Here is a 66,666-nt window from a genome sequence, read left to right as displayed (position 1 = left end):
GCCTCTCTTAAAAGTTTGCTTTTAAACACTTCTTGAGCTTCTTTTTCACGTTGTAACCAAAGAAAATGATTTTCATCATTAATTTTCCTTATAAATTTATTAGAAAATTTATGAAGCAATGTTGCTTGAACAATATTTTAAAGCAATGTATTGTTGAATCACGCATTAAAAACTGGTATGCCGGCATTCTTATGACTTTTATATAACAATTTTGGAATGTTTTTGAATATTAAGTAAAATTTAATAAAAATGTTTAGTTTAACAAAAAATTTTTAAAATGTATTCAAAAATACTGAAGTTCCACGGAATTGTCGTCCTCATTTTCATCACTGTATTGATCATCATCCTTTGAAGCTAATGATTGTTTAGCAATCATTTGCCTTTTTAATTTTCTTTTCTGTTTTTTCTGCAGAGCTTTCCATTTTTTGTGACTAAATGCAATTTTTTATATTATACAAATTATACATATTTATTATTATTATTAACATAATTTTTTAACATTAAAAAAATTTCTAGTTTCTAATCTAACATTTATCATAATAATAAATAATTTTAATTATAAATTATAGTTAATAAAAAAATAAATTTAAATACTGATTTATTATAGATCATATATATATATTTTATATATGATTTACTTTACTTTTACTTTGTTTTTCTTTTTTAAACTTCATGTTGTTTTTGGTTTACTTACCTTATTTTTAAGTTTAATTGATATTATAAAATAAATAACATGATAATTACTTATAATTTATATCATATCTTCAATTGCAATGATATGAAATGTAAAATCTTAAAAAATTAAAAAAAATTAAATTTTAAAACTAAAAGAAACCTCAGTTTGTTTTCCTTGCCAGCACACTCCCACTCAGTCATTATGATATGAACTATGAAGACTCTGAAAATCAAAGTTGAAATGTTTATGCAAAGTAATTTTGAAATAATATAAAACCACAAATTCCAATACAAAAAACACAAAAACGAAAGTAAAAACGGTGCAAACTGAATAACAGAATAAATCGCATCTTTCGAAGAACTCTACTTAACGTAAGTTAACTTTTAAAATAAAAACACGGGTATATGAAACGTGTAACGTCAAATATATATATATATATATATATATATATATATATATATATATATATATATTATATACATAATAACTAAAACAAAACCTCATTACAGAACATTTATTAACATTTAAATCAAACTTTCATTTGTTGCATTACACCAATCAGAAAAATCTTCCAGACATGTAAAAGTTTCCTTTCATTGAGTTTATTGAACTAAACAATTCAGTATCATCAGCGTAAAAACTTAATTGGACAGAACTATTCTACAATTTTTAACATGTCGTTAAGACAGAACAAGACACTTCCCTAGGGTACTCCGCTGCGTTTGATAACCAATTATTTACCCTCACTCTTTCAGACTTTCCTGCACAGGTAGATAGAAATTTCGTGTTATAAGATATAGGTGACTGCTATCAATGCTATTGGGTGGATGGATGGATGGATGAAAGGATGGATAGATGGATGGATGGATGGATGGATGGATGGATGGATGGATGGATGGATGGATGGATGGATGGATGGACGGATGGACGGATGACAGACATTAATAGATATATAGATGGATAAAGAGAGAGAGAGAGAGAGAGAGAGAGAGAGAGAGAGAGAGATGAGAAAAAGAAAAATGAGAGAAAAAAAAAAGATAGAGAGTAAGAAAGAAAGCGCGAGAAGATGGGAGTGTCTTACACATAGCATCATTACTCGGCATTCTGTCACCGGCAGCAGCATCATTGTAGAATCAAAGCTGGAATGTGTTGACATGGCAACGACGAATTCATTACAATATTGGAATGTAGCTGGCGCAATCTATTTGATACAAACTTTGAAATTTATTAACAATTAGTGTGTTAAAACTTTTAGTTTTATATCAACATTTTAGTCAACCTATTCACAAAACTTACAAATATGGAAAAGATAAAGTAAACTGTTTATGTGAACTGAAAAATTATTTTTAAACTTTATAAACAATTTGAATTATTTCGCAGAAATAGACTGAACTCCGCAATTGATCCCACGTCGAAATTTCTATACAGATGGTTAATAGTTATATCTGTTGCTGTAATTTACAACATAGTTGTTATTATCGCTAGAACAACCTTCACAGAAATACATTGGAACTGTTTTTACGTATGGATGACGCTTGATTACGCGTTTGATTTAATATACATAATAGATACTTACATTCAATTCCAGACATGTATGTTTGATTTTATTCAAATTTGACCTTTAGTAAATTTAAACTTGTTCATTCATTAATAAACTTTTTTTAGCACGATTTGAGCAAGGAATCCTGATTACAGATGTCCGAATCTTACATAAAACTTTCCTAAGATCAAAATCTTGTTGGATCACAATTTTTAGTATTTTGCCGATAGATTTTTTATTTATTTTCATTGGTACGCAGCACTGTTACATAAGATTTAATCGCCTCCTAAGAAGCGGGAGAATGTTCATGGCTCTGAATAAGATTGAATCGGAAACGACATATCCAAACATGTTCAGGATAGTATCTCTGGCATTTAATATCTTAGTAGCCATTCACTGGTCTACATGTTTTTATTATCAATTTAGTAAATGGTCAACGCTAGGGTCTACACAATTTGTTTTCCGAAAAAACGGTCAAGATGCGTCGACTTTATATGATTACATGGCCTGCTGTTATTGGTCTACGATGATGTTGTTAACGTTAGTTGAAGTGAATAAACCTACCACGAGCTTAGAATTTTTCTATGCTATAGTTTTAGTTTTAACAGGGGTTTTGTTAGTTGCTTACATTGTTGGAGAAATTGGAAATGCTGTTTCAAAAGTTAGCGCACAAAGAGGCGAATTCCAAGCAAAATTAGATGCCATTAAACGTTATATAATTTATAGAAAAATTGGAAAAACTTTGGAGTCTGAAATACTGTCATGGTTTGACTATTTGAAAACTGAAGGAGGAGAAAATTCCTTCACAGACGAAGATTCTATATTAGAAATACTTCCAAGAAGTCTTCAAATAGAAATTAATTCGAGTGTCCATGCAGCCACATTAAACAGAGTAAATCTCTTCAAAAATTGCGATAAGGGACTGCTAAATCAATTGGTTTTGAAGCTAAAACCAATTGTGTTCGGACCAGGAGATTATATATGTAGAAAAGGAGACATTGGAAGAGAAATGTACATCCTCAAAAAAGGGAAGCTGGCTGTTGTAGGAGATAACGGACAACAAACATTCGCTCATCTGTCAGATGGTGCGGTTTTTGGAGAAATTAGCCTTCTGAATATTGTAGGCAAGTTCATATCATTATGTTGCTAAACTGATTATATTTTTATCTAATATATTTCAGGAAATAAAAATGGAAACAGGAGAACTGCAAATATTCGAAGCGTCGGTTATTCTAATCTTTTCTTTCTTTCTAAGGAAGATTTATGGGAAACGCTGAAAGAATATCCTGAAACTGCTCAAACCTTGTTAGATACTGGCAGACAGTTGTTACAAAAAGACAATTTGTTGGATATGGAACTAGCTCAAAAGGCGATACAAAATGGTATTATATCAAATAGTGATAAAATACTTCATTTAGAAAGCAAGCTTGATGTTGCCCAGACCAATGCGGCGAGATTATTAGGTGAAATAATATCAATATGGAGCAAATTGAAGCAAAGAATCGATGTCTTGAACGACGATTTGTCACAAGTACAAGAGACGCAAGAAATTTTATAAACTCCAATTCAAAACGAGTTAATGAGCGATCTTCATAAAAAATGCATTATAAAATAGTCATACTAAAAAAATCGAACTTTTTTATTTTTTTCTCAATTTTTGATAAACATGAAAAATATATTTCAAGTGAAAAAAAATTAACAAAAATATACCTACGTTTCAAACCATTTTTACTCTGAAAATTTTTTCAGTAATCCAACTTCGAAATAAAAGATCGATGTCACTCAATGGGTGAAACGTTATTTATGTTAAAAATTAGTAAAAGTCGTTGTTTTAACGAAAAATACTGTTTTTGAAAAAAATTGACATTACAGCCCAATAAAAGATGTGAAGTAAAATTCTGATCCCATTACCATAAAATGTTGGCCCCCACAGTGAAAATTAAAACATTTCTGAAACAAATTTGTAAGAAATCCCCCGACCGTCTAATATATTTTTTTGTAAATTAGAAAATTTCCCTCCACCGGTCGTCAAATATTTTTGTTGATAATGTTGGCCCCTCTGTCAAAGTTGTCTAGATCTGCCACTGGTGTCACTTGATGAACTGCTAAGCAGGAAAAACGTTATGAATTTAAAAGATTTTGTGTTTTATATTCTGAAAATATTTTTCAAGATCGTTTTTTAACCAATATGCAATCATCTTCAATGATGAAAATAAAAGCTATAATGTAAATAAAATTACTTACTTTTATTTAGTATGTTTTAAAATATAAAGATATAGTAATTTTACTGACTGATTTTAAGTGTTGTTTAAAATATTTTTTTAATTAGAAGTGATAATGAGGTGAAATTACGATGGAAAGTTGAAAATATTTTCTGGAAGTTGAATATTTTTACGCGGAGTAACAATTTTTGAGGGGCCGGAGTCGTAGTCGGATATTTTTTTTCCAAGTCCAAACAAATGGTATGAATTAAAAATTTTCTTACATTTTATTCAGAACATTTTTTTCATGATTATGTTTTTAGAAGATATTTTTAGCAATATGCAATCACCTTTAATATCGAAAATAAAAACTAATAATTTAAACAAAATCAGTTTTTTCACTCTGTTTTATTAAAAACATAATGATAATGTAATTTTTCAAACAAAGACAATCAATTTGACTGACTTTAAGTGCTTTTAAAAGTAGTTTTTTTTATTTAGAAGTAGTAATAATAATGTAAAATTATGATGGAAAAGTTGGAAATTTTTTCTGTGAGTTGGAACGGGGTCGGAGATTGCTATCTAGAGTAGGAATTTTTCAAGGTGTCGGAAATATTTTTCCTATAACTCCTAAACCCTAGTTGCAACACTTGACATGTAAATTACAGTGGTTGTCGCATTGATAAAACTCCAAATTATTTTTCGCGCTTTTCTCCTGATTATTTAATATCGGCATTTTCCCTGTATATTTAGTATTGGGCGGCGTAATGGCTCAATGGTTAAAGGTGCCTGGTCTTGCTGCTGCAGTGACTGGGTTCCAATACAAAGAGATACATATGCAACCTGTATGATGCGTGGTTTTCACGCGCATTCATATACGCTGTGTGTTTGTAGTTGAAACCCCTGAAGCAAGCGCAAAAGAGAGATTAACCTTTATAACAGTGTAAAAACGACAAAATACTTAGGTTAGATTAATTCAGAGAACGGACCAAAAAGCAATTCAAATACCAGGTCTAATAAGGACTAAAAGGGTTTTAAAATAATACAATTCCAAATTGCCTTTGATGATTCCGTAGTAGTTCTATTACCAAATTAAAATAAGATGAGTCTTAGACTTTTTTGAAATTCATTTAATTTTGCAATAAAAAATTAAGTTAAAAATGAAAACGAGTACATTGATAACAAAACCCAGAAACGTTCGAGAGCTGGTATGAAAGCGGCGATGCAAAGCACAAATTAATAACTTAAAAATACAATATTGATAAAAACATGATATAAGAAATAGCTTAACGAAACGAAAGTCAGTACTGATAGAAAATTTATCGGAAAAAGATAGGGGGGCAAAGGTCTTAGTTACATTAATACTGAAAATGATAGAAATCTATATAGCACAAACATTCAACTGAATCCTACTAATTATAAGTTTTTTTGCTTCAAGTACGAAAAATTAAATCATTCAAAAAATAAAAATAAATGGTGTATAGGTTAATTTAAGAAAAAAGTAAACAGGAAGCCGTATAAATAATTTGAAATGATACATTAAACGCCGAACATGAAACTTTTTAAAATAAGAACTCACAATTAAATAATTTTGAACAATTTGTATAATAAACTTATTGCCTTGATGCTAATGATTCATAATTAACGTGAACATAAAATTATTTCTTCGGTTGAAAGTCGTATGCCTTCTTCAATCTCTTCTTCAGCTCACCTGGGAACTTCTCGTAGCACAACTTGCACACAGGTTTTAAATCCATTTCAAAAAACTTTGTCCTACAAAATTACGTTAAACTGACTGATTGTCTATCATCGTTTAAATAAATAATTGGTCAGTCTTCTCTATAAGAGTTTAAAAAAAACTTCAAAATGAAAAACGTAATGATCTAAAAATTCCAGTTATTTCTGAAATTGTACCACGAAAAAATAAAGAAACATGTATTTCTATATAAAAAATTCTAAACATTATTCAAAATCTTAAAAAATTATTTGTTTCAAAAGATCAAAAAAGTTTTTTCAAACTTTTGGCTCATTTTCTTATCACAAACAGAGCAGGTGAAATGATCAACACACCAGGCTTTCGACAGAGCAGTAAAAACTGGAATAAAATTAATACGTGAATCATAATAAACTATAAGAAGAATGAACCAAAAAAGTTAGACACCAACCGTCGCCGGCGATAACGCAGTTGCAGACGAAACAGATATTTCCGAATAGCTGAGTAAATCATTATTGAAAACAAATTTAAAAGTTGAGGTAGAATTTAAAAATAGAAGAGAGAAGTTACTTGGTGGTAATGAGTTTCACAATAGGCTAAGCCCTTCTTCTCATAATGTCTAGTTCCAAGAAATGGTTTTTCACATTTTGCACAAACAAAATGCTTTATAATTAAAAATTAGATAGTTATTAATTACAAATATATTGAGCCAACTTAACTTTGAAATGAAGGAATTGTTCATTGACATTTGCACTGTTAATTGTTATGAAATAAAAAGTATCGATTAATGGCAAGTACTTCAACATGCCATGACTTTCCCAAAGCATTGACAATTCTTTCCTCAATTGGACGCCTGTTAGAATAACGTTCATCATATTACATTGGCTACACTAGACTGACATCAAACGCCACATACATTCAATACAAAACAATACAATACAACAATAAATTGCTGCTGAAAACAAAAAAAATCAGGAAAGCCGTAAATAACAATAAATAAAACTTTTTGGTATTCTTGGAGCAACATAAAACCGAGAGAAAAAATGTGAAACTAGAAAATAGAGTTGGTGATTTGCTTGATAACGAAGTTCGCGAAACAAATTCAGTTTTTCAAAATGAGGCTATTTGTCGAATGAAATAATGATTCTGCATGAGTTTGCTTGGTAGAACAATAAGTCACAACTCAGTTTTTCCACCATAGTATAGTTATGGACGAATGCGTGCTGATGATGGGAGATGTCTCGCCAGGTCGGTGGCAGATCTAGGGGAAGGAGGCAGTGGCCCCTCCGTTGTGAACAGTATTTTTATAAAAGTCAGAAAAAAGGACCGTTTTAAGTAAAAAATCGACCAAAAATTGGAACTGATTAGCAAAAAAAGTCGTCAGCCACACTACTACAAATCTTGGTCGTCCCATAAAAATTGTAACATTTTCAAAATTTTGGCACCCCCGTCAAAGTTGTCTAGATCCACCACTGAGCCTGTTTATCATAGTAATGGCTTGGCGGGCGCGGATAACAAATCTTACGACGTCATTTGAGGCCTCAAAACAACAGTAATTTAACTCGACTCAGAATAACTGGTAACGGAAATATGTCAGTGGCTAATACTCAGCTGTGAAATATCTAATACCGGTGGATTTGGAGATATAATAAAATCAATAAGAAAGAGTTAAAAACATCTGAAGCACGTTCATTTCATATACAAAAAATGCTTCTGGAGAAATCTCACAAGAAATGTTATATAAATCGCTATATAGTCGTCATCGTCACCATCATAAATGCCGATAGTGAAGTACTGAATAATATGATTGAGGATCAACTTTACAGAGGAAACAAGTCATTAGCGTTAAGAATTGAAGTTTTCAGAAAACAAGATAAGAAGAGGAAATAAGCCCAACTGAAAATTTCACTACTGTTCACTCAGATTGCTATTCCCCAAAGTAATGATGGAGAATGACAAAAAGTTGCAATTTGAAGTCAGTTGATGTGATGGCTTCCATTTGTTGAGAAGCTGAGAGGGCTGTGTGGATAATGTTAGATAAAAGAAAATAAAATGAACATGTCGTGGTGTTTACAATAACAATTAAAGGCAACAAAATTTAAATTGAAATATCACCAATCATCTATTTTCGCATGTTTAGTTAAAATTGATACTCTACACAAAAAAAGTTCCTCTTTTATTATAATTATTACAATAAACATATTTTAACATTAATCTGTAACATTTTACATGATATAAAGAACAAGAAATGAACCAAGCAAATAATCAGAAAAAATTAGAAAATGATCAGAAACCTGCAGGCACCACAAATTGGTATGCCCATCTTATCATGACATCTCAGACAATAAAGTTCATTGTTTATTTCTCGAGCTTCTTCATTGAGTTCAATGCTTCAAAACAGTATGTCAAGTTAGTTGAGTTTTTATATGCTATATATAGAATAAAAAGAGCAGAATGAATGAACCTGCAGCTGTGACAGTTGAAATGATATGGATGATATGACTCTCCTCTAAATTTTATGTGTTTCTCTTCTATTATCGAACTGTTTGTTTCGTTTATTTTGTTTGTTTAAATACAATTAACTGACACATCTAAAAATAATTAGGGAAAATAAAATAAAAATTACTGGCACTTATGGCAAACAAACTTTCCTGTACCAAGAACCTTTTCTTTATTGTTGCATTCTCTGCATAATGGTCTATTAAAAAAAAATATTCGTAAAAACAGTTCATAGTGCATACAAACAGTCTTTAGAGAGCTTAACCTTTTACCATTTTTAACAAATCCAGTATCAGCAAGGGGCACTGAACATATTTGGCAGACAAAACAATTTGGGTGCCAGTTGAGATTCATTGCTTTTATTACTCGACCAATAATAAAATTTTCTGTTGGTTTAATTATCTAGTTAATAAACAATTGCAAAAATTGGACCAAACAATAACTTACCGCAAGAACCACAACATGGCGCAAAGAGAATATTGAAATCGTGTTCACAATATTTTCGCCCTTCAAACTAAATAAGAAAAAAAAATGAAATTAATTAAAATAGGCAATGAAATTTTTGATTTAGAAATTAAAATTTATATGTAATAAAAGACAAGCATTAACCAACCTCAAAAAATATGCCATCAGGAAATTGCTGGAAACATTGTGCACAACTTGAACCAATCATTTGAATAAATATTAATTATTATCACTTTTACATGAAAAATAAGTTTTTAAAACCAATTAGGTAAGTTGTAAAATGGTGCAATAACCAAATGATAAAAAAAATTAAAACAATGAAAGACCTACACAAAACATTTTTTATGCCAAATTTGACCGTTAGAATTCACAATCTCTTCTTCTTTGTCAAAGTCTTCATGGCATCTGGCACACACTCTTAGAGACATATTCTTTGGTTTCTTTTAATTTTGTTTAATCTTTATGAAGCAGATTTCTGAATAAAAATTATTCTTTATAAATAATGTTTAATTGTTTTGTTCAAGACTGGATATTATGTATATTTATTTTCATGATGATACAATGATTTTTTAATAGTTAATTCCACAATTATTAAATAACTAATATAATTAAAAAATTAATTTTTCTTGTTTCTTATAAGAATTACGAAATGATAAAATGACAAATTCTAAATCTAAATAATGTATGTATATATATATATATATATATATATATATATATATATATATGTTGGCAATAGACCATAATTTTTACAATATTCTATAAATTCTACCGAATGTTTGGCGTTAATATTAACGCGAAACATTCGGTAGAATTTATAGAATATTGTAAAAATATATATATATATATATATATATGATATGTAACATATATCTTATTCTTATAAGTACAAAATGATAAAATGAAAAATTTTCTAAATATAATATATTTATATGTCATGACAAATGTCAAATATTTATCATTTTATTGTCACATCTATTTATTTTATTATTATAATTATATGGATCAGTAGATCATCATGATTACAAGTCAACTATCTTTATTGAAATTATTGGAATTGGCTTACTTAATTTTTAATTAAATATTAAAAATAAATTAAACTAAAAAACAAATGAATGGTAATCATATTATTATTAGTTAATTAATTTTATTAAATTTAATGAAAATTAATTTAAAATAATAAACTTGAAAAAACAACTTACTTATTTTTATTTTTTAACACCTTTTAAATTAAACTAAAGGCTAGAGGTTTAATTTTCGTTAGTAAGTTGTTCTTGTTAGGTGTCACTACTAAAGCAAGCTTGGAAATAGAAGTTAGTGATTAATATTTCATCTTCCACATATTTATATCTGATTCTTTTGATCTGATAAATAATTTTATTTTCAACGAAGTTTTTATAATATTTTTATTTTAGTTTTTTAAATATTTATATTTTTTTAAATTTTAATAGGAAATTTTGTTAAATTTAGTTTGGTAGTCATCAGTTTTTAACTTTTTTTATAGTTATAGTTAAGAATGATTTACTTTACTAGACTAAATTAGATTAGATATAGTTGGCAGCTTTTCTTTACTTTTTTTTTAAATTCAATATTTATTTTTGTTCCAATCCTAAAATTGAATTGCTAGAAAAATTGCGATCTGCCAGTTAAAAGACCAGAAAAATTATCAAACATTTAAACCTCAAAACGAATAAACCATATTACAAATAAACACTTCAGTATTCAAAATCAAACTTAATTAAATTAAGAAAAGAATATGTCCAAAAGAAAAAAGTACCACAGTACGACAGTGCGGCTTCCCACGTTCCATTCAAAGTGAACATAAACATTTATGGTACTCTTATATCATATGTATGTATGTATGTATGTATGTATATATATATATATATATATATACATATAAATATATATATATATATATTTTGGTAATAGACCATAAATTTTACATTATTCTATAAATTCTACCGAATGTTAGGCGTTAATAAAAACTAACTACAAACATATTAACGCCAAACATTCGGTAAAATTTATAAAATATTTATAAAAATATATATATATTTATATTTATTTATTTATTTAACTCGTACACAAATTAGTGGGCATGTTTAAAACGGAAAAGCTTTTTTCGAAATTTTAATGGAAATGCACTCAAAACACTTCGTTCGCAACATGATCTCATACTCATACAGAATCACTCATGATCTCAAGCATCAATTATACTTCAAATATCCTTCCTGTTTCGGCATCAGTACACACACAGCAATAACTTCAACAATTACAAATTACCCTCATCACAAAAGCAAACAAGTTACAAATATAATTTTTCAGTTGGTGTAATCATATCATGGAAATAGTTTCTGACTGGTTGCAGCTTTATTTAATGTAAAAATCGCTGGCTAATACTTTATCGTGCACCAGATTCTACAGTAATTCTCTCTTATTCTTCAGAAGTATCAACACCACACACAGCGCAACGAAATTCGGGTTACGTTAAAAGATTAATTTTTGAGGAAATAAGTAAAAGATAATTTTTACGAAATAGTGTTAGGCATTATCGGCAATATGAAATACTTCCAATTCATTTGGACATGCATTAAAATAAGATCAAGCTTTTTCTTTTTTTTTCAAATTCTCAGCTTTCTAATTAAAACTAAAACTTTTATGGAATAGGCATTTCGGCTGTATTATACAAACAAATTACTATATTATAATAATGCCTGTAAGCCTAACTCACGTAAGAAGATTTTTCATTTATTAGTCCATGAAACTTTTTCGCTTAAGGTTTTTAGATATCCGAGCCTGTTAATTTGGTTTCGCTGATCATAAATTCAACAAGACAACAAGATATTTAAGATAGAAAAATTATGAAATAATTTTTATTTAATAAATTAACAAACTCTAGATATTTAATTGGTGACAATTTGTCTTCTCGATAAAATGTTGTTACGGTAAATAATAACAATGAAAATAATTATAACAATTTTAGTAGTAATACACATTGAAATAAGCTCTGTACAAAGCTGGCAGCGTATAAAATGATTGAAGACCCTATATTGTTAACTCTTTACTCACCCGGCGACAATTAATAATTTTATATATAATGTAAAGGCGATTTTTATTTAAAAAGACATGACAAAACATTGACTGCTGACTGGTAAAAATGCACATGGGTAGAAATACAGATGGAAATAACAACACATTCAACATAGTACATTTACATTTCAACAACATAAAGTAGGACAGAATCTTCATACATTACAATTTCACGATAATTAAAAAGTTTTTTGAAAAATTTAGCGATATTTTTTCGTCTTATTAATAACATTAATAAGAAATTAAATGTTATTAAGCAAATCAAACGCGAGTATTGTATAATTTCATGAATAAGTTTCATCCATTATGCTGCTATCTTCAAAGTAACTTAACTACATGATAAATCTAGAGGAAAGAGCCTTACGTGTGTCTGAAACCCACAAATGAGTAATGATTATCTAGCTTACTTGAAATGAAAATTTAAAAAAGCGTAAACAAACGTCTATTTAACAAATGTTCTGTGAGTTATTATTTGAATTGCAGTTTAAAATGTTGAAAAAATGTGATCATGATGCACAACTTTCACCTTGCACACCTGCTAAAATCTCCATTGTTAAACGTGTTTTTGGATTCATTTGAGTTGTTCAGTAGTGGTATAGAGCCTGAATGAAATATATTTTATATTTTTTTTACATTAAATTGAAATTTATTGTCTTTCAATAAATTTATTCAATTACAAAGGTTTAATAAATATATTGAAATGAACTGGAAGTTATTTGGAGTCACATTTCATAAAATCTTTCATAGAACTCAAAGTAAATTTAAATTTAAAAAACTCGGTTTAAAACCAAATATAAGTGCAATTTTATTTTATTCTTAGCTCAAATATTTAACAGATACATTAATAAATAAATGAGAGAGAAAATGATCCACAAACTTCCGTGAGTCAGTTTGTTGACGTTGCCATCGAGCAGGTTGAAGTTAGTTGAGCTGTTGTTGAAATCGATCATTTTTTGAGAATTTGAATGATTACGCATGAGCATTTGTTGACGCAGCTGTTGCTGCTGTTGTTGCAGGTGTTGTTGAGATGAATTAATTGGTTGCTGTGATGTCAGACCTGCCTGCATTTTTGTGCGTTTTTTCCTTTCAGATTTTGGATGATGTTTGTGAGGTATGGAGCTGTAGTTGCTGTCAGTGCTGTAAGGACTGGAGCAGCGAGCTCGTTGTCGATGTTTTGACGATTTGCGAACTTTAAAGAATAAAAAATTGATTTGTTTCGATTAACAGCATAATTCTTTTACTCACAACAAACAACACTTTTTCACGGTGATGCTGTTTTATTTTTAAACAATAACCTCATTATATGGTAAAATAAAACCGTACTGCGCTATACAGCGTTCATAAGAGCGACCCACCTTTCTCTTTGCCAGTGTTTGGATCGATAACGGTCGACCCAACCACCATCAAGCCGGACATTTTAGCAGCTCTGGCCACCGCCTTCGCGAAATCTTTCTCAGTGAGGCAGTTGTTGTCGTCACTGCTACTCACACTGGAGCTTTCATCCTCACCAGCCATGTCATCATTTCTCCACTGATCTCCTCCTTCAATTACTGCAACTGGTTCTGAAAAACCATGCAATTTCACATAATAAACATTTGCAATTTTAAAACGCAGAAATTGTAACTTAATCTTTAACGAACGGAACATAATTTGCAAATGAAAAAAATATAACTCAAAAAATGACAAATGATAATCGCAAAAAATGTCTGACCTTGACCGATCATGTTGTCGATGTCACTGTGTGAAGGCGACTGAGCCAGCTGTGAGAGGTTCATGTCAGCATCCGACTCGTCAACATCATAATCGGTATCCAAGATGGCTACCTCAGAGATTGGGGAGTCAGGAGATGTGGGGTGGGATGTTCGAAGATTGTTCTTCATCGCTGGCATAAGTCTTCAGTGTTCGTTTAATAATAATTTACCGATGACAGCTTTGCAAGCACATTAAAATGAATATAAAACTGAATACAGTGAAGACATATTTTTATTAAAAATAGGCGATGAAATGAGAGAGAGAAAATAAAGTAGTTGAACATCAACAAACCTGGCATTTAAAGAATAATTTTGGTTCAGTTGTTGAGAGTAATTGCTCTTGTTGCGTTGATGAAATGGTTGTTGATGCTGCTCAAACGCTCTCTCGCTCGATACGTGGTGAATGTTGTTGTTGCTGATGTTGTTGTTGTTGTTTTGTAGTGGTCTGCTTGTGGATGCAAAGTTGCTTGTATTCTTTGGCGATGGTGGTTTGTTGATAGAGTAGTTCAATGTGTGCATGCCTCTTTTCAACGAACCAACAATGTTGCTGCCTAGGATGATGTTGTTGTTGTTGATGTTGTTGTTATTGTAGTTGTTATTCATGGGTTCGACATCAGAATGCATAGCAACATGATGTGGCGGTGGCAAGAGTGGTAGCTGCTGACTGGCCAGCCATCGAGGGGCGTTCGGAGGGGATTGCGATGCGTTCGTGGAGTTATAAGTTGGTGGGGGATGCTCGGGTGGGGGTGGGATGAAAAGAGTCGGATGTTCGCCGAAGAGATCTGTTTGTTAATATTTTTAAAATATCATCTCAGCTGTTTCACTTCATACAATTTTATTCGATAGTTAACAATGAATGTGCACTTTTGCAAACGTTTATATGGTGTGTACTTTGTTTGAAGAACTTTTTACAATCATAAGTTGATCATTTTCGGTATTAATTTTCGTGCTTTTAAAAACGGTTTTCTAAATTTTAAAATAAAAATTATTGTTGAGATCAAAAAACGTATCTAACTAATTTCGTTGGGTAGGTTGAAGTCAATTCTTTCATATTGCTGGCCGTCCTCCGCAGCGTGATCATCATAATCTGCTGGTTAGTTGGCGGCCGAACATTATTTTTGCCCATTAACTCAGCTAACATATCACATTCTCGTGATTTATATTGATTTCTTGTTAGAACTACGCTCAGTTAATTCATCAAACGTTTTGTGTGAAAAACCAAAAACAGAAAAATGATATGACGATTAATATATCAATTAATTTGGTGAAATATTTTATACATATTGGGAATGCATATGGAATTGAGTTAATAATTGAAGGTACTTTGAAGATGATTGCTATCGATGTTGGATTCACTGGTGGATATGTTCTGCTTGATGCCGCTGTCCGTTGATTCGCTCTTCGGCTGGATCATGTACTGTTGTTGGATGATGCACGGTATGATGTCTGAGCTGTTGTAAGGGTTGGTGGTCTTGTTGAAGTTCTTCATCGATCCCGGAGACTGTAGGTTGTTGTTGTTGTTGTTGCTGTTGCTGCTGTTGTTGTTGACGGTGGCGTTGATGAAGTTGGCGTTCTGTTTGGATAACGTTGGATAGTTGGTTGACGTTGTCGTGACGTATCCATTCACTTTCCCGGCATTGCTGTTGGGGATTTGCATTCAATCCCTTTCACATTTCAAACTTTAAACGACTTTTAGGCTAAATTCATTGAAAAAAATAGCATAAGCGTATATAAATACAAGAAAACGTATTGAAACATTTTAAATTGAATATAACATCAGCGTACATATGTCATTCTGAAATTAGGAAAAACAAATTTTTTTCTGATTTTCAAAAGTGGGGATACAAAATCAGTAAAACCATTTTATGCTTATCAGAGAAGGAAGCCAAACACCGAGACTTACATTGAATTGTCGACCATATATGAATTTGGCAAACCTGTAAAGTTCATTTCGTGTTGATGAGTTAATTTTCAGTTTTTCAAATTTATAATTTTCACCGTCATCAACATTCATCATCCACCTCAATCATTCAACGAATATAAAACCATCCAATATATATTAAACATCCACATTACACCAACTCTCGTCATAAGATTTACACAAATTCAAAACAAATTTTCAATCAGCATCTAACAATTTTTGTGAAGTTTGATGCCTTTGCTTCTCTTCCTGCACAGCCAGACACTGAAGACGCAGAGAACGGTCCAGAGCAGACCTCCAATCAAGAGGATCAACATAGCGATGAACCAAGGTTGTTTCAGAAGGTGTGGGTCAGGTGAGGATGTGAGTAAAGGTCCTGTCAGGTGGAGTTATCACTTTATCCTCATCCGTTAATTCGTCAACTCACAAAACCAGAATAACAAATCAAATGAAAAGTCGTTTGGGCTAAAAATAGTTGCTCCCATGACGTTTTCAAGTATTAAAAATGTTAATAAATTTTACTGTCATAATTGAAAATTCTTTAAACAAGTTAAAATATTCTTCTATTATTACCCTGCTATTTCAGCAAACGAGCAGACCAGCACAACACATTCGAACGCAGCAACACATTACGAAGGAACTTAGCAACACAACCCAACACAACATGGTACCAGCCAACAAACTCACCGATGACAATCGGATCACTGCGGAACCCATCGCCAGCACGATTGTAAGCACACATTTGTATTTTGTACGTCATGTCCTGGATCATGTTCTGTATGCGAAGTTCCCGCATTGAAGAGTTTATCTGGATCTCTCGGTCGAACTTGCTGTTGTTGCCAAATATGAAGATCTGGAATTAAAAAAAAAACACAATATTATCATAAGGTTTAAACGACTTCGCCGTATATTAAATTGATGTTACGTTATACGCAGTCATAAATTTCAGCGAACCGTCACGACAAACTAGCGACATATCCGACATGCTTAAGATATAATAAGCAGTACAGAATGATGTCATCAAATACATCGTACCAGTGAAAATGATTATAAGTTAAATTCACCGTAAGTCATATTTATCATTTATAGTAATTAAGTTTAAAAAACATTTATAAGTATTTCGTCATAACAAGTAATGATTTATTGCGGAATCTTCGGTATAATCTTATACTACGTTTATAGAAAGAAACATGCCCCAGGCAGAGGCATACCGCAACATTGGTTTGCATGATAAATGACATGCATGCTTGAAGAGAAATAGATTATAAGATGAGTTATTGCACGACCTTGTAGCCCCTGAGAAATCCGTTGTGATGTTGCTTCGGCGGTGGCTCCCACGATATGCTGAGGGTGTTGTTCTTCGTCATCCGCGCCTCGATGTGCTGTGGAGATGCCGAAGGCACTGTTTATATGTTCACACATGTTTGTATTTGTTTTAATGTTTGTACTTGTTTGTATGTTTGTTTGTTTGAATATTTGTATTTGTTAAAATTGTTTGAATGTTTGTATTAGCTTGCACGTTTGTACCTGTTTGTGTGTATTCGCGTTTGTATACGTTTGCAAGTTTTGACAAATGTGTTTAAGTGATATGCTTCTATAAGTTTAAATGTTTTTGTCTACAATAATAAATTTATATATGTTTATTTGTGCGAAAGTTTTTGTTATTTCTTTACAATATAATTGCGGTAAAATATCATCAAATTGTTGGCCGTTGCCCGCATACTTCGCATTTGCTACGATTACGTTGTTTACTTACTACAATTATGTTGTTTGAGCCAGATAGATCGAAAAAATCGTCAAAGTTTTTAAACAGAATGTTTCAACAATGAACAAGAATTGTAAATATTTTTGTAACGGAATCATTTTAATTGAAAGCGGTATGTAACATATATTTAACGATATAACATATATATAACGATATATAAAAATATTAAATAAAAGATATTACCAAATTTTGAATGTTATATGCAAAAACCAGAGCATTGGAAAATTGTTTTTGTTAAATGACAAAATACTTAGCAAAAAATAAAATAATAAAAAGCAATATTTTATTAAATAAAACTTGGTCTGATCAATGGGTGCTCATTCGAGTCTCAATGTTTTGTGTATGCGCCATACCATTATAGCGTATGAAATATACAAATTTATTCCTGTTTTAATTCCTCGTGTCATTTTAATTCCTCATAACATGCCTACTTCAGTTACACTGACAAAACAAAATAGAGAAGAACGAACCATCTTCAAGAGTCTTCACTTGCACCTTGTTGCTTTCCATGCCCACGATATCCATGTAGTAGGGCTGAACATCCATCTCAAACCAGGTGTTCTTCTCTAAATTGTACAGGGTGTACGACGTAACGGAGGAGCTTTGAACTGTTACGATGGTCCAGTTTTTGGGCTCCTCTGGCAGGTCAGTGCCTCTGTCGTTGAAGTTGCTGTGGTATCCTAGTGAACGCATTATAAATCTAATTCAATTTAATCAATTTTTTTGATAAGCCGTTAAAACAAAAAGGAAACAAACAAGTTAATTAAGGGAAAGTAATGAATTGTTAATTTTGGATCTGCACTTTTCAACAAACGTATTCAATAATCAAATCAACATTTGTGATTGAAAATGAATTGCTACCCCTTGGATAAAAGTGATCGTCGACATCAGACAGGCAGCGGTATCTGATATGAAAGCCTTCAACGTACCGATGGTTCTTTCTGACCTCCCACGTCAACACAACAGTTGTTGAACCTGTAGCCTCCGCTGGAAACAGGAAAACAAAACTTTTGTTGGAAATCTTTTCAGCCACTAAACTTCGGTTGAGAGCAGACATATTTGGTCGAGCTTGTGACGGGTTGTGTCCTGTTCGGAAAAATGGATATGGTTTCTTTTATATTATCAACAACATTTCCTAAGCAGAAATTAATGGCATTAAACAGAAATTAACATCAATTTACTCATAACATGACCAGTAAGCATGTAGAAGTTGATGGTGTCAATTATGTTTCAATTGTTATTGTTGCTATTCATTTAAGACTGAAATATATGCAAGTTTGAAAAAATTTCGCAGTGAACACTTGACATTATTTACCGGAAAATTAAATATTTTTTTTAATTTTCGTAAAATTTTTGATGGGTTCGACAACATTATTAGAAATAAATTTACAAATAAACAAATAACGAAAATTCAGAGGAAGCGATTATTATTTGTGAGGAAAGTATAGCAGACCTCCTTTTGTTCGCACGTGATCGCTGACTGGACTGGGGAGGCTGAGGCCATGCGAGTTCTGCGCCCTAACGAGGAAGGTGTAGTAAGTGTCCGGTTTCAGATTTCTTACAATGTACGTCTGCTCTGTTACCTTATTTGACGCTTCCATCCATCCCTGATATTTTTATGGCAGTATATTTGTTAATAACTTGTTCCCACGAAACCAATCACAGAAGTAAGTTTTTAATGTTTGGAAAAATAATTGTTTAACAATATTGATGAAACTATTTTCAAAATATGTAAAAAATAGAAAATAAGAAGAGATTTATTGTAAAATTATTTATTTAAGTTGCCAGAAAGACTGAGCATTGAACCTGTCCAGATTCTAAGCTGGAGTATTCAACAGTGTAAGCAAAAACGGCAGATGATCCTGAGTTTTGGTTGTTTCGCCACATCAGACGAACACTCGTATCGGTGACGTCAGCGATGGTGGGTTTCGAAGGGGGGCCAGGAAATGTAGAAGGTTCAGGGGTCCGATAAAAAACGACGGATGGGTTCGTGTGGGCCTCCACTTGGATGTAACAGGTACGAGATGTTTCACCAATTTTACTGAAGGCTTTGCAAGTATATTTACCTGAATCACTCTTGCGCAGGTCTGCAAATGATAGACGTTACCAGTGCATTGAATTATTTCGTGAATATTGGTTTGAGAAATTGGATCACATCTACAATCAAAGATGGTGGGTATTCATTATTAATTTTTTAAATGACTTTCTGATGAAAAAAATGGAAAAGTGAATTTGCGAACCTACGAATTTAAATTTAAATAAAATTAAAAAAAAACAATTAAATTTATAAAAATGTTGATAAATTATTTTCTTTTTGCCAATTTTACATAAATTTAAATATCTGACACCAATAGGCTATCGAGCAAAAATATACAATCTACTCACAGTAAAAAATATACACAGATTGCACAAATAATAAAATTTAAGTAGGACACGCTAATTTTAAATTTTCTAACTGCTTTGCTAGCAAATAATTTTCGTCATTTGTTAAAAAGGGCAACAATCAATAGAAAAATTAAAAAATATCAACTTTTAATTTTTAGATTTCCTGAGTCATCAATGGAGTACTTGTCATCTTTTTTGTTGAGGACCTTGTTGTTTCTGAGCCAAACAATGGAGGGTGTAGGGTCTCCACTGGCTGAGCAGAGCAGAGTGGCTTCCGTGTTGGCGGCCAACGTCTGGTTCTGCGGGGAGAGCTTGATGATCGGAGGATGCATCTTGTCATCAGAATCTGAGCGAGATATTTATTCGTGAAAACTTGTTACCCAAGAACCAATAGGACAGTGAACTTGAATGACATTCTTAGAAAAAAATTGTTGTAAAACTACTATTAGAAATTTGCTTAAAGTATCACGTTGAAAAGTAAAATTGAAAAGCATATGTCTTTAGTTTGTGGAAGGAAGTATGTGTTAAAAATGGTCATAGACCCACCTTTAACTTCCAGTTTTGCTTTATAGTAAGCCTGACCAGCATCGTTGACTCCCTTGCAAAGGTACTGACCAGCATCTGATTTTTTAACGTTATCGATCATGAGGGTGCCGTCGTCAGTCACAGACAGGCGGTCGTAATCTTTCTTCGGAAACATCAGCGTCTGCGTGGAGGTTTTGTGCAACGTGTGAACGTGTGTGGTCAAGCTCAGTATCGTCTACATTGGTTCATTCGAGGATAGCGTTCGTAATAATTAAGTAAAGATAAGTTATATTGCTATTATTAATTAAAGGACGATGTTTGAGGCCTTGTGAAAAAATGTCAACAATATATCTGCAAAAAATTTATTATTTCAATTTAAATCGGTAATTAGTAAAAAAAATTTTTTTTTAAATGTAAAACATTTTGTAAACCGCACTAAATGAGCAACAATTGATGGATGAAAGAAAAAAAAATACATCAGTATATCAATCAAGCGCCATATAAGTTAATGAGTGCAAAAAAACTTTGGAAGCATCATTGAAACATTCGTCATCGGAATAAAAACCTTTTTTTTAAAATGTTATTTATGAGCCGTTTAAGAGGATTTTTATAACGCATAAAATTGCTTTTGCATGCTTTTGTATATGCGTAAATCTCAGTGTAAACTTTGAAATTAAAAAAAATGTTTTAAGATAAATCTTCCAACATCTTCCTACATTTGGCACTTTTAAACCGAAGCGACAAACTGACACTGACAGATTCACACTCAATGAAAATCATCCATCCCTCGCTCGCTTCGCGTCACAAAACTGATGCAACATGCGAGCTAGCCACAGTTCAGTTGTTGAAAAAATTGAATTTTACGTGCATTGATTGATGGTTGCTGATTCGCGATTGCTGCTATCAATCTGGCACCCATCCATCCAAAAAAATTCTTGCAAGAAAGTGAAAAAATTAAGGCTCAATTATTCCAAGACAGATAAGCAATTTGATTCGCAAACATTCTGCTCTTGTATTTTTATTTTAAAAAATTCTCTCTGTTCATTCATTCACTTATTCAATCATTTATTTATTCCTTTATTCGTTCTTTCTCTTTGTTTTATTTATGTTCAATCAAATCCATTAATGCACACATGACAAGCGCACCATGTAACCTGAAACGTAATATAACAGAAACTCAACATACAGATGTGTAAAGAGACGAGATGTGATGTGTGTAAAATGACAAACGTAATACTACAAATGGAACGTGTAAAATAACAGGATGCAACATTTCACACAAAGTTAGAAATGTAACGCATTAGAGTTGCAACGTTACGAAAATGAGGATAAGTAGATCCACCACACTACCGTCCTCCCAACCTGGCAATTTAATTAAATTTTCCCATGCAGAATGCAGATCAGATGTTTTTAAATGATCTTTTCCAGTTCGTCGGGTTTAATTACCAAAAAGCAATTTCAAGTTCTGCCTGAAATAACATTAGCAGATATGCAAGCATCAACCAGCAAAGTAATATGTACCTACGTACAACACGCACTTGGAGTTTGGATAAATATTTTGTTACGAGATGCATATACTCTTTTAAGTTTAATAAAAGTTAATCGCATAATAATTGAGAAAAAGATTTTGTAGCATAAATTCCGCAGTGCACAACTGTTCCCCTTGTTTCAATCATTCACTCTCAGATCAAGTTACTATTTTCAGCTTGAAAAATACATTACAAAAAATTCGCGGTGAAAATATGAAAATCGTGTGTATTAAACGTTGTACCAAGGCATTTGTTGAGGCACGGTATTTGTTGAAACATGGTATTCATTAAAAATATGGTATATCTTATAAGTTAGAAATTAAAATATTTTTATTATATGTTAAATTACATTAGAAAATATTGTCCACTGTGCTGTTAAATGATGGTACACGATGATGATGATGATGATGATGTCATCGATAATAATAATAATAATAATAATAACACGGTAAAAGTTGCAATAAATAACAAATTTTAAAAAATTGAAAAAAAGAAAAAACTTTAAATAAAAAATGACTAATATTAGCATTTAAAAATTATCTGACGGGAAGAACATTGGAGGTTAGTTGTGCAGCTTCAGTAGATTTGATGCGATCCTTTTTATTCAATTTGATAATGAGTTTTAAGATAGAGAAACCTTCTTTTATCAAAAAATTAGTTTTAATATTGATAGAGTAACACAAAGAAAAAAAAAAACTAAAATATTACGAATGAATCAGAAAATCACTCAGGATTATTAGTGCAGTAATTCACTTAACCTCGCGGCATAGCATGTCAAAACAAATATATATCGATGGCAGACCAAATAGTTTCTTTTAAAATATTACAAACCACTGCAAGCAATTCCTTGGCATGCAACTCATGCACGTTTGTTGTTTGTGCGTGTGTGTGTGTGTGCGTGTGTGTGTGTGTGTATGTGTGCGTGTAGTGTTGTGAGTGATACAACTTCTGTCTGCATGTTCTACATGCCAATACAACATGTATAATATTGAAACACGCATTTAAGATAATGTGGTTCTAAGCAGAAAGGCTTCATTGCTCTCCACACACATCTGTTGTTGACAGTCTAAACTGATAACTAATATTTTTGGATTGTTAGTCAACAAATTAAATTTGTCCATGTGATCAACCACCATAATTTGGCAAAAATGAACCACACAACCACCAAATAACTTCGTGTCTGCCAGCAACACAATTCATCTTCTTTGATTTTGTGCTGGCAGTCCAACAGTAAATAGAAACAGGTTCACACTGAGAAAGTAGCAAGTTAATTAGTTGCTTCTTTCTTATCTTTACATGTTATTGTTCAAATTTGTAGACTATAATTTTTAGCAGAAAATTGTGTGCAGATTGTGTGCCAAATATTTCGATAATCTGTACTCGACAGTTTGAGGTCAAAGAGACTGCAAATTGAAGCCATAATTTCATAACAACATGAATGAAAAACAATACAAACATTTTGTCCTATAAATTAACTGTTTCTAATTAGAAATCTACCTATCCAATTTTACTGCAGTATTAAAAAAACAAAATGAACTTAGCTAAGTATGAATATTTTGCTTTAAAAATTCCAATCGTCGTTTACCTGAGAATGTTTATAATTAATTCAAAATGCAAGAAAATTTTACTAAGAATCGGACGTGACATGAAATGATAGAAATGATGGAGGAGGAGGAAACGAACTTGTGAGTTTTCCTTGAGCCAGAAAACAGCAGGTGTGGGGTTGCCCGTCACAGAACACCGGAAGTTCACTCGCGATCCTGCAAGCACCGTCTTGTCACGTGGTGTTATGATGAACTGCGGAGGGACTGTCGGTGAAAGTTATTTTCATAATGTTATCATCCTTTAATTTGACGTTATTTTTATTATTTCAGCAGTTTTAATATTATTTCTCATGTTGTCATCGTTGTCGTCGTTGGTTCGAAAGTAGAAAATTTTTAAGGATGAGCACTAAGATAGAACTTTACGTTTTATATAAATCTAAATGCTTAAACAAATATATAAATAAATGATTGTTTCTGTGCGTGTATGTGTGTTTGCGAGCGGATGTGATTTCAAGCTGAAACGGTGCTCCCTTTATTTAGTTTGTTTCAATGCATTCAACCAACTCAGGATAGGATTGTAGATAGAAAATTTTAAAAACGAACTTCGCCCGTTGAGGCATTATTTCGTTGAGGTAGTCAATGCATGCTAAACTCTTGATTGATGTTGAATGAAGTCAGTTACTTATTTGTGGAGGGATTGAGTTGAGTATGTTGTTTGTTGTTTGAGAGATAGCAAATAATAAAATCGCTAACGAGCAAGATATCGCAAATTGTGTCTTTTTTAGAATATACTTGCTAATCACTGAACAGCATCAATTGTTGGAAATAAAAAGCACGCAATGCTGAAACAAAGTTTCAGAAAGAAAAAAATTGATCGTTATAATTTTATTAATATGAAAATAATGCGCTCCTAATCCTCTAACATGTCTTCCTGCTACTCCATGGACTTCCGCCATATCAACTCAAAGAATAATAACTTTTTTAAACTTAAGGAACAGGCACATCTATGTTGTTGCTGATCGAAAATAATTCGTTATAAATAATTTTATGAACAACATCAGTAATCAAATTAATAGGAAGTCATCATTTTTAGTGTATTCAAGATTATATCATTTTTATATCAAGATTATATTTGCGAAGGCTTACTTAGCAACACATGAAATAAAAACTGCCAACAAAATATCTTGCCATGTTGCTAATTTAAAACCTGTTTACAAAAAATATCTTTTTACTCAATTCGAACAAATTAAATTCTGTTGAAAATTTTAAAATTCATTCTGACAAAATTCTGTCAATCAGAATTTAAAATCATCGAATCAAGTTAAAAAGAATGAAATTTTACTTCCAACGCCAGTTAATTATCTCAACTGCAAATGCATCTCAGCAACAACTTCTCATACTTCAAGGACATGCACGCACAAAATAAGCAAATGTATGTTACTCCTGGCTAGGATGATAACGATGACGACGATGATACGTTGACATCAATTATGATGAAAATGATAATATGAAAAACATGACGATGATATGAAATAAAAGAAGATGATGTGAATGAAGAAGACTATAATGATGACACAGATGATGATGAAATATTGGAAATAATGATGAGGTTTGAGGTGATGGAGAAATTGATGGTGACAATGACGATGATGGTGATGATGATGACGACGACGATGACGATGATAATAAAATACAATAAACACAATGGAGAAATTACAAAAATGATGATGAGGAGGAGGAGGTTGTTGACGATGTAGTTGGAGATTATGGAACGTGATGAAAGTGCTGGTTTGAATGATGATGGTGGTGATGCATCATGTGTTGGTATATGTTGAAAAGAATGATTACATGAACATCAACAGTTCTGCAAGAGTTTCTCGGTTTGCAGAGATTTTTAAATCGCACATTCACAAAGAAGTGAATACGTGAATGTTAGTAAACTATGCTCCGAAAACAACAAGCCTAGTTTTTTTTATCTTCTTCAATAAAACTATTCCTTGTATCATAGAAGTTTTCAATATTGTTTAATAGACATACACTATACAACACTCTTATAAATATTGTTAACAATGATAAAACTTGGTATTAAATTTTCATCATGTAACTGGAACAATGTAATGTGGCTGTGATAAAAAATATGGCATAAATAACTTCAATAACTTTTGATATTTTGCTTAAACATTGCAGAATAAAGAACATTGCCGAACCACGCAAATCAAGTTATGAATGCAGGATCATGAAAAATAGCAATAAATAAATGTGCACGTATAATCCTAGTTTGAAAATAACATCAGTTAGTTGCTGTTTTTAAAAAAAAACTAGTTTTTCAAGAAAATATTTGAAAATATCAAAATTATGAAAATATATAAAAAAGCCAAAATATATGAAAAGAGTTTATAACAAATTAAGCAATTGGTGTCAACTATGTAAAAAGTTATTAAAACCTAAAAAATAATTAAAACATTTCTGAAAATAATTAATCTCACTAAACAAATATTCAATCATTCACCTCAACATCCAACATTCACCTCAACATTCAATCATTCATCTTGACATTCAATCATCACCTCAACATTCAATCCTCACCTCAACATTCAATCCTCACCTCAACATTCAATCATTCATCTCAACATTCAATCATTCATCCAACAAAAACGCATTCAACTTTCAACGTCACACCAATGAGACAAATAAAAAACTCAACAAATCAATCATAAAAAACATTTTTTAATTTGTCACACAGCCAAATGTATGACAATGTTCTTAATTTATTGCTCATCCTTCCAGCTTTTCCATCACCTCAAAATAGACCTTCCATGTCGCCAGAGATTGGTTGGTGGGTACATGTTACAATATATCTTCATTAAATATATACACTTTTCGTTTGTACGCTATTTGAACATTTTAAACCTTAATTAATCTAATGATCAATGTCCCCAATTAATCTAAAAAAAAAACTTATTCTAAAAAATGTAGCCATTAATAACTTTTCATTTTTTGTTGCTTTTGTCATGATAACAAAGTTATCGTTAAAAGGCCTGCTCAACAGAGTTCTTGTCAACAAGTTGTTATTTTTATCATCTGATTAGTTTTATGTGATGTTTAAGAATATGATGTTTGTAGAACTGAACGAACAAGTAGTCAAACGATTCAAATGTTGTTCAGTGACAAATGATCATCTAATCGGAATGAACGAAACATAATGACCCCAAATCAACCTGCAGTGCACATGTAATTGTGCGCTACATAATGATACTTTTCAATAGTTATTTATAAACGTCACACTAGTTGTTCACATCGTTACGAATTTAAATGCAGTCTGCCCGCGAATAACAGCCATTCACGACATTCACATTTTCAACTTCTGGTGAATGTTTGTTATGAATACCTAAAATTATAATAATTAGGTTTCACGGGGATGTTTGTTACAAAGAATCGTGAATAGGATGCTGATGCTAATGCAGCCTGTAGCGGATGCAGTTGTCTTCTCAATAATTATCATCTACACTTCTGGATAATGGCAACTGTAACAGCGAAGGCTAGCACAAACGTTAAAAAATTATCTTGCAATTATTATTAAGTTGATTGTTAAGTTAGTGTCGTGCTGATGATGACGATGACGTTGATGACGACGAGGTAGAGAAGTAGGATGACGTTAATGATGATGATAATATAATAATAATAACAATAATAATAATAATAATAATGGTGATGATAATATAATGATAATAATAATAATAATAATAATGGTGATAATAATATAAAAATTTGAGTCGATGAATAAAATAAATGAGTTATCTATTGGTATTAAAATTACAAACAAAACACGCGAGTAAATGTGAAAATCGAAGTTAACTTTGAACAGTTGTGGATTAAATTACTGAATGAACTAACTAATGCGTCTGTAAGATAAAAATTCGTGTTTACTACGACGGTTTGATTTAAGATGCACAGAACAACAACATCATCATCGTCGTCGCCATCATCATCTTCATCAGCATCATCCTCGTTATCATCATTTTTCTCATCATCATCATCATGGTAATTTGTAAAGAACAAGAAACCGGTTAACATGAAATTAAACATAAGCAACCCTTAAACTTACCAAATTTGTAAAATAAAAAGATCATAAATTGATTGCGTTAGGCTGGTATAAAGCACGAAGTTAAATTTTTTAAACATTTTCATTTGTGTGTAACAGTTGTTATCATCATCTGAGAGTGGGTGATTCATTCTAATAACTAAAACAAAAAAATTAATTTAATCACAAACACACACACCACACACACACTCACAACACACATTTTGACAAGTACACATTTAAATGAAACGTACCAACGTGTAACAATTCAGCAGATAAGAACCCAAAGAAGAAAGTTTCAAAGATGAAAGTTCTGAAGAAACATTTCATCCAGCACAAGTTTAAATTATTTCCTGATTGCAGCGTTACATTTCGGTCACATCACATAACAATCGAGTAGATATCATGCCTACTACACCACACCACACAAGTAAACCAGTCTTCCAAGAAGATTCGTCACTAAGGAAGTAACCAGTTTTCCAATGTGCATTCAGAATTCGATTTGAAATATGTAGAAAGAAATTTTTACGGATAGACGGAAAGATCTGAAAATTTGATGAATGAATGAAAAAATGAATAAATGAATGAATGAATGAATAAATGAGTGAGTGAGTGAATGAGTGAGTGAGTGAGTGAGTGAGTGAGTGAGTGAGTGAGTGAGTGAGTGAGTGAGTGAGTGAGTGAGTGAGTGAGTGAGTGAGTGAGTGAGTGAGTGAGTGAGTGAGTGAGTGAGTGAGTGAGTGAGTGAGGAAAGTAGATTCATTCGTCGTGAAGAAAAGGTGTCCAAAATAATTGTTCTGCAATTACTTGGTGCAACTAATTAAACAAATTAACCAAAGAATAATAAACCTGATGAATTTTAACGTGGTCATGTGATTCCATACGAATGATAGTTCAGCTCAGTCCAAATGGTTTAATGAAATGTCAAATTAATTTTTTTAATGAAATGTCAAATTAATTTTTGTAGCACTTGAATTTAAATAATTTAATTTCTAGCGAAGAAAATTTAATTACGAGATGATCAGTAAAAAATTCAAATGAAAATTGTAAATTAAACTAAAATTTCCAAGAAATAATCACATCACACACAAGCGGTGAGAATAAAGAAGAGCATCAAGAAGATTGAAGGCGGCGTCCTTTCATGTCTCTTCCACCTCATCATTCATCATTATCAACATGTCATCATCATCTTCATCATCCTCATCTTCTTCTTCTTCACCACCATCACTCTCATCATAAGAAACCTCACCCATACACTACTCGGTTACCATTACAAGTAATAAATAAGCCCTCTCCTCTTAACATGAAACCTTCTGCACCATCCATGAAGGCGAGGCGAGCCTGCAACTGAACACTCAATCACTGCCAACAACTTTCTTCAAACATCACGCGAACAGATATGCAAAATACTTGTACGAAAGAAAATTAAGAAATATTTAATTTAGTTATTTTAATTTATATATGTTTAAGGAATAATAAGGTTAAACGAGCGAACGGGACGCTACAACTGTTTGTTAAGAAGTTTGGAGGAAACTTCAAAACAACTGAAGAGTGAATTTAAAAATAATAAATCAATGTTCGCGATGCCCTCATTAAAATAAACAACTTCTCATGTCCACCGAACTGAACTGAGATGAATGAATGGAGTGGCAACATGGAAAGAAAAATTGCACCATTATGAACGAACATCCCTTGCATACATATCAATACAAACGCCCTGTGTTGTAATTATGTACTACATTCATACATACATCTATGCATACAATACACACACACCACACACACACACACACACACATACATGCCAGCATGCATACGTTATATTAACACATACACGCACACACTCATACAGCTATACATGAATACATATATATTGCATAAATATACATCATCTATAAACATTTTCAAGTGAATGTATGTTTGAGTGTGTAAACAATCCAAACAGCCAAACAAACAAACAAACAACACAAAAGGAAGACATATATATGATGTCTATAAATATACATTTCGTTATTTTTATTAGTTACATTATTCATATTAATAATTTGAACTTTTCCATATAATAACGGAAATGTTTAGAGAAGCAGTGGCTTGATGAAACTGAAAATTTTAACAAACCAGAAGACAAACCTGCATAAAGCATAATTACACGGCATTCATTCGTTCGTTCGTTCGTTCGTTCATTCATTCATTCATTCATTCATTCATTCATTCATTCATTCATTCATTCATTCATTCATTCACTGTATGCAACCTCGAGAACATCAGTGAACATTAACAATTCACACGTACATTGTGATGTAAAGATGTTGGGTAATTGAAATTTTATATAAAGAAACACTTGGAAACGCAAAATGCACAGCTAACAAACACACACAGACATGCACATAAACATACAACACACACACTCAGAAACAAACACACAAACATACAAACAACACACACACACACACATACATACATACACCAACACACAGACCACAGGCAGGCAGTTTCATTGACTAACTAACCTGATCTTTGCCCTGGTACATTTTAAATCACTCTCTCACAGAGCACAACACCACAAAATAACATCAACACCCCATCAACACAACATCATTACATCAACAAAACATCACATACATCAACCAACCACCAACCATACCAACAACTTCTATACTATTAGCTCACTCATATATACATAAAATTATAAAGCATGAAAATAAAAAATATTTTTATTATATTTATAATCACAACAATTTATTTTATACCCCAAGCTGACCCGGCTCAATTACAACAAACAATTATATTTTTTTATTTCTACATCGCCCGATGTATTTTTTATTTTTGTTTTGCTTTTGTTGTGAAGAAGCAAGATTTGATGTAGAGGTTTTTATTTATTTTGTTTAAAAAAAATTGAAATTGAAAGATAAGAATAATTCGTGGAAGAAATTAGATAAGATGACTACACTGAGATAACGTGATGCCATTAAAACGACTATGCATACATACATTCATACGTACGTACATACACACGCACATACATATATATATACATACATACACACATGCATACATACATACGCACAACATACGTACACACATCCGTACATGAACACACACAGTGAAGGTGCGCGCGCACACACACAAATATATATATATACATAAACAGTATATTATTTTAAAATATTCATGCCATTTAAGCAAGAACATAGATAGGATTTTTCTTAGTACGTGCTTCTAAACATTTTGAAATATTTTCCTGAGAATGTACACTGCTAATATGCTATTTCCACATTCACGATTACCATCAGGTAACTCTTGGGTAACATTTTCAAATGATCTAACCTTGTTTCACGTTATTACATTTAAAAATTTTCAGATACAGAAATTAAATTATGAAATGACAAATAAAAAGACAAATACCTAAGATGTCTTGAATAAATTTTATATGAAAATGCGTAAAATACTGGGTGTTTCGAAAAATGTACGTACAATTTAAATGTAATGCAATTCTATAAATGGGTGGGTAGGGTATACACACTGAGACGCCATGCGGATTGTTTACAAATTATTCATTTTTGATGCTATTAACGGAAACAAAATGAAACATTACTAGAAGAGCGCAACATCAGAAGAAACAAAGAACAACTCACAATGGACATTGAGTTGGACACCGGACTCCTGAAAGCCGAATGCATTTTCGGCCCTGCATATGTAGATACCCTCGTCTGATGAATCCACTTTTTCAATTTTCAAACTCTTGTTGTCTTGTATGAAAGACCTGAGTGTGTTTGGAATGAGAATTTTGAGTGAAAAAGTGTTAAGAGGACAGAATTTGAAATAATGAAACAGGGGCATTGGAAATTTCGACGCTAAATTGTTAAATGCTTAGAAGTTGTAGAAGATATGTTAAGGTGAAAATGAATGAATGAACACAAGCAAACCAGATGAAACAAATATTTCAAACAAACTTCTATATATTTAATCATTATAAATCTAATGTTCATATTTTGTTTGTTGCTATAAATATGACCTTTTTATGCATTCATGCAAGTGTTGCTTGTTTTGTTTATACACGTAACATACGTATGCGTGTGTGTGGAGTGGAGTGTACATTAAAATAAATAAGTTGTTAAATAAGAAAATAAACTGTTGCATCAATAAATGTGTGGTATAACTCCTGCGACTAAATTCATCTGAAATAGACAAATTGGTTGCAATTTAAGCTCCTGTGAATGTAATGAAAGTTAAACAGTGAAAATATGGTTTCTTTTTCTGATTTCGACTATTTAACTAATAAAAAAATGAGGACTTTAAAATTTTTGGCATATCCAAAAATAAAAAATAAAAAAAAGAGGCAAACGTGAAGAACCTTCCTTGCGGAATGTTCGAATTAAGTTTCTTCCAGATGATTGTTGGTTCCGGGTCGCCAGTGGCTCTGCAGTTGAAAACGACGTTCTCATGCTCCTTCACCACCATGTCCTTTGGCCCCTCCACTATTCGAGGTTTCTCTGTTTGAATAAAAAAAAATAGTTTCCGATAATATTTCTTTAATTAAACTTTTTTGTGGTCATGTAGTATTAAGAATTGATTAAGTTCATCATTACTTCTCAGTTGGTGGATGATAGGTGGAAAGTTTAAAAAAAATATACAAACACACACACACACACACACACACACACATGTGTATATAAATATATATATATATATATATACATATATATATACACTTTTATATGTATCCCTTACATATAACAAGTTTACAACTCGAAATATGAAGTGTGGGCAAAATGTAAATGTCGGAATAAGATGTGCCATGGCCTGAATGTCTGCGCACCATCACATGCTGGATGGATGGATAAATGGATGGATAAATGGATGGATGGATGGATAGATGGATGGATAAATGGATGGATGAATAAATGTTGTTTATCAGATGTTGCAGCTAGCAAACAGTGGGTGCATTCAATTGAATAAATATATCAACAGTCATCACACGCACCATCCATATGCTGTACTATATAACCACATCAAATTCACACTTAACAAAAGTTAGCTCATCGCAAAGTTTGGTTGAATTACATATATGTGTATATGTATGTGTGTGCTCGTATGCTTGTGGAATCAAGTATCACATTCAAATGTGTACGTGTGTGTGTGTTCAATTTTATAATTTATGTTTCTTTCATTTATTTATTTATCACTCTGGAAGGTGATACATAAACTGTTAAGTCGTGTAACGTCATACCATATGAACGTAATAAATTTTTTCAAGTTACTTCTTATGATAGATGTTAAAAATTGAAAGATACTATGTGCAGTTGGAAAGTTGTAGTATAACAATTTTTGTTTTTTAAAGCCGACATCATTAATATATTCAGTTTTTTAATGAAAATGTTAAGAATACTTCCCAAACAACAATTTCTAACCAAAAAACATAACCGCTTTGTGCATCAGCTCACACAGCATAAAAATCGAAGGCATGACTGCGTTGATTTACTTGTTTCTAAGCAAGTTATTTGCTTTGAAGTGGATCATTGCTATTATTTTCATTAACTTTACCGGCATCACCACCACCACCACCACCATTATTTCTATCATCATCATCCCCATCATTCTCTACGTCATCGTCTACATATTATCATTGTATGGTGCAATTTTGCAGGGAGATTGTAAAGATATGCAACAATTTGTTCGGTGAAGATGTTTACGTAATACCTAGCAATGTTAAATGTAGGTACGCAAAAATATATTCAAGATGGAAATTGTTCGAATCATTCGCCAATCATTCAACACACCATCAAACTAACGACTGGCTGGATGGCAGAGGAATTTTAATTGCACTACCAAGTAGACACAACAACATCATTTAATAATTTTAATGTTCACCCTGCTTAAAATAACCAAAAATATTATATTGGTGTAATGCTCACGAATATAAAATATGAAAAGCAAAAATTGTCTGTTGGCATGTGCGAATTTGCAATTGAATGAAATCTCTGCGTTGTTCTGTGATCTATCCTAATTCATTTTTTTTAATTTCGTATCAAAACATCATAACAGCTGAGAACATTGCGACATGATATTGAGACATGCAAGCCTCACCACCCAGACGATAAAATAACGGTATTTTGTAATATTAATGGACGCAACATACATGACGGGATGTTGACGTGAGTTGAAATATGCACTTCCAAATGTAGTAGATGGAGTATGTTCATTTCAAAACAGCCCAGATACAAGCAAACAGGCAATTGAACTGTGATAACAACCAAGAACATAAACAAATTTAAGTGCTTGCTATTAGGTAGAGAAAAATAAATGGCATATCAATAACAACGAATTTTTATCTGTTGTTTATTTATCAATAACGGTGAAATTTTTACACGTAAACAACAAAAATTGCATATCAACACGTAACGGATTTAAATAAGTAGTTCAACAATATTTTTGAAGAATAAAATGGTATAGAAAGGCCCGTCTAAACTAAGTGCATCGGCATCATCATCTCGATGCACGTCCTATACATCAGACACTGGTCGTAATTATACAGAATCGAAGCGTTAGTTTTAGTTCAGTTTTCTATCCATTCAACATAAATTCGTTGTTTTCTTTAGCCTAACTCATGGCTGTTTCAGGTTATGTATGTACCAATGCACCATGTATACGCAATGTACGTGATTCATTTGTGATGGGTGGGTTAGACAAATTTAAATACTTCGCATAATGAAATGTAGGTAATATAGACAAATTTCACTACAAACACGCACACACACTTATATATATATATATATATATATATATATATATATATACACACACACACATATATATACAACAAAAAAAATATATACAACAAAAACACGCACACACACTTATATATATATATATATATATATATATATATATACACACACATATATATACAACAAAAAAAATTCACATACATCCTATACTTGAATCATTCACCTTAAACGACAGAATGAAAAAACCAATATTGTTTCCATATTAACGCATTTCAAATCCAACTTAAAAATTTAATAATGTCCTTATAAATGTAAATAATTATATAAATAAATGCATCACCTAATACTAAAAAAATTGTTTGTCTGCTTAAACGAATTGAATCAGGAGAACTTATTAACTTATTAACAAAATAGTGATAACTGAGGTATATAAACAAACAATGCTGCAGTGCTGCAAAAATCGCTAACACCGGCACAAAAGCGACCTTGCAAATAAATGTTAATGCGATGCTGTTTGGGTGGGAGATTATTCAGTAAAACCTATCAGTCAACAATGATCAAGAATTTCAAACGATCCATAAACTAATCAAATGTTTTATTTGTTCAACTTAATCCAGCTTCTTTTGCAGTGCATTCTATACAATTTATTTATTTACAATCGATATATTCAATTTCTTTGGTAATCCGTTCGGGGAATTAGAACAATTGTTTGGCTGATAGTAAACTTTTCTAATAAAACATTGTATAATTAAAAAGCAACTGAAAAAGAGAGGGTTACATGCAAAAAATTATGCTATTGAATTTTATGAAACAAAACAAATTTATTAAATTCAATTTTTAAAAAATACAGAAATATAAATTTGGAAAAATTAAACACAAAAAATCAAAAATAATAAACCGCATTATAAAAATGAAAGTTAAAGTAGCTACTGATTCCTACCTCTCACTGTTAACTGGGCAGGTTGACTTTCCCTCTCGCCATTCTGTCCGAGGACAAGGCAAGTGTAGATGCCCCCGTCGTCCTTACGAACGTCACTGATCCGTAGCGTTCCCGATTTTGTGACATTCATCCGGTCGATTTTCAAACGTTGTCCATCTTTTCGCCACTCAATGGTCAGTGGAGACTCACCAGGGGGTGGCTTGCATGTGAAGGTAGCCACAGTTCCCAGAGCAACGTCTTTGTTGCTTGGATTCTCAATGAAGCTTACATTCTGTGCTGTTGTAGTGATATTTCAGTGATGTTGTGCCAATGTGATGATGGATGATGTTATGGTGATGCTGTTGTAGTGATGTTTTGGTGATGTTGTGCCAATGTGATGATGGATGATGTTATGGTGATGCTGTTGTAGTGATGTTTTGGTAGTGTTATGGAATTGTTACTGGGATGTTTTTGGTCTGTCAGTAATGAAAGTGTGTGGACTTTATAAAATAATAAAAAAGGATCAGGTTAATTCATTAGTGTTTTGAATGAATAAAAAATTACTTTCATACCCACAGTAACAAAAAACCGTGCAACGTACTTAACAACACGGCGATTATAAAGACATTAACAACATCGACAACAACTTTAAAACATTTAAAAAATATAACATAATAATAAGCATAAGGAGAGAACATGAGATACATTGAAGTAATGGAATGCTATCCAAGAAGGCACGTGAAACTTTATATTAGTGATAATCAAATGATAAAAATCTGAAATAAAAATCGAGAAATCTATTTCCAGGAAACACAATGATAGGAAGGTATTGTTCTTCTTAATCAAAATAAGTTACATGATAGATTCATATCTTTTACATTCATGGAAAATTTATTGAAATAATTTCTTGTAGACTAGTTTGAATGACTTAAAAAATAACGTCATGTGAATAATTTTGTGTGGGTGTAACTTAACGCAGGTTGAAAATATCATGTATGAGATGAGAACCGAGTCTGAAAAACATTTCCTTTGATAAAAAACAGGTAACACGTCTAACTTTCTTCAGACAATGAAGCAGAAAAGATAATAAAATTAACGAGAAAAAGTATTTCTTAACAGTTGATGATGTGTGTGTGTTTACATTTGCAGATACCCTGTTAAAACTAGTTGTTTATAAGTAAATGAACTGTTTTTTTGCAAGTCAGTCATCTTTTTCACATTTTTATAAAAATCTGAGTACAGATATTAAATTAAATTAAGTACTTTTGAATGCCAAACTCCCATTAAAATTGTTACAAAAATGTTGAAGTAACTAATTAATACAAATTAAAAAATGGATGAATGACCTGGAATGGGTAATTTATTTATTAAAATTAGCCAAATATGGATAAAAGTTGAATATCAACGAAAAACAACGGAAAAGAGGGAAACTACCGACCTCAACAGTACTTTAATGGATTGAAAAGTATGATCGATTTTATTGATTAATGAAAAGCTTCGATAATTTTACAAAAATTGGAATTATTAATGACATGTCAAGTGATTATTTTGGGCTAAGTTGATTCAACTGAGCTCCCCGCTCAATTATGTTAGCATTATAAATAAAAAATGATCGTTTTGTGCACTGACATCATATAAGACGATGGCGGTGTACATTCGCGCTAACCAAGTAACCAGTCACTCATCTGGAAACATCTGGAGGGTTACATCTGCTTACAATGCTGGAAAAATGTAAACTGTTATTTATGTGATGGTATCAGAGTATTTTTTCTGCTTGACATTGAACGCGGTCATTACGCATCGCTTACTCTCATCGTGTTAGAGTCCACTGCGTTTGGATAAAGAGTAAATATAGATATGCATATAGTTATATTTTTGTATGTACATTATACACGAAGAATAATAAATGTTTCAAAAATGATATATACAATTAAAAAACTGATACAAAATGATGTAAGAAACGAGATAGCGGTTACAGTTTGTCAGAATTTTACTAAATTATAATTTTCCTTTCATTCGACAAAGGATGTGTTGTTACCTTTTTGTATGAAACCAACCAAACAAACCATGAGGTTTTCCAACCTTTATCATTATATTGGCTTCTTAATTGATAGAACCGTTGAATTTCTGTTCTAGTTATTGACAGACAAGCTCTTAAGAAACTTTATTAAAATGTTTTTGGTGATTTATTTTCACCCATTTCTATTCTGCTGTCGATCTAAATCTTTTTTTTCAAACTTTTGTTGAATAGTATCAAATGCTTTCGTTGGTATAAAACGGACTCACATCAATTTCATGTAAAGTTACATTACGTTTGCGGGGTATGACCACGTGCATTGTAAATTTTCTTATTCAGCTCTTCAACTTCCTGTACAACTAATTACGTACAACAACATGCACAAATTGTATCGTGGAGAAGTGTACTGTACACTAGCTATGGAGAAGTGTTAAATTATTATTCGTTATTGTTTTGGGCGTGAAAAACCATTAATGTTACATTTATATGTACAAGTGTAAATGCGAAGCTTGAAGTATATTGAAAGTAAATGTCGAAAATTGCTGATGTTTTGTACGTAATACAAATGTTTATGTGTACTGATGATGTGAAATATGTAGGAATAAATTTTTGCGGATCAGAAAGATCTGAAAATATGTGATGAATGAATGAATGAATGAATGAATGAATGAATGAATGAGTGAATGATAGATGAAAGTAAAAAAGAAGAAATGAAAGAACGGTGACTAATATTAGGTTAGATCGTTAGAAGATTAATAATTATGTTTTCTAATTATCCTGCCCCCTATATGTATAAATTTTGGTCATTTAATTGTGTGTATAATACATATACATTCACATAAAGCCTATTCATCACAAAAATATAAAATCGATGAGCATAGTATAGAAGCAAAGTAATTGTGTACAATATTTCACCGCATAAGTGCACATTCGAACATTGCCTGGCGTAATGTAGTGACGAACAACAAATCGAGGAGCGAGTAGATAGAAAAACACATTGTTGTATTGCATGTGTGCTAATTTATGCAAAACATGTAACATACATCTATAAATGTTTATATACACTAATAATACGCAACATACATCTTTACCATTTAATGCGTGTAACATAGATTTATGTAGATAGAGAACTTTTAGCGAAAATAGGAGCGTTCAACAGCCAGATATGGTGGTACACATTGATTTGCATGATGAGATGATGTTGCGTGCAGTTGCGTGCAGTTGTGTTGTTGTGTAGTGTTGCAGAGGGAAGAAGCAAGAAGCAATAAACAAAAGCCTCGCCACACTGCTGCTCCTACAACTTATTGATCTGTCAACACAATACTACCTGCGTACGCGCTGGAACATGAATGTGCAGCGCATACATTTGCCTTTACACATTGCACGCCTATTACTTATTTTTATGTAATGTAAGTACTAACCTTTACACACACACACACACACACACACACACACACACACACACACACACACACACACACACACACACACGTATATATATATATATATATATATATATATATGTATGTATATATAAGAGACCCTAATTAATGCAGTAATTTATGAAATCTACACAATTTTTAGCGTTGTCTTCGGTTGGTCGTAGATATTTTAGTGAATGCTGGTAAAAGAACAGAATTTCTAGCGTATATAAATATAAATATTTTAATCTCAAAGGAAACAGTAAAAATCTCAATTCTACCTCTTACCCTGCCCTTCCGACTAGCAGCAAAAATAAGAGCTATATATATTGTATTAAGACTTTTAGGCACATACATAGCTTTAGCTATATCCTCATCTATAATTAATGCTATTATACTAAAATTAATCTTATCTGGATATATTCTATTTGAATTCGCCATCTGCTTCATTTGAGCATATATTTTTTGCTTACTTCTTCTATAAAGAGCTATTGTGAGGATGATGTGTGGGGTTAAAGTGAAGGATAGGAGGAGTAGTACAGAGCTGATGTCAATGATGGGACTGAATTAGGACATTGTGACATTGATAAGGAGATCGAGATTGCGGTGGTATGGACATGTGTTGAGAAGGGATGAAAGGGTCGGGATTAGGCGAGCGTTGGAGTTCGAGGTTGAAGGAGTGGTAGGAAGGGGTCGTCCGCGATTGGGATGGAGAGAGCAGGTGGAGAAGGACAGGGTGAAAGCGGGGTTGCGTGATACTGAGGCGAGTGACAGATGTGGATGGCGTCGAGGGGTATTTCGGTTTCATCATAGGTAGCCAAACGGCAACCCCCGATCTCGGGGAAAATGCCGTCTAAACGTGTGTTGTTGTTGTTGTTTACTTCTTTCACTATACACAGATGATCACACTATCTAAACATTAGCAATACATGCATTTTGATTTCGGCTCAAAAAGTGGAAACCTTCCAATATTTACACATATATTTATCACTAAATAAATTTGTTTAAATTCTGACTTTGTTACTGAGTGTCTTCACTAAGTGAATTTATTAGAATTATGACTTTGTTAGTTGGTAGGCTGTTGAATACTTATTTCTGGAGGTCTTTGCTCGATGAGCTAAGATTCTGCAATCCTTAAATTGTGTGGATTGTTGTTGTAGTGAATTATTTCCTCGTTATTGTCAAGTATCTCTCCGTGATTTAAACTTTTTTATTTATTTTTGGCAATAAATATTCAACAACACGCTACTGGAGTTGGGATGTACATAAATGTTAAAACGAAAATGCAAAGAATCAATAACAATTTGTTTACGAACTGAACAAATTTGATAATGAACTGAAATTCATCGTACGAAAAATTGTAAAACTCAATTGCGAGTTGAACACTGTATGCCATGCTGTGATATTTTTAAACAACTGCATACCAGATAGCCTCAACCCAATGTATATATATATATATATATATTTATATCATTTATAATATTCCATATATATATATATATATATATATATATATCATTTATAATATTCCATATATATATATATATGGAATATTATATATATATATATATATATATGAAATATTATATATATAAATATAAATACATACATACAATGATCAATACCTATCATAAGAAGAGTACGTTGTTGATGTACTGTACACATCCAGTGTACACCTGCCATGTTGTCTTAGCATACTCAAACATTTTTTGTTCATAACATTCGTCCTTTTTCACCCTTGCAAAAATTTTGTGCTTAGCAAAAATGTGCCTTGTTCTGATTTTGTTCTTGGTGCATTTTCTTATATTGACTCTATAATACACACATACACGTACACGTAGTTGAAACCGGTTAATTAAAGCATCGGTTAAATGGACCAGTGGCTTATTGAGACTAACTATTGCAGAATTTAATCTTATCCTTTATTGTAAGGTTAATTTACTTCGCTTATTCAAACCACAAACCTTGCAGCCACTGTGGAATATCGTCCGCCGATAATGAGATCTCAGCTTGTTTTTATAATTTGACTCTTTATAGCCTGAGAGAGTTGAGGCCATTCACTCAAACCACAAAGCTAATTTATTAATGTATGTATATACGTATGTTTGTATGTATGTATTATTATTATCATTATTAGAAAATTTATATAGCGCCCTTTAATACAACTCAAAGGCGCTGCTTTCGTCTGGTGAAATCATCGGGAAAAAAGATACGTCTTCAAGTCTTCAAATGTATGTATGTATGTATGTATGTTTGATTGTTTGTATGTTTGTGTGTGTAGAGTGCGTGTGTGTATGTGCGTGTGATATTTCATTATAGCTGGAAGTGTGGGCGAATAGCGGCAGTTCAATATAATGGTCAAATTTGGTGGTGCAAACATGAACAAGAACGCCCATCAGCCAAAAATGAGGTCAAAATGCACATGAAAAATTTAGACTGAACTGATGTGCAACTTGATGTTCTGAGTTATTAACATCAGTTATTAACAAATGAAAACTGATTTTCGATAAATTTTACTTCTGTCAGATCATAGTCAAATTTTGTCTTGTTCATGGCAATTTACATTCGATAGAGAAACACAGATCATTCAACGTATCGGAAATTTATGAGAATCAATTATCTGATTGGGATCTTTCGCAGGAAATTGAGATCATTTCGATTTCCTCCAATGTTCATCTGATTCATGCAATCTTGAGATGCTCATGTTAGATAAACATGTCTAACAAATAAGAAATGTACGGGCTCTTTAAATAATGAAGAAGTTATGAATGCTTGAAATGTTGTTGAATTAATGGTGTTTTATAGGTTTATTATCAAGAAATCTGAAATATGCGGCACAAATTTACGTTTAAATTGTGAGTAAAATAACCATTCAAAATTGAGAATATATGTAAATATTAAATTAATATTCTCTTATTAACTTGAAGTACCAATAAACTTAACTTGTGTTTACAACTTTTATTTCAATATTAAAGACATAATCAAACATATTTGCTAACACAGAAGAACCCGATTTTATTTACTGCAATGATAACATTAAGTGCTTTCTCTCTCAAGTGCGCCCTTTTACATTTTATTAAGTACATTCGCAGTAGTTATCCCTGCTTGCTTATTCAAATTTCTAAAAGTAATGCTTGCAAAGACCTCAGCAGCAAGCAACCAAAAAATCAAACAAGATCCCGATACCAAACAACGGCATACAAACAATAATTCAATATGTGTGTCACACAACTCTGATGACACTGAGATGCCATCGCCAGCTACTACAACCAAGGAAAAATGTAATTAAAATGTAGAAAACATAACATAGCATATAATAAATGCTGCATGCATAAGTAGACTTAGAAAGAAGAGTCAGTGCAAGTGATTTATGGCTAGGTTACGTGCTGCAAATAAAAAGGGAGCGGCATGAAATACTTCCATCCTTCAAGACATGCTACGAAGGTTTATTTTTAAACAACATTTTTATCCTTTTGTTTTGTGGAAATCAAACATTCAACCCAAAGAAAAAAAAATGAACAAACTTGAAATCTGCACAACAGCCTTGTTGCTGATGACACTGAAACCAGTTTGTGGGTTTGTAGCGTTGCAATAATACACCCCAACGTGGTGCTCCGGGTTGACTTTCATGAAGAAGAGTTGTCCACTCGGTAGGATCATGGTGTTGGACTGAGAATCCTCATTTGAGGAAATGACTGGCTGACCATTTTTGTACCAGGTGACGTTCGGCTGTGGATTACCCGATGTGCGGCAGTTGAGCGAGGCCGGCTTGTTGACCGTCACATATTGGTTCTCTGGATGCTCGATTATCTCGGGGTTTGTGGCAAGGGAATTTCCTGGAAAAATATTTAAGAAATGGTTATCAGATCTATGGTGCATGCTTCAATTAAACATTTTGTGATCATATTTACCTAATCTATTAATAAAATATTTTTAAATGGTGAACAATTTGTAATCAAGCACTGTTTTTTTGTTTCCTGTTCATCTGGTTGATGAGTAAATCGCTACATGCATGTTGTATACGTCAGTTTTTTAAATGAAAATATATTAAATAATTTGAACAATAACTTGAAAAATTTCAACTTACAAAGAAATAAACTTTTAAATTTCCATTAATCTGTATAACCAGTGAGGACTTATAACATTATTTTCAAAACATAGACGTCAACTTTTAACTTAACATTCCATTCACACGCCAAAGTTCATCATTCCATGGTAACAATAGACACATGAACCGTTGAACTATGAACTCGAGTCTATTGACTCAGAACGAAATGTGAGAACGTTAATTCATTTCTACATATGTGACCCTAGCAGCAAACACTTCCAACGCTCAAACAATGTGCTTAACGAGAAACTTCGTTTTAACAACGAAAACAACTTTTAAAATAAAGCTACGCTGTGCAAATTTGATTAAAATTTGCAATTAAAATTAGTGAATACAGGTGAAAAATATGTACAAAATGAGCAAACTCGTGTAAAAAACATGTAAAAAACAGTATACATGATGAATGTTTATACAACCTTTGCACTTTTGGAAATTTATAAGACAATAAAATATTTTAATGGAAAAAACAAAACTATTAATGTTACTCACCGTTGTTTATCATAAATGTATCCACAGCGTATCATTGTTTTTTGAAACATGTACGTACAATTACTTTAAAACATCTTGCAGCAAACGTCTTTAAAGAGCGAATTCATCACATACATTGTTTTTCTTCATATTGTAACGCAGCAGCAACAACAATAACAACGCATACATCAAACAAAATTGGGTCACGCTAAAGAGAAAAGTACTTAGGTGGATATGTTTAAATCGCTTTGTTCCCCCAACAATGACCATCCGTTGAAATTACGTACTGTGGCAGAACAAGCATGTTATGTAATCAACGTGAAGAACCGACATCCAACCAAAAGTTGATGAAAGAATTTACACAACGTCTGCTCTATAATCTCTCGCCAATGATTCATTTCCTATCTCAAAAAGTTTGGTTGCAAAGGAAAAAGTTTCTGTTTCCAGATCCTTCTAACAACAAACCGCAAGAATTTGAATGGCGATCATGACCAGTGCTGGATTGAACAAGTGAAAGTAACGTGACCAGCATAAACAAATATCATCACCACTGGTGGACAACCAACCATCATAAGAATAACCATCGTCACCATTTCCACCATTTTCACTCTCATCTAGGTCGATTTTGTTGTTCACATAAACATCATCATTGTTTTTAAAATTGTGTGCACTGTCACTATCACTTAATATGAAAACATGTATTTATTTAATGTATGCAAATGGAAGCTGGCAATCTATGTTTAAATTTAATTCTGTTTGGTATTAATTTCATTTTTTAAACAAATCAATCAGTCAATCAGTCAACCAATCAATCAAATGGTTTACAAAGCACCCCCGCAATGTTCAACAGCTCCTCGATGGATTTAACTAACAAATAGGTCTTCTTGAGATCCACTTTGAATTTCATAAAAGATGGAAAAGTAGTTAGAGAGGTCAGTAGAGAGTTCCAGAGAAAAGGGTCAGAAAAAGCCAACGCAGGCTTAGTTTGAGAGGGTTTAACACGAGTTAGGAAAAAGTGAGAGCGACGATCGTGAACCGGCGTTTAGATTTAATTAATATATCAAGTACAACAAAGTCACATAAAAAGGGACACAGAGAATAAGGAGAGTCAGAAGTGACCTCATCAATGATAATTAAGAAGATGTTGATTAAGAAGATGATGAAGATTGTAGCGACGATGATGGCGAGAAAGATGATGAATGAGTTACTCGCCCACCATTAACGAGCGTCCATACACAAATAGAACTAAGAAAGTAGTGATTACTTGGCAAGGATAATGATGATGATATTGATGATGGTAACAATGATGTTGGTGATCATGATAATGATTAAAATGGAAATGATGATGATGATCATGTTTGGTGATGATAATGATGATGATGGTAAGGGATGAGTCATGCTCACCAAACAAAGCCAGCCCAGCGTTATAGATTGTGCATATGAAACTTGAATGAACGTGGGAGAGAGAGAGTGAGTGGTGGATTGGATACACACAAGTCCGACGCGTACACTGATGAATCTGCTCAGCGTGCACCATACAAACTGGTGTACACTCTTCTATACATACTATGCTATACATGGTATATGCGTGCAGAACGTGTTTACTTATATAATACACAGAAATGTACACATTAACATATATATGATATATATATATATGTGTGTATACCATTATATCTATATATTTATATAAGCAAGTGAAACTGCAATACAAAATTTACAGTTTTTAAAACAATCATAGGCATCCCAAATTACAAGTATTATTTGATAAATAAATAATAAAAACTTCAAAATTTAAAAGAGAACGATTGTGTCAGCACGCACACTCACACAGACACAGGCACACACTCACCGGCACACACGCACACACTCACGGACACATGCAATTACTAACTCACTCACGGATACACACACACACACAGTCACGCACGGAGAAAATATAATACATTAGCAGAACATAAAAAACGCTGCATTAATATTAATGAGGTAATCACATATGCAGCCCTTCACCTGCAGGAATGAAAGCTGAATGAACGTCAATCAATATATAATATGCAGTCTTGTGAAAGTGAAATGAAATACATTGTTGCTATTGTTGTCACGTTTGTAACAAATAGTCTCATTGTAAAATGTGCATATATAACAAGTGTACATGTAATTCCTATCGTCATAATCATTTCATTACAGCCCGATTAAATTACTTTGTTGGGCTAATTCAAATGTTTGATTGGATCGCGATAGTAGATTGGTTACTGTGTAACTGATGTATGCACACACACATAAACATATATACATATGCACGTATGTAACACGTGTAGACATTTGACATTTAAGCGTAGCAGCATTGTTATTAGGTTATTATTTGTTTCCTTTCCAACTTTTCTTCTAAAAAAAAATAAGTACTTAGGTGAAAATCTGATGAAATAAATGACATTTTATTTATTTGTTTAAAATGCAGATGACCGCTGGACCGAGATGTGCGTGCGTGCTATCGTGCTCTGTCCGTTGCGTTTTCATCTGTTATTATGCTATTACATCAAATAGAATCAAACTCAACTTTCAAGCAAATGCAACATAGATTTTTCGTTACAACTTGCACCTGGTTATATTCATTGTTCAAACATTTCATGTGATAACATAAGATAATGCACATAACATAAGATAATGCACATAACATAAGATAATGCATGCACACTATATATGTCAATTTATTTTATCTCGTCATAAATCAATTAAACTAAATCTTTGTTTCTTTGATTTTTTTTAGTTGCTAATAATTTTTGTAAAAAAGTTGTCTAACTGAAAAAATTTATAGTACAATGTGATTATTAGATACGGTTCACTTGCAATTTATAAAACGCTAACGAGGAAAAATGCAACTATGTCAAGAATATCTTTAATGTTATCCAGTAGCACAACGCCAAACACACAAACATAATGTTAAGTCTCAATTGTTATATAAAGGTAGATACGTTTTGCAAACACTTACCCCTCCCCCCTCACTTTCTCTCTTTATACGTATCTATATATATCCAACACATACATAGACACACACACACACACACATAAAAACACAAATACATTAAACAATTACATAAATGATGGACGTAGATTGTTTATAACATGTTTACACAATTATCCACACGCGGTTTATTGCTTTTGCGAATTAAACCCTGCTATCAAAATACACCCTAGATGCTATATTATGTCGAGTCTATACACACACGCACGCACGCACGCACGCACGCACGCACACAAACACGCACACACACATACTGTTAATTTTCTTCATCAATTTTTTAAGATTTAGATTACACTTTTTCATCGTAAAAAAGCGACCAGCTTAGTAACATTTAAAAAATTTGATGCTAATATTTTATTGAAAAATGTTTCGATAATCTATGGCCGTTGTCGAGTTCCATCCAGATTACATGATGATATTATGTGATTATTTTAACAAGGAAAATTTGCATGCATGGATGATTTTGTATGGTTACAGGCTGAGTGGATTTCAGACGTGTAGTGGTTATCAAACCAACAAACTAATAAAATTTTGTTTGATGGTTACGATATATAAATATATATATGAAGTACAATATATATATATATACATATATATATATATATATATATATATATATAATCAACACCAATGAAAATGTGTAAATACACGTATCATGTGTTCATGTGCTTGGAGTGCTGTAGCCTAGCATAAATAGATGGCACATAATATTGAAAAAATTTCTAAACAAGAAATTCAGCTACGGAACATGGATATATGTGTGTGTTATGTTACATTTGCATTGCAAGCATCATAAACTATCATCATAAACTTGCAAGTTAATTTGTACATTTGATAACAGCAACAGCTTGCAGAAGTAGGATATACTAAAAAACTATATCGAGATTAGTTTGAAAATAATAAACAAATAAAATAAACATATGCTTCCTTTATCAAAGTGAGATAAGATATTCATAAGCAGAAAACAATTAACTTCTGCAATCAATAAAACGTTCCTTAAGGAGAGCGGGTGAACGTTAGAACTAGTCGGTCCTTCCTCTCACTCTCTCTCTCTCTCTATATATATATATATATATATATATATATATGTGTGAGTGTGTGTGTGCGTGTGTAGTATAGCAAATTCCTTTTTCGTAGTTTGATAGCATTTCTTCTCGATACATATTTTATTGAAATCGATATAGCGATTGGGCGTGCTATTCAACTTTTTTAATCCAGTCCTCCAGCTCTCTTCTTGCTATTATTCACATATTATATTGTCATATTTTTTATAATTGTAAAATAATAAAATTCAAAAATTCATGCTCCTATTACCATTTCTATTTTAATAAATAACAAATAAATGAAACAATGAAGGAGAAAGTAAACCGTTGTTTGGATGTAATAATAATCCAAAGATGAGGTGGATACAGATAGGTATCATAGTATCATATCCGACGAAAACATGGGATGGTGTATCCTATATGATGTTGATCTTGTTCATCTACCCATCCAATTTATACCTTATGCCTGCAATCTGTGCGTATTATATATAACACAATACAGCTGGAAAATTTTACGTGTGTATAACTAATGTAATAAATAAGATGAACATTAAATATTTAGGACACCAGAGACGGAATGAATGTCAAGCCGAAGATAATTTAGGCAACTAATAAACGCAGCCATGTACAAGCTTTCCTTTATTGATGGATGGATGGATGAACGGGTGCATGCTTTAAATGATCCATACATACGCTTGCCTGTATCAGTCTAAAAAGAGTGCACGTTATATATTATACAATTACATTTATATATATATATATATATATATAGGTGTGTATGTATGTATATAAATGTTGTATAACAATATACACGTTTCAAATATATTGCATACATGTTACCTATAAGTCAGTCAGTCAGTCAGAGTCAGTCAGTCAGTCAGTCAGTCAGAGTCAGTCAGTCAGTCAGTCAGTCAGTCAGTCAGTCAGTCAGTCAGTCAGTCAGTCAGTCAGTCAGTCAGTCAGTCAGTCAGTCAGTCAGTCAGACAGTCAGTCAGTCAGTCAGTCAGTCAGTCAGTCAGTCAGTCAGTCAGTCAGTCAGTCAGTCAGTCAGTCAGTCAGTCAGTCAGTCAGTCAGTCAGTCAGTCAGTCAGTCAGTCAGTCAGTCAGTCAGTCAGTCAGTCAGTCAGTCAGTCAGTCAGTCAGTCAGTCAGTCAGTCAGTCAGTCAGTCAGTCAGTCAGTCAGTCATAATTATAACGTACACACCACAAACACACACACATTCTCACACACACACAAACATTCACACACACACACACACACACACATACAAACGTATATTTATATTATATATAAATATTCTATAGTATATTATATATATAAATATATATATATATTCATAAATATATGAATATAATTTATTCATAAAAAAAGGTTTCTATCTTTTTGAGGACCAAGAGATTAAATGGCTTTTACAAAAAATGTTTTGAATACGACTTTATAAAGAAAAAATGTTTGCATGCCTTGCAAGATATGGAAAAATATTTTTTGCTTTTCCTTTGTCACCCGAATAGAACTTCCACTAAGTTAAATTTAATATTAGTTTCCGTAATGTTAATAAATTGACAATAAATAGCGAACAACGACATTTACGAGCTACATTTTTCCATATTGTTTACGGTCACAATAAATGTCGAACGACGATGATTTCGCCGAGTCGATTAAATTATTGTAAAATTGATCCAATCAATTTAAATTGACAAGTGATAAATCAAGATGTTTAAAAAACATAACGGGGAAATTTCAAAAGTTTTAATTATTGTTTTTAAATTATTTTATATTGTCAATCAAGTTGTTACTGAGGTTCTGAGAATGTTTAGATAATTTGTAGTTCCTGGATTTTGAAAAGTTTGACTCGTGGCAGACCGTCAGTTCCAGTACTTTGATCGTGTCTAGGTAGAGAAGAGCAATATCGGGACGAAGTGATCTGAACATTTGTAAAATAAGCTCAGAGAGAAGACAAAACAACTTCTACGTCACTTGAACAGAATGAATAGATGCCGGCATGCTAGTTTGGTTCATCAACGCTACCACTTTTTCATATTTTCATTTTGATAATTTATATCAAACAAAAGGCCTTCAGTGTTTTTAATGGCCAAATATGCGTCTTTCACAAATATATTAATTTCTCTTTCTGTAAATTAACGTATAATAATTAACGTATGTAAATTCTGTATAATAATTGTCAAAGTATTTTTGAAATCAACTCCATAATTTGTTAATTTTTCAACAACAAACAGCTCTTATAAAAAAACTTCCAAATTTTTTAAATATTAAAATTTCACAATAGGCTTTCACAAAAATAACGATAAAATAATTTTACATAATTTTAATAATGATTACAAATACAATAATTTAAAAAAAAACAATAAAATCAATTGATTCGATAAAAATTTTGAAAGCATTGCCTAGAGACTGCAAAAAAACCAAAAATAAATTTATCATAACGTAAGAACGATTAAAACAATATTTAAAAACACCATATGGAGCAAACAATATGAAAAAAAATACAAGACAAAATTCACTGTTTTAAAAAAATTAAAAAGCAACAAATAATATCAAACAGATACTGTGAATGTAAAGAAAAATTTGATATAAATGTCGCAATAACATCTAGTCCGAACAATTTGAATTGTAAAATGTCAGTTCAATTATAATAGAAATTATACAAACAAATATTAAGTAAAACAAAATGCTTTGGTGATCAATACATTTTATAAAAAATTTTGTAAAAGAGTACAATTGTTACAATGACAGCATTTTAATAAAATAAATAATATCTTGAGAAATAACGGGAATAAGAACAAAAGAATGTTTATTAAAAAAGTTCAGTTAATATTAATAGCTACCAAGGTTACACGTTTTTAATATCTGAAACATGACAACGAATGATATTATAAATATAAAACTTATGTAAAAAAATTAATTTGAAAGCATCATCCCTCATTAAAATGTATGCGCGTTTCGACAAATGCCGCAGCCTAGAGCAAATTCAGTGCCCGTTGCAGGATGGATGATATTTAATGGACATTGGTTGCCTTCCAACTGCCTGGCTTTCGAACCAGCCGGACAGTGAGGCAACTCGTTAACAGAAATTGACGTAATACGCTGGAAATCATCGTGACATACGTTACAGAAATGAGTTGTCCCAAAACAAAAAAATACAGCAACCGAACAGCAGTAACGACACTTGTATTCCAAAAAATCTGCTCCATGTTTCGGACATATTTGGGCTCTCGAAACATCAGAACAGGCACCACATACCAATTCGGAAGCGTCATAGTCTTCAAAACCATTAGCACCACCGACGACTTGTTCTTCACATCTAGCCTCACCTCCGTAGTATGCTTTGTCACATTTCGAGCATACGTAGTATGCATATCGATTCAACGCGTATCCGGCCGGGTCGTTGAAATAAGCCGATCCTTGAGCGACTATAGAGTTGCTACAATGCAGTCCTTCATATTCCAGTCGCATCAATGCTTTCCGTCTCACGTCTTCGTAACGGTTTTTGATGGGCGTCAATAACTCGTTCAACGCTGGATGATTCATTTCCGTTTTACAAATAGGACACAGAAAAAAATTGAATGTTATTCTTGGTCCAGGCCATTTAGAGACTAACACTTTTTCACAGCAGGGCAAGTGAAAAACATGACCGCAAGAAAGTTGAATGGCTGGAGCTCTAGAAAGAGCATCTGAGAAACAAATCATGCACATATCATCCGCATCCTGTTTTAAAGATATTGAAGTGTCAGAACTTTTACACCCATACAAACAGGGCAAACATTTTTCTTCATTTTTAATGCCTCCACACATGTGACCACAACTTAAAACTTTAATACATGCTTTGGAATATAAATTCATGCAATCTGGTTGATTACAAGACATGCCAGCTATTTTATCTTCTATCCCGTTCTCGCAAGGTGAACCACAAAATCGGCAGAATTCATTTTTTTTCGTGAAAACAAGATTTAAGCTATCTGAAGATATGTTGTGATTATCGATACCTCGAAATTCTATGATGGCTTTTAAATTTTTTGTGTCCACCAAAGCTAGTAGCCAAAACAATTTTATTCGACCACAAATTTCGTGACAATCAACTTTGATCGATTCCCGCTCTTCTTTGAAGATCTGTCGTTGATGATCTTTAGTTTTCTTACTTAAATGTAACACACGATTGCATTCAGAGCACAAGTTTCCGCAGATAGAGCAATTCATTATGGCATATGTTTCACCGTCGTCGTGATTTTCACAGGAAATATTTTTTGTTTTTTCGGAACCAACTTTAGCGTCTGTTGAGGTAGATAACTTTTCAGCATCGTCTTTATTTAATATGCACAGAGAAGCGAGTGTCATCCAAAAACAAATTGTCTGGACACAAGCATTTGGATATCGTCTTTCATCATGCAGTCTCGACAATTTCAAAATATTGTCACGGATAGCGGATTTTGTAACTGATGACCAAAATTTTGTTATTTTCCCTTCAGACAAATCTGTTAAGAAACTAATAATCAATTCAGCTAATTGAACAGATGAAGAACCTTTAAGCCACCAACATTTCAAATTCAGTTTATGTAGTCGATTGTCTGCTAGTGTACATGTATCCGCCGATGACGCACCAGCAGTTTTCGATTGTTTTATTTGAATGGTTATACTTTTAGCTATACATGATAAAAATATATCCAGTATTCCTACTGCATCTTCTTCGACATCGTTTTCAAAATTAAGTCCTAGGATTTCAGAAAATTTTATTGGATCGACGTACACTAACAAACGCCTTAACAACAGTACCACCTGCCTTTGAACCCTGGCTGTAGATGTGTGTAAAAGAGTTAAAAGGTCTTTTAATAAACTGTTCTGTTGGGCTACAAATAAGCATCCAACTTTAGATCCAGTTAGAGCCATTAGCAATGAAAGCAATTCAAAACAATATTTATCTGAATGTTCTTTAGCATTTACGCATTTATCTTGCAAATTATTCCACTTGTTATAAACGTCGACCGTTTCTTTTTGAATTGCCTGAAGCATGTACGTGCAAACCTGTTTTTGCATATTTGTCAATTTGCGCTGACTAAACAATATACCGACCATGTGCTCTTTGAGATTTGCTGTGTTATTTGAACTATGCTCTTCTGATGTTACTAACTCTTCAGAAGTAACCAACGATCCAAAAACTTGTGATGTAAGAAATTTAAAAACATTCAAGGTTTCTTTTTCGCAAAGTGCGTATTGCAAAACTTCATTGAAAATACCAGACGGTAACTCAATGAAATGCTTATAAAAGGGGCATTCCAACAACTTAATCTGTCTCACCCTCAAGCTATTATCTGGACCTTTCAATTCTAATTTAATAAAATTTGTTGACTCTTTTGTGAACCAAACGCTAATCCAGCCAGCAAATCGAAGTTCGATTTCAACGTGTTTATCAACATAAAGATCTTCTTGGTTTGTGCCCGAACTAACGACAACACTGGTTACTTTATTGTTTAAGTCTCTAACATTATCGATGTGTATGCAAAGGAGCATGGGGTTCTGATCTTTTGAAAGTGATAGTGTAATCAGTTTGGATTTGTTTCGATCTTCATCACCACTTTCCCAAAATGTTTCTGTACATTGATCAGTTAAACTTACAACCATCTGTGGATGACTTGAAGTGATTATTTCAGCAAAGGATGTTATATCCTTTAACTGGGTAATGTAATTAAACGGCGCACAAGATGTATTTAATAAACTTTTATGCACCACTTCCGAATTAGAAAGAATTTTACTTATGCTATTAAAAACGTTGCATTGATGCAAAAAGTCATGATCTATGGGTTCGAATTTAAAAAACCAACTTCTTATAGCCATCAACTGAACAGGACTGCCATGGGGTATTAACATCATCACATCTGACAAACTTTGAAGAAAAGAATAAAAGCTATCTAAAATCAAATTCGAATGAGTTTTAACAAAAACGACATCAGTTAAAGGATGCTGACAAATAATTTCATTGCAATCACTATCTGTTTCTTTGTTGAGATATTTCATTCTGGACAAACAATCCTTATCTTCATCGGAGTACAAAGCCAAAGTAGAAACAAAATGCCAGAGAAGATCATGTATTGAGGATAATTCGCTAACCTGTCTAAAAAACCAATTGAAAGCTTGTAAGGCATGCACACGACATGCTACTTTACACGTGGCCAACTTCATGCCTTTTTTCAAACATTCCAAGTCGTGAATTTGAGTGCAAAATTGCATTAATGGTTGACACATCAAATATTCGCTTACTGATATTTTGTTTGATTGCATTTCTTTCTCAGTTGCCTGAATAAGACAAGTCATTTGATATGACGGATGATTCAAAAGTGACAAACCTCTTGAAGTTTTCTTCAGCAAAATATTTTTTGAACTAGAACTTTCAACACTTTTGATTCCCATTCCAATAGCTGGTCCCATTTCTGAAATGCTTCTGTGAAAGCGTTGAAAAGTTTGATTATCTGGAGTTAAGTTTGCGTGTTTGCTGAGGTTATATGACGTGGCAGACATGTTCCCAGCTTCAAATTTGTACTCTCCATAAACTGATTTTGGCCTGGAACGACATGAAGATTGATGGTTGGTTGCCGATATTTGAGTAGTGATAGAACTGTTCATCGGTTTTCTCCCAATTCTATATGAAAATTCTCCAGTAACTATATCTTGGTTACTCAAATCTGTTTCTGTCGTTGCCATGTCATGCAAATTTATGTAACTGAAAGGAGTAGGTGGAAATTGATAAGGTGAAGTCATATTTTCTACCTCTGCTTCAGATTTATTAAATGAAGACGAAGAGTTGTAATTGAAAAAATCCATAATGAATGTGGCATTATTCTTAATAACATTGTGATAATCACTAATATAAGCAAATTCCTTTTTGCATTCAAAAACGGGCTTACTATGTTTGCTATTGTTCAAATGTGAGCTTGCTTGCCAGTTGGTTTGGTACCTTGATCTACAAGACTCGCAAATTAAATACCAAGTACTTGTTCCCAATCCTCCATCTCCACAGTTTCCAGCCCAGCCCTCACAAAACAGACCTCCACTGTTGTAACCTTGACCTCCAGCAGATTTGCCACAACCAGGATGATTCTGACGCATGTGGTACGTGATGGGATTACTGCAAACCACTCCACACAGATCACAAGCTATTTCCTTTTCACTTTTGTCTAATGACTTAGATTCATTGAGAAGATTGTGCTTTGACGATTTGGAAGCAGGTGATGGTAATTTGTAATTTAAGTCAATTTCGTTACTTGATTTGGCCGATAAATATGAAGAATTTTCTATCATCTTTAGGGTAGCTTTAGAAATATCCTGCCAAATCTTTACTAAATGCTTCAAAGTGGGCAATTTCGGAGATAACATTTTCACAAAAGTTTTTGCAGCATTTAAATCAATGCCATCGTTATTATTATTATTATTACTATTACTACATATTATGTTATTATTACTGTTGTCGTTGTTATTGTTGTTAGTGACATTTATATAAATAGCATTAATGTTGTTGTTGTTAATATTGGACTCATTAGATGAAGATTTTTCGGTGAGAACAGAGTCAACATCATTAGACAACTCTTCCACGCCTTCTGCTCCTCCTCCATAAACCTGATCATCTTCATACAAGATATTTTTCGTCTCGCCAGTTCTAAGGAAAAAATTTCATTTATAAAACAAATTATAGATAGAACAAAAATAACTTAAATAAACAGCAACATTGTCGTGAATATTACCAATTAATAAAATAAAATAAGAAAATACTGACTTCAAGTTATTAGATTCTATCCCGTCTAAGCAGTGTTCCTTAGTGAAAGAAGGATGAAATTTAAGGAAGGAAGCGCACGCCATGGCATCTTGCACGATGTCTTCTTTCCACAAAAATACAGCAAACATAGACCTAATGCACTCTGCAACTGATGGCGATATGGCATGACACATGGTGGGTAACGATGACGATGCTGATGTCAATTTGCCATCTGATGTTTGCTGTTGGTGATTTGGAGACGGTGATGTTAAGGAGCAAGTTATTTTCTCTTTTTTCAATCTACTCATTCTTAATCTATCTCTCTTTGAAGATCTCACATAAAACCTGAAATTTAAAATATTTAAAATTCCGTTGAACCATGTATGAGGAAACAATTTTCCTAACAAGACGCGAATATGTAACAATGATAATTTAAATATTTATATCTTTCTTTCAGGAACATATAAATTACAAATAGAAACAGCGGAAAACAAAACACAACATAACACAATACTTGTTTGCTTGGTTTCTTTTGTGGTCCCCTCCATTGCACCTGTGGGATCCAACTGGTAGCGATGAGGACCGTGAATATGTTGCAGATGTTGTGCTCGTTCTAGGTGGACTGAAACTTATGCTTCGATAGTTGCTTTAACACGTTCAAAAAGACAAATAAATAAACAATAATAATAACTAATTAAAACTTTGAAAGTAAAAACAAATTAATTATAATGACCAAAAAAATGACCAAAAATGAAAATATACAAGTAAAATAATTTATATTTTCCGCTACTACAAAAGTAGTTATTTTTTACAGACATAAACCTCGTTTAAGTATGACAATAAAAATGTAATAAAAAATAAAAACCTGTCGGTGGCGAGTTTGATGAGTCGTTGGTTCAAAAGGGCGTCATTGTAGTGAAAAGATGGCGGTTCACTTGTTGCGTAGTCCATGAAAGGTAGAACATTCAAGTTGTTTTGATCTTCAATCAACGTATCATCTGAATTTGATTCATTCGACCATTTGTTTTATAGTAATCAAATAGGTCATGTTCCAATTTTCGAATGAAAGTACTCACTGAATGGTTTTTTGACTGGTATGGACTTCTTCGGAGTAGGTGGCGGCGCGTTGCCGTTTCCGTTAAACAAATTGTCACCTGATTTGTTATGTGACGTTTTAAAATGGATTAAAATTTGAAACTTAAAAAATTTTAATCAAAATTGTATTTTTAAATAAATCACTATCTGCTGCTCAAAGTTCAGTTCAAAGAGTTGCATGAACGATCACCTTTCTGCTCACACATTATATCGTTTGTATATTTTGTTTTGGTAAAAATTAACAAAAATTCACAAAACTAAGAGTCTATTATTCACATTCCTTCAGGCTAAGCCAGTTTGCATTAAAATATTTAACAAAATATTGAACGCACCTGTCTTGTGAATAAGTTTTTTGACAGCAACAACATCCATAACTTTGTTGTTGTTGTCTCGGTTGCTCAGAACGATTTCATCTTCTTTAAATTTCTTATCATCTTCAATAAAACAGACATGGCATTATTAACAATACATTAATTATTTCTACTATAATTATAACTAAATGAATATATTTAAGCAGGGTGTCGTAGTAGGATGAAAATGTTTCCGACTCTGTGATTTAATAGTTTCGGACTCTGGCTCTGACACCAGATGAAAACTTTTGATACCTGACTTAGGGCTCCGACTTCCAGAAGAGTATTTTAAACTTTTGTTTTAGTTTTATTCAAATACTTAATAAAAATACTTAATACTAAAATACTTTATGAAGATATTTGTAACAACATTCCAAATAAGTTAATATAACTGTTTTCCTTAGTAAAATTATTCTTTGTTAATGTCTTAAAATGTACAAAAAAATTAAATTTAGCTTTGTATTTACTACGAACTGCTTATTTATTGTTCGTGGCTAAACAAAAAAACGTTTTTGGCTGATTCACAAGGATGCAAATTTCATAATTGACAAAATCTATAACATTAAAATCTTATGAATAAAAAAATTTTTTAGTGAAGCTCTAAGACAGTTAACAACACTACACAACGTACTAAAAAAATGGGTACCATATTAAACAAATAAAAATGATTGCACATCAGGTTTGCTAGCATCTATGAAAATTAAAGATGAAAGCGTATTGCTGAACATGTGTATTTTTGGAAAATCACGAGCTTGAAAAATCATTTTTAGATGATAAGTTTGTTTTTTCAAACTCTTAACACTTTCCAAAATTGAATGAAAAATATACAACTCAGACTCCGGTCCATCAAAAAAATCCGACTCCGTCAAAAGCCCCCGATTCTGACCGCTGATCTAGACAACTCTAACGAGGGGAGCCAAGAAATTAACCAAACTAGGTTGGTGATTTATTTTTTGTTCACCACGACAATTTTAGGTCAATGTTTGACTAAAAACTGAGTTTTACTAACTTCTGACTTTGATAAAAATATTGTCAAAAATGCGGGCCATGGCCTAACCCAGCCCCCATAGATCTGCCAAAACTACCAACTTGAATAACTATATCAGCGCCAAATTAAAAAAAATCAAACTATACTACGTGTTTAGTAATTAATAGATAATGATAAATATTCGGTGGATTCAAAATATACCTTGGGATTTCCATTACCAAATTATACATTGTCATGCCCGGGAGATAGAGTGCTATATGATTCTATTAAAAAACTACTAGTTTAATTCACTATATCACCGCCCCATTTCCAAAAATAATCAAACTAGAGTTTGTAGTTCATAAAAACTATTCGTATCTGAAAACTAAAAATGATAACTAACTATTCCTGTTTAAAAACTAGGCTTTACTGACCTAATAACACTGCTCACAACGGGAGAGCCATGGCCTCCGGCTCACCCTTCTAGATCTGCCACTGCCTACAACCTATACTTCATATCAACTTTTCAATATAAATTTGGGCCAATAAATGAAACTAACAGAATATGTTGCGAACAGCCATCATTGCGTTATCATTTAATCGGCATTTGAAGAAATCGAATCCTCTGTTACTGTTGTTCATAGGAATAAGTGGTGATGAAGAGGATAACGACGGCGATGATGTTTTCACAAGATATACGTCACCATGCGATGATTCTGCAAGACACCAGGCTGGCTTGCTGATGTCACTATCATTATCATCTTCATCATCTTCATCATCATTGATGCAGTACTTAATTTTACTTGCATGGTCCAACTGAACCCACAAGCCTTCCCTAGTTTTTTCCTTCATGAACGAAAATTCAAAAATAAGTATGAAAAATATTATTAAATCAACGTTTAATTGATAATCCATTAGGCATTCAAAAATGCGTCAACTGCATTTTCACAGTAAAAATTACAAAACACAAACAAATATTAGACAACCTAAAGTAAACCAATTATAAACTAATAAAATGATAAACTTTCAAACCTAACTTACCTCTGAAACAATCGCAACCTGATCTCCAAGTTGTAAGACTCCGATCGTTTGTGACTGAAGCAAGGGTACAGACTTGATGCTGTGGTTCCTTGTTAAAGTACCGCAACATTTGATGGCTGTGTATGTGCTAGAAACTGGAGGGTGTGTCATTACAAGGTTTACTTGGTTGTGCAGTACAATTATCATTTGCTGAGTGAGATACAAACTAATAAATCAAGAGCATTATTTCAAAAAAAAATTCATCAAAAAAACAAAAAAAACTTTAAACTTTTTTCCTGTCCATTATGCACATCATCCGGGTTTCTTCTTATATTATTGTTGAAAATTCTGTAATCTTCATGGCATAACATATTTTCCTTGTTTTTGCTATCTTTCATAACCGGAAAAAGAAAAGTTTTTTTAAGATGTTGATGGTATTGTAGGACCCAGCTCTCAGTGTTGCTGTTGTAAGGTACACAGTACTTGCGCATGCTCTCTTGCGATAACTTCAACCACACTCCATCATTGTTTTGAAGCTTTGGAAATAATAAAATTCATCACAGGATATAATAAAGTCGCAGTCGATACAAAAAAAGAAAAATATACAAGCAATAAATGACAACCGATTTAATAATAATCAACTAGTAACTAACAGCGATAAGAAGCTAACGAATGTGATATACTTGTGTGGTGAATGATATGACGTCATTGTTCTTAATTATGCCAATCTGTTCACTCTGAAGTGACGGATGCACGCGAATTCTCAATCCTGCACTTTGCTTGCATATGAACTGTCTAACCTGTTTGGAGTTGTTGTATCAATATCACTGTCAAGCGACCAGATTCGCAAACAGATATAAATAACGTGTAGATATACTTTGTTGGTTTGATTGTCGTGCTTGTTCGTCTGACTGTTTGGCGCGGGAAGGAACTCCCTGGGCGCCTCTTTGATGTGCACTTTCAGCGGTGTGCCTGGTATCAGAATGTGGTGCTACCATAAAGTTTTGTCACATTTTTTTGACGAAAATGATGAAATAATACTCCGAAAATATTATATCCCGTTCAATTGAAATGTCACACATTGTTAATTAATACAATTTACGTCAACCGAAAGCAGGAAATAACCAGAATTAGAGGAATTAAAATTTAAAGTCATCCAGATTAACATCGCCACATTAGTTGCTGACTGCTAACCAATTTTAATGTTGTCAAAAGTGACTTGGACATCATAGAAGCCCGAAGAAGCAGGCGTCCAGGTGGCAGTGTATGTACCATCCTGCTCGTCTCTCATGATCATCGTCTCCGCTGGTCGCATCATGGTCGGCGTGGAGTATCGAAGTTCCTCAAACGAGTACAAGTCATACGCCTGTACAATGGTTAGAAAAGTTTCATTATTTTCAATTGACTAACTTGTAAAATTTAGAAACCATCCATTCTAGTAAAAATATAGCCGAAACACATGAAATTCAAGATGAAAATTTTTAATTTCCATATAAGATGGAACGGAAGTTTTGTAATAAAATCCTAACAGTTCTGAGCTGATACGCAAGAAGCGTACTCACACCATTGTTACAATATAAATAAATATTGAAATTATAAACTTCTTTTTATGTTGATTGCTTTTAATCTATTGTGTCAGCATGATCAACCTTCATCATTGTGATGGAATGATAGGTTTCCTTTTTTTCACGAGTGGTCACGTGATAGGGCACATCAAGCTTTGGTGGCGGATGACCTCCAAAAGACCTTGACATGTCCTTCAAACCATTATTGATTTTCTGATTCTGGACATAGTCAGGTATATCTTTCAAAATGAGGACGGCCTTAGCTTCGACCTTCAGAATTCATTTTTTTTTGTAATGATAGAAATAAAAAATATCAAAATCTATTTTTAAGTAATTCCTTCCTGTTTAACTTAACACAAAAATAATTTTTGATGAAAGTATAAAATTCTAAACGAGCAGCTAAAAAAACGTTATGAAAAATAATTCACAAATCACGAAAAAGAAGTAGGTAGTAAGTAACCTTGAGACCCTGAACATTCGCCAGAGAACCATATTGATCCTTGGTTTGTATGAAGATGAGACACGGCCATCCCCTGTGCAAGTCATTCTTGCTGCACGTCACTACGCAGTTCGATGGCTCCAAGTAAGGTTCCGGCTGCAGCCAACTAACATATGCAAAAATAACTGATGAAATATAAAGATGTGAACCAATAAGTCTTCAATCCATGCATAAATATTAAATACAGCGAGCATCCGATTAAAAAGACATAGATAACTAATTTAGAATGATTGAAGAAAAACATACGCAGCCAATCTCCCGCCACTGGTTCCTTTCTTCCTGTTTACAAAATCATCCAAGAAAATTCTCTGATGTGTTAGGTGCAGTGCAGGATAAAGCCCCTGCAGCATCTGGTTGATGGGTGGGAGAGGAGTGGACGAGGGACAGGTGCCTTGAAGGAGACCATTGTGTTTTGTGTACACCTACATTGATAAAGGTTAGTCAAAATCACTCATTGGTCATAAATAGTTTAAAAGAAAGATTTTCTTGAAAAGCATCGAAACATGTCCTTTTTAACGTGAAATAAATCTGCAAGCTTAGAAGCTCGGTGCCTGTTAATAATTGCCATTTAAACGGCATCTACTCCAATCAATATATTAAAAGATACATTTATCTGTGGAACGAAAAGATACAAAAGTTACAAAAATTCTCTCAGTTTTGACATAAACATTAAAAGAACAAGAAATCGGACAAGAAAACGTAAAGAAAACAAAAATTGAAAAAAGAGAACCAAGATTAGTAATGTTGATAGGTAAAGGAAAATTGTTTTTGACAAAATTCTGGCTAAAAGTACAATAAAACTAAAAAGAAATGTGCATAGATTTATAAGCTTATAAATGACAATCTAAATAATGACTCACAAGACCTCAAAAAACTAACATTTTGAACAGTTTCTTCAATCATTGCTATTTCTTCTTTAGACTCTGTGCCTATAATTTTATAAAAAAAAGCATGACAAACAAAACTTAAAAAGAACAAAATATTTTTCATAATTCAAATTATTTAAATAGCAATTACAATCGTATCAAAAACAACCAAAGCTTACAGAATGGAAATGCAATATTTTTTGCCAACAAAGAGCCTGCACAAACTCCGGCTAATTTCACCAATTCGTGTTCCAAACACTCCAAACCCTGGAATAATAAGTCGCATCATTTTTCCATAATAAGGCATCTCAAATGAAATCATCTGACTACATAACTCATGGCAAATCATTCAAAATCCTCAAGAATCTAACCTTGAAACTTCCGATGGAAGTCAGGCCTTGAACTTGACATTTGAATCCGTACGAGGTTTGCTTCTCATCCTTCAAGTAATACGAAGCTGTCTCTAGGGATAGGCACAACTTGTTTCCTTTGAAATCAAATTACGCACAATTTAAAAAAAAAGTAAAATAATCAGCCACGTAAATGACGAGTCGTGTGCAGTGGCCTAGGGACTATTAAATGGGCTCCAGACGAATCTCTCAATCGAGCTCCTAAAACGAAATTCATATGTTTTCGCGCCTTTATACAAAAAACCGTCAAATGCTATACTTATCTATAAATACATAAATTTTTCAAAATATATTTAATTTTAACTAATAATATTGAGACAAAAATATTTTGTTTACATCTTATTTAATTTGTTACCATTGTTAAAGAGTCTCAATTAAAGTTTTCGATATAGAATTTTTTTAATATAGAAACCAAAGAAAATGCGCCTTCATTAAATTGCACCACGGGCAACTTCTCAGACTCGGTTCCATTTTCTACCTTACTGACCTGCGCATAGACAACTACTAAAACAGAAAACATGAACAAACCAGGTAAGATGATGGCTTTCTTGGGCCACCCGTCGGCACCACTCATCCTTTTGTATGCGGTCATCCATTCATCCCACGACATCTTCCCGTCCACTTTATCCACTTTTGCACTCGTTTCATCATCACCACGATCCTCTTCATCACTAAGATTAAGGTCATTGTCTTTTACAACTTCAGAACATTTTTTCTTTCCCAAAAGTATATCATCATTTCCATATATTGAAGTATCGTCGTCAGATATGAAGAAGATGTCGAAGTCATTGTTAGTCAGCTCAGTCTCTTCAGTCTTTGAAAAAACTGTATGATAGCTGTTGTTATCAATGATCGAAGATGATGACGATGAGGATGATGACAAAGATGTTGAGTGTCGAGGTAGATATATCTGGAGGTAATCCTCTGGCTGTGATGTCGAACACTTGAAATCAAATTCCAAAACCATGAATTTCACTGAAGATGGGAATTGAACCTGAACAATTGGAAATGTGATTGAGCGATAAATTTCAATAAATATCAAATACATTTATATCAAGCGCACTAAATTATACAAAAGTTTTTGCAACAAAAAAATTATTATAAAAACAAAAACCCTGTATATCAATTTATTATAAAAATAATAAATTGATATAGAGGACCGCCACCCAAATGAAGGTCAAATAAAGATTTTCCAGAGGGTCGCCTAAGACCATCGAAAATATGATTTTCACCTCTCTTATGCCTAATTGTACAATTTGTAAGACTTGTCGGAACATTTGGGCATGCAATAACTATTTCATATCGGGCTGATTAATTTACGAAATTCTGTCATACCGACCATCTATTTGCTGATATTTACAGTCATTTTCGAAAAAATTCACATTTGTATGCAGCCTGAATTTAGTAAATACGTTATACAAAAAAGAAAACAAGTTAAAGGAAAAAAATTAAAAAAAACAGCGCTCATTTGTCTAAAATAAATAATTATAATATTTACTTTTTAACTCGCTAGTTGCTAATGATTTTAAATTGCACCTCAAACTGTCAGACGTCAGCTTTACAAGTAGTTTAAAAAATGTCCATACAAACTTAATTACATAATATTTTGGGACTACCTGCAAAGTTTTACTCGCAAATTGTTATAAAATGTTGATTCATTTCTGCATTAGTTACAATTACTTAAGCCTGTGAATAAAAAAAATAAATTTTCAGTTTGGTTCGGCACAACATGGGTTATGGTGTTGAGTGGAACGCGGTGATCTAGAAAGACAAAATGGCAAAAAAATGATATACAAACTATGTAAGAGGAAATGGAAGCAGCTTTGTAAGGGTGATCACTCTCAACGAGAACTAAATTTTGTAGATTTTCTAAAAGAGGTTGCTGCTGCAGATTTTTGGATATAGGCTTCAAATTCATCATCTGCTTCAATTTTGTCACAAGAGAGAATATGCTCTTCAACAGAGCCAAAATTTCAACACAACTCTGAAAAAAATTTATATAACTTCGTGTAAAATAAAAATAGAAACAGTACAGATATAATAAACTGTCATATTAAGTTGCTTTTAAAATTTTATTTTTTTATTAATCTGAAAAGAACCATTTTCTACATTGAATTTCATTCATCCATCCACCATTCATCTTTAAAACGACCAACGAATCAGCATGGACGATGGGCACGACGGATGTGCACATAATGGGGAACAGGGTTGAAAGTAGTGGGGAGTCAGTCAGCATCTTCTTCAACTTTTTCAGCTTCCCCATCCTGGCATCCTCTTTATAATTCCCTGCTAACTCATCAGCCCCACAATTCCTCCAGTCTTCATAATCATTTTCTTTCGAAAATATTTGTAAAAAATTTTCATAAATTTTTTAAAAATCACTCTTAAAAACCAATAAAATTTTCTTTAAAAACGTAATAAATATGAGATCTACAAGCAAAAAAATTCTTGCACCATGTTCCGTGTTTGCAACTAACCAACAGACTGGATGATGAATCGGAAGGCCTGCATGGAGACATCAACAACTCCTGAAACAACTTCAATCAATCGATCCTTACTCTTCTTCTCAACAGCCACTCGTCTCGTGTCATCTGCCACGTCGTTGTTCTGCTGGTTCGTGCTGTCAATTGTCCACATGAAAAAAATTATGATACAAATTTAAAGCAATCTCTACTCTTTCTAAGACTGTTGAACGAAACAAATTTAGCCAGATGACCAACCTGTGGTACAAGATGAACGGTATCTGACCCCTCACATGGTTCGTTCCATTGATACTCAATGAACAGAAACTGAAAGTGAAGGTGGTTCCATCGTGACCTTTCACCTGATTCCCACCATCGTCACCATTCCTAGTTCTATTGCAGTAGTTTTTCAACCTCAAAGCGTACTTAACATTCACCTATAAAAATGTTCAATTTCAAAAGATAAACTAAGTTATTTCATTATGTAATTGCATTATTGTATTTTACCATAACAAGCTTCAAGAGATTTATTCATCTCATATGTTTTAATATAAGGAATCATCAACTAGCAGAGAAACATTTATCGTGGGTAATTATTTAATGATTCTAATGCTTCTAGGTTAGATTAAGTTCAAGTGCTATAGTTCAATTTCTATACTAAAGTTCAATGGAATACAGTCAAAATAAGATTAAGTAATGACAAAGTCATGAAACGGAACTTTTATGTAACTCTAATAAAGATAGTTGATATTCAAATCTGATCAACACGTCAATATACACAACAGCGCAACTAACCATGATTGGCACAGGCTTGTTGAACCTGATATGAACGATATCGTTGACGCAATCACTGACGTCATAACTGCCTCTTGTGCTCTCCAGACAATACCAAGATGACGATGATGAGGCCTCCTCAACTGACCTATCAGGCTTGCAAAGTAACACGACATAATAATCTTAACCCATTCACCCAAAGTTAGCAATTAAAGTTTCCGTTAAAAACGTTAAATAATTAAAAGGGGAATTTAAAACTTAATTATATGATGGATGGCACACAAAATGTAGAACACTAAACAAGAAAAAAAAGTTATGTAAAAAATGTCAACTCTCATTTTATCAGCATTAGAAGATTAATTATCAGTTTTTAGAACATCATACAATGTACAAATAAAAGCATATGGAGACAATGAGACAACAACAATCCAAAGAACCTTACACAATGTAAAATTTCCAATTCATAATTGTATGGACCACCGACTCCACCAGCGAAGACTCCGGCGCCCGCGATGACCACCCCCACTTTATCAACTGAAAAACAAATCGCATCTGGCGCTCCGTTCCCTGAATTCCAGAAAACTCCATGACTGGTTCGAGAAAAGCGGTTCGGTGTGGTGAAAAGTGGCAATTCTTTAGTATTCGCAGGAGTTGACTGCATTGGTGGGATGTTTGCGTGGTTGGTGAGATGTTAGCGTGGCTAGTGAGGTGTTTGGGGTGAGAAGTTGTTGAAAATAAGTTAATCAAATGATATTTATTATAGAGGTAGTAGTGCCATCAAGAGCATTTATTTCATTTATTCGACAAACAGTTCAATTTTTATTAAAGACATTGCAAATATTTTCATATTTTCTTTCTGCAATTAAACCATGAAAACACAAGTCAATTTTTATAGCAACTTATTCAAAGTTGAGACTATAATGAAGCATTGGCCGTGAAAAAAAAATGAAAATAATTTGTGACAGAAAAAAAACTGACGTTGGCAGCAGTTGCAATAGTCAGTAATTCATAGAGGAGAGACATGAAGAATTTGCAGATGTTGTCGGATAACTTGCTGCTCTCCAACATTTCATACTGAGTCTGCATTTTCATTGTAGGTACACATTCATGATGGATACTTTTATTCATTAAATTAATCATTGCGAATAAACAAATTTGAATTTTAAAAAGATTATAATAAAATTGTTATTTCTACCTATTTATTTGTAAACCGCAGCTTACCTTGACAAAAAAAGACAAAAAAAGACAAACACCAGTTACCTGTGCAAATGAAGAAACAAAATATTGAAGCAGCTTGTTGGTGATCTTGTTGAAGGTCCACCCCTCCAAGCCCTCAGGGACCGTGCACTCTGCAGACCACCTCGCAGTCATGTGAGCCATCAACATCATCTGGTTTTCAAATAAAGAACTGGACTTCATGGCAGACCCTGGTGCTGAGTTGCCGTCCCTACAGATGACTGCTGACAATTTGATGGATGGATTG

At 32.7% G+C, this 66,666-nt stretch overlaps 7 protein-coding genes across 7 annotated transcripts; 1 reads left to right on the top strand and 6 right to left on the bottom strand.

Moving 5' to 3' along the window:
• Positions 1 to 2,517: 2,517 nt before the first annotated feature.
• On the top strand, positions 2,518 to 3,774 carry HELRODRAFT_162466 (hypothetical protein; the record flags this gene model as incomplete). Its single annotated transcript, XM_009024661.1, has 2 exons — positions 2,518 to 3,344; positions 3,417 to 3,774. The coding sequence occupies 2 exons, from the start codon at positions 2,518 to 2,520 to the stop codon at positions 3,772 to 3,774; spliced, it is 1,185 nt and encodes a 394-aa protein (XP_009022909.1).
• Positions 3,775 to 6,075: 2,301 nt separating this feature from the next.
• Positions 6,076 to 9,523, bottom strand: HELRODRAFT_66818 (hypothetical protein; the record flags this gene model as incomplete). The annotated part of the gene is made up of 12 exons (XM_009024228.1): positions 6,076 to 6,190; positions 6,437 to 6,512; positions 6,583 to 6,631; positions 6,702 to 6,794; positions 6,930 to 6,984; positions 8,426 to 8,521; positions 8,596 to 8,673; positions 8,758 to 8,829; positions 8,896 to 9,016; positions 9,078 to 9,144; positions 9,244 to 9,289; positions 9,426 to 9,523. 12 exons carry the CDS (start codon positions 9,521 to 9,523, stop codon positions 6,076 to 6,078), a joined length of 966 nt encoding a protein of 321 aa, XP_009022476.1.
• Positions 9,524 to 10,416: 893 nt separating this feature from the next.
• On the bottom strand, positions 10,417 to 26,426 carry HELRODRAFT_188972 (hypothetical protein; the record flags this gene model as incomplete). The annotated part of the gene is made up of 20 exons (XM_009024660.1): positions 10,417 to 10,459; positions 12,724 to 12,790; positions 13,066 to 13,377; positions 13,544 to 13,750; positions 13,900 to 14,081; positions 14,232 to 14,721; positions 14,955 to 15,029; positions 15,263 to 15,579; positions 15,843 to 15,876; positions 16,075 to 16,236; positions 16,548 to 16,713; positions 17,147 to 17,262; positions 18,096 to 18,305; positions 18,487 to 18,711; positions 19,079 to 19,232; positions 19,432 to 19,712; positions 20,156 to 20,356; positions 20,557 to 20,716; positions 23,748 to 23,872; positions 26,420 to 26,426. 20 exons carry the CDS (start codon positions 26,424 to 26,426, stop codon positions 10,417 to 10,419), a joined length of 3,534 nt encoding a protein of 1,177 aa, XP_009022908.1.
• A 4,857-nt stretch (positions 26,427 to 31,283) lies between these two features.
• On the bottom strand, positions 31,284 to 32,489 carry HELRODRAFT_162463 (hypothetical protein; the record flags this gene model as incomplete). The annotated part of the gene is made up of 3 exons (XM_009024659.1): positions 31,284 to 31,452; positions 32,044 to 32,182; positions 32,402 to 32,489. The coding sequence occupies 3 exons, from the start codon at positions 32,487 to 32,489 to the stop codon at positions 31,284 to 31,286; spliced, it is 396 nt and encodes a 131-aa protein (XP_009022907.1).
• A 2,854-nt stretch (positions 32,490 to 35,343) lies between these two features.
• Positions 35,344 to 37,673, bottom strand: HELRODRAFT_162462 (hypothetical protein; the record flags this gene model as incomplete). Its single annotated transcript, XM_009024658.1, has 2 exons — positions 35,344 to 35,633; positions 37,649 to 37,673. 2 exons carry the CDS (start codon positions 37,671 to 37,673, stop codon positions 35,344 to 35,346), a joined length of 315 nt encoding a protein of 104 aa, XP_009022906.1.
• A 4,722-nt stretch (positions 37,674 to 42,395) lies between these two features.
• HELRODRAFT_146854 (hypothetical protein) lies at positions 42,396 to 42,590 on the bottom strand (the record flags this gene model as incomplete). The annotated part of the gene is made up of 1 exon (XM_009024657.1): positions 42,396 to 42,590. A coding segment is annotated over one exon (195 nt), but the record flags the coding sequence as incomplete, so codon positions are not given.
• A 7,138-nt stretch (positions 42,591 to 49,728) lies between these two features.
• Positions 49,729 to 57,669, bottom strand: HELRODRAFT_188971 (hypothetical protein; the record flags this gene model as incomplete). The annotated part of the gene is made up of 8 exons (XM_009024656.1): positions 49,729 to 55,079; positions 55,197 to 55,417; positions 55,521 to 55,575; positions 55,690 to 55,821; positions 56,041 to 56,173; positions 56,252 to 56,329; positions 56,603 to 56,704; positions 57,630 to 57,669. 8 exons carry the CDS (start codon positions 57,667 to 57,669, stop codon positions 50,360 to 50,362), a joined length of 5,481 nt encoding a protein of 1,826 aa, XP_009022904.1. The 3' UTR covers positions 49,729 to 50,359.
• Between the last annotated feature and the right edge of the window lie 8,997 nt (positions 57,670 to 66,666).

Source organism: Helobdella robusta (assembly GCF_000326865.2).
Source record: "Helobdella robusta unplaced genomic scaffold HELROscaffold_4, whole genome shotgun sequence".
Classification (NCBI taxonomy): domain Eukaryota; kingdom Metazoa; phylum Annelida; class Clitellata; order Rhynchobdellida; family Glossiphoniidae; genus Helobdella; species Helobdella robusta.
This window is presented reverse-complemented; position numbering and strand designations above follow the sequence as displayed.